Raw genomic sequence first — 72,089 nt, 5'->3', positions numbered from 1 at the left:
AAACATGAGGTAAGGGAGAAGGGAAATGGGTACCTTACAATTTATAAGATTATATATATAATCCCTTCACTTGTTTTTTTGGGTCTTTGCTGTAAGAGGGACCACAGGAAGCATCTGACTACTCTGCCGTCTTGGTCCCCCCAACTTTGCTTTGCATTTTCCTTTAGTATTTAAATCCATCTATATATTATCATATTTTAACATTGATATTGTTTATCCTGTATTCCCTCCCACAGGAATAAAACATTAGGAAAATAATTTTTATTCGTATTCTCTTCTTAGTGCTTAGGAGTGTGAGGATGATGTCACATGAACAGTGATGAAGCAAACTACACACAAAAGTTTCAGGGCAGAGCCACAAGTCCGAATATTTGGTAATATGTGTGTCCTTTGCATTATCCCAAACACTGTGAAGAAGACAGAGCTATTTCCGCCTGGGAGACACAACAGCCACAGGACATTCTCCTTCCTGTGTACTCACTCATCTTTGAGTAGCGCCGAGACCACCTGGAAATTTTCTGAAACCTACTGGGGATCTGATACTGACAAGGTGCACAGACTTCATCCTGGTATCCTCAGGCTCTAAGCACAGCCTATGCATAACTCTGGAAGGATGACTGTTGTCATTCCACATAAGTGTCTTGCAGGATCCATGGGCAGCTGAGAAATCTGACCCTCACCCTGGGACAATTTCCCCAAGTTCATGCCTGACTGTTCTGATCCCCCAGGCTATTCAATAAAAAAGACTCTTGGTTATCAGAGCAGCCCTGTGATGTGTGATCCAGGACTGTGTTTCTGATCTCACTGGTAATAGGAAGAGCATGAGGCTATTAGCTTATATCTTTCAAGATACTCCTAAGGATTAGGTCACTTCCCTAATGTCCACATAATAAAATTTGAATGGTATTATGTATATTCAGCTTATCTCAACCATTCCTCATCTCCATTAATTGATTTCTGATCACCTCAGATCCAAGTACCACCTACCACCTCTGACTCACCCCCTGCTTCTCACACACCCAGCCCAGTTACCATCACCTGAGTTTGATATCTGATTATCTTCTCCCTGAGTTCAAGGTGTCTCTCACCATTCTGAACCCACTGAATTAATGATACCATCATCTCCTCACTATTTACATGACTGTAAGTCCTAGAAATCCCACTTGTAAATGTGATGCTCATTGCCTTATTGAGTTAGGTAAATACTCTTGATAGATTTGAATACTTACAAATACATCAGCAGTCCTTGTCAAATTCTACTTTTTTCTTTTACAAAAGGTAAACCCAGCTATTGAGTAGAATCTCTTCCACAGACCTCCTCTGCCCCTATTCGTGGGGCTGATCCCTGAGCTGTTGGGTCTTGAACCTCCTCTGTAGGCTGGCTCCCTTCCTGTAGGGGGACTGTGCTTGAGTTTACTCTTCCTTCCACTGAAAGTGTTTCTGGATCAGTATTAAATATCTGTGCCCTTCGAGTTCAGACTGCTTCGTGGTGATGCCAAGCGTATTTGACAGTATCTCCTGAAATAGTGAATTTGGACTTTGTAACCCAGCGTACTCTGCAGGGAGACTGCAGTCAAGGTTTTATGAAACATCCGGTAGCCCATTCCCCGGAATTTCTAGAGGCACTGACAAAATGAGTCCTCTCACGAGGAATAGAGAAAGTCTCAGGGAAGTCAGGGAGTCTCTATTCTCCTTTAGGGATGTCTAGTTGAAATCACATTAGAGAATATCTGCATGTACAGACCTTAGTGGCTCAAAGTCCACTCACCTCAAGTATTCCAACAACACACACACACGCAGACACACCACAGCCAGACACACATTGTGGTTGATTTTTACAGCAAGACTCAGTGTTTCCTTCCTCGTTGTGTTGAGAATGTGGGCAATGTCCCCATGCTGGCTTTGAACTTGGGATTGTTGTATGCTTTGTAAAACAGGAACAAAGCAAACATGATAGTGATGGAGACATGGGCAGTGCATGTTCACTGGGTTTGTTCATTCCCTTAGTGCCTGGGGGCTGTGCAGATACCACCATGGGAAGGAGTCAGGCTTGGTAGCAGAGGGTCAGAAACATGTGGCCAATACATACCTACTAATTACAGTCAATGCAGAGCCAACACAGGCATGTGGGAAGACAACAGTTCACAAGAGTTTTCATTCTCAGTGGGCCCAGAGCCTGAGAGCAGAGCCATGGAGAGGTGAGACAGTGACCACTCCCAGGAGCAGGAACTGATGAAAGAACAGGAGCTGGAGAACCAACTTGGAGAAAGATGCCTCCAGTCTCTGGCCTGATCACAATAACACAGGGCTCCAAGCTTGGTGCTGCATGTGGACAAGGCCTGGCTGTCCACCAGTGAGGGATTCGTGTGCTGCCTGGGGCCTGGGGATGACTGGTGATGGCAAACACGTTTTGTTTAGAAGCTGAACTCATGCAAGCCCACATTCAGGGAAGCTTCAACTGAACCCGCTAAAAAGAACTAAGATTTGTCCTGAGTCCACAGGATTCTCATTTCAACACAACAGACTTATGTGGAGAGTAGATTGGGGCTTAGGCTGAAGTGAGCCCCACACAGCCAAGACTGCTGAACTCTGAAGCAGGAAATTGATTTTAATTCTGTGTAGTATGCAGTATATGGATATGCTTCAATTTGCTAATTTATTCACCTGTTGAATTACATTGAATTTTTTTCACTTTCTAGATACTAATAAAAGTGACAATTAGCTAGTTAAAAAATAATCAATTTTATTCTCAAAACAAGAAAGTGACAACAACAACAACAAAGCAGAAGGTAATAAATGGAGTCACCACCAAAAAAAGAAAAAGAAACATCTGTCCAGAACAACCTTTCCTCCCTTCTCTAAGGAATAAAACCTAAGTCTGCAGGTGAGGGCTCCAAATGGTAGATTTTTCCTGCCTTATCCTAATTCTCTCTACCCTACTAACAAATGTGAAATAACAATAACAATGCAATGCACCTGGGTGAACTGAAAGGAAAATATTCTCTCAGGAGGGAGCACAAAGTGAAGATCCACTGCTAGGCAGAGATTCAATAACAGGGAATCACTAGAAGAATCTGAAGCCTCAGATGTCCATCACAGAGACAAAGTTTAACTCTGGTAACCATGGCAACGATGAACTCTACATGCAGCCCTGAATAGATCTGCCTGAACTGCCACAATAGAGACCTAAAAAGAGGTAGACTGTGATCACATCCAAGGAAATAAAAATATTAATAATGATAAAAGTAAAATACCAACATCTACTACCTTAATCAATACATTTGGCTTTCAGGGACAAAAGTCCAGGGTAAATCAAGGAGCAAGAGAATACAATCACTGAAAATATGCACACTTTCAAAACGGGATTCAATTATAACACAGATATTGATATTCAACCTATCAAATGAAACAGGGAGTTCAAAATAATTATGATTAACATATGATACTCTGGAGGAAAACAGAGACTGATGGCAGGATCAGATAGGCAACTGCAGGAGAATGATGGAAACCATGAGAAAGAATCAAATGTAAATGCAAGAAATGAAAACAAATAACAACTCAGCCACTGGAATTGAAAATGACTTCAATAAACTGATCAATAGACTTGAAACATCTGTCAAAAGAAAATGTGAACTTTAAAATAGATTGAAAGAAATTACATAGATTAAAATGCAAAAAGAAAAAAAGAATGAGAAAAAGAGACCAGAACATTCAAGGGTTGTGGGAAAATATGATATGGTGCAGAATAGGTATAAGCAGTATCCCAAGGAAGGAAAAAGAGAGGAGAGTGAGGAAGGGATATCGAAGAAAATAAGCAAGAATTTTCCAAAATTAGTGGCAGACACTCAATTTCAGCTCCAAGATCTTAGAGAACACCAAGAAGGATAAATGCTAACACACACACACATATATACACACAGAGGCATGCCATATTAAAACACCTGAAAGATGAAGACAAAAAATCTTGATGTCAATCAAAGAAGGTGAAAAATGAATTTCTTGGAAAGGGGAAGAAACGAAAATCATAGCAGTCTTCTCACTCAAAACAGGAAAGCACAAAGACAGTGCAGTGATACCCTTAAAGTGTTGAAAGCAAAAACAAACAAAAGGAGTTAACCCCAAACTCTATGTATAGCAAAAAAATAATTTAAGAGTGAAGTCTTTCATTTACCCAGAAATTGAGGAAAAACTATGATCAGTGCATTCATCTTTCAAGAAATGATAAAGAAATCTTTCAGAAATAGTGAATAGAATGAAATAGAAATTTAATATTTTCCTCATTTTAATTGCTTTCAAAGATAACTGACTAAGGGAATAATAATAAATGTTTTATGTTTACAGAATACATAGAAGTGAATGGAAGAAAGCAGAGACAAAAAATGTGCAGGGAGCCTTACACTCCATATAAAAAAAGTATAATAGCATTTAAAAGTAGAATCTGATTATTTTAAAATGCGTATTGGAAATGCTAGGATGAACACTAAGAAGTTTATAAAAGACGACAAAATAATAAGTTAATAAATAGGGGAGGTATAAATGCTATCTTAAAAAAAAAAGACAATTGATAACAGAGAAAAGAGAAACAAAGCAGTAGCAAATGGACTTCTCTGGAAATAGAAAACAACTAGCAAAATGGCAGGTTTAAATCCAACAGAATAAGCATATTATCAAACAATATCATCAATATCACAGGCAGGTAAAATTATGTTAAAATTCTTCAAAAACAGTTGCAACAGTATATCCATAGGGTACTGCCTGAAATTCAAGCTGGAATCAGAAGAGGACATGGAACAAGAAATTAGCATTGCTGCTGTCAGATGGATCTTGGCTGAAAGCAGAAAATATCAGAAAAATGTTGACCTATGTTTTACTATGCTACTGATGCATAACTGTAGACCCCAGGGATCCTGCCAGAGTGAGTAGATACCTGTGATGGTTAAGGTTGTGTGTCAATTTGGCTGGGCCATGATCCTCATGATCCTCAGTGGTTTGGAAGTTACGACATAGTTTGGCAGTTATGCAAGAATGTAATCACTTCCATGACGAGATTTGCCATGAGCCCCCAATCAGTTGAAAAAGGGAGTTTCCTTGGGGTGTGGCTTGCATTCAATATGTATGGACTTTTTGGCAAACTCACTGGCTATTGCTCTGTTCTGCATACTGCATTGGGCTCGTCATCATCTGACTTCACATTCTTGGGAATTAAGCCAGCAGCCTGTCACTTTCTTACCTGCAGATCTTGAATTTATCAGTACCTGCAGCTCCTGAGCCATCAGCCTGCCATCTGACCTGCTGATCTTGGGTTCCTCAGCCCATTCAGCTACATAAGTCAGGAGAATTCTCCAACCTGATGCTGACTCAAGGACTTGGTACTTTCTAGCCTCTACATCCACGTGAGCTGTATCTTTGATAAAAATCTACTTCTATATATATATATATATATATATATATATATGCATTTATATATATTATACATCTGTGTGTGTGTGTGTGTAGACCACTCCTATGTGGTCAAGCCAGCTACTTCTCCTCAGAGACTCTGAGTCATTGTGAATCCAAGACATTGAGTCCCCTCATAGCAAGGTGGGAGTCAGAGTCCAGCCTCAGCCCAGCCTTCAGTGGACTCGAGGCTGGGTACACACAGAGGCAACCTCCAGCTCGCACAGTACTTGCAGACTACGGAACACTTTTCCCAGTGCCCTGTCTTTGTCATGGACACTTCATTTACTAGTAAGTACATGCTCAGGTCACCCACCATCCACACGCCCAATAACACACGAATGGGAAGTGTGTATCTTTTCTCCTCTGAGTGCACAGAAGACCAGGGTTTCTTCCAGATTTACTAAAGGGTAATTTATATACAGCAAAACCCCTTTCTTTGGGTGTACGTTTCTATAAATGTTGACCAATTTTAAGTTTTATATCAGAGTTCCTCAAACTCAACACCATTGACATTTTAGATTACATTAATTCTTTGTTATGTGGGCAGTCCTGTGAATTATAAGATGTTTAACGGCAATGCTGGCCTCTATGCTGCAGATTCCAGAACACCCATCCCCCCACTGTGGAAATAAAAACAAATGTTCCCAGGATCTTACATTTGTCCACTGAATCAAAATATTTCTGGTAATACATAGACACTCATATTAACATATGCAACATTACCCAGAACATTGCAATTGAAAAAATTACAAGAAAAAGAATCAGAGGTCCTTGTCAGGATAAGAAAGCTTGGGATCCATCTAAGGATGTGAGGCATACATGCAGTTCAACAAGAGAATAATTTAAGGCATTAAATGTTTCCGAACACGGCAAATAATGGCACTGTCTTAGTTTTCTAGTGCTGCTGTAAGAGAAACACCACAAGTAGGAGGCTTTAAAGAACAAAAATCTATATTATCAGAGAAATTTACGTTCTCAGCAAAGAGAAGTAGGGCTCCCTATGTTTGTTTTGTGGGGAAATTCTTGTCTTAACTTCCCAGCATTCTTTTTGGGTTCCTTAGATATCTCATTGTGGCATCTATCATCTGCCATTTGTGCTTGCTTGCTCTAGGCCTAATCTGTTCTTTTTCATCTCAAAAGTTGTTAGGTGTAAAACACATCCTACTCTAATATGGTTTCATTAACATGATGAAGAAAACCCTATTCCGACGTGGGATTACATCCACATATGTTAGAATTCCATTACAAAATTTTAGGGAGTACAATTCAATCTATAACATTCCACCATTTACCTCCACCTCCCCCATTCATGTCCTTCTTATGTAAAAACATATTCACCCTATCACAACATCCCAAAATTATAATCCATTCCTGTGTCAACTGTAAGTTCAAAATCTTATCTTCTGAATGATCTAATTCAAATATGGATATCTGGTTGTATTCCATCCTGATGCAAAATTTCTCTTCATCAGTGGACCTGTAAAAACTAGAATACAATATATCTGCTTCCAAAGTACAATGGTAGAACAGGCAAAAGGTAGACTTTCCCAATGCAAGTAGGAGAAATTGGAAGGAAAAAAAGATATAATGAGTACCAAGCAAGGCCAAAACCTGGAAGAAAAAATATCACTGGGTCTCAAGGTTTGAAAATAATCCTGTTGTTCTCTCAGACCATCTGGGAAATGGACCCACCCTTCAAATTTTTGAAGTTGGCCATGCTGTTCAGATTCTGGGTAGAGACCTTACAGCACTGGGCATCAGCTTGGCATTCTAGCCCCAGTGGGATGGCAACCAAGCACTCTTGGTTGGGCAGTCCCATTCTCCTGGTCCACGTGTGAAGTGACTAAAGCTCCTCAGCCCTAGCTGGCTCTGTTCTCCAGGCCAGATGATGTAGTAGACCTATTCCCTCAACTTTAGGCAGTGGCCCCATTCTCCTGGCCTTTGGGAATGACAAATCACCTCCCTCAGTTTGGAGCAGTAAATCCATCATTTTTGCACACTGGAATGGCAGCCACTACCTGTGGAGCTGAAGTAGAGGAAGATGTGTTTTTAGCCTTTGAAATGTATGTCGTTGAGGAAACTAAAACAAGATGGAGTCAATTATGCCTAGCCTGGGAGAACATGGACAAAAGCTGGTCTCACAGAGCAATTGTTTAAGATATTACATATCTTAAACTTTAGAAATTATTAACTAGTTTTTCTAAGTTTATGTGTAACCTAAAACTCTTAAAATAGTCTACATTCCAGACAAGCTAGCAACAGCATGCACTAATCCCTTGAGACCTGTGTCATTTGTTTTCTTAGCCAAACACAATTCTGAAGGAGAAAGGGTTTTCAGAGACATTTTGATGAATACCTGAAAGACTTATCAAAACCACTGGGATTTCCCTGATTTTATTTGTTCACTGGACTATTAAAACCCCATACTGCCTAATCTCAGGTTAACACCATTCTCATACTGTGTGTTGCTCAATTCATGAATTGCATGATTGACTAATAAATCTCTGGCATTGTTTTAATCGTGTTTTGACTCCTAGTAATTATTCACCTAGGAGATAGTTTGTCCACCCTCTGAAATGGAGGCATCCCTTGTTTCCTCAGAAAGTTCTGCCGATCTCTGTACAACTAACAGGGTGATGCCTTCCTTTTCTTGAAGGACAAGAGATGTTCCCAAAGAAGTCATCTCATTGACCTGTAGAATTTCAAGAGGCATACAGCTTTACTTCATTTTGTCCTGTTTCTGTCCTTTTTAGTCTAAAGGGGGGGATTTCTGGTGTAGCTGTTGATTAAATCCATCAGTCATAGGCCTAATACCTCTGGCAAAACTTGTGTATCTATGCCCTTGGCAAAGTTTCCAAGATACGTTTTCTGAGTTTATATAACAGAAATTTCCAAAACTTTAAGTTCTGGTCTCATTTTGCACAGTTCATTTTATAGTCAATATTTTTCCTCCCCCTCACTGTTGAGTCAGCCTCTGCTCTCTCTTCTTCCATCATTTCCAGGTTTCGATTATTTCCTGATGCTCTTTATCCCATTTCTCTGTTGTTTTCCCTCTCTTTCCTTCCCTATTCTATTGGAGGCTGCCTGTTTCTACCTAAATCCAGCCCATCCTCTCATTTACAAGAATCTTCCCAAATTTACCCATCGCAGGAAAGTGCTGAGGTAACACACCCTACCATATTGCTTCACCTCCCTTCCTGTGTATAGTTGTCATTTCTTCAGCTGACAGACATGCTGCAAAGCCTTTTGGCCAATAATGTGTTGCTGATCTTAGTCCCTAAAACAGTTTCAAGCCTATTCTTTTTTCTCCCCTTTATGCCACGGCACTGTGGAGCTGATTCCTTGACTCACCAAGGCCATACCCACCCCATCCTCATCCCCATCTGGTGCCCCCCTTAAAGTGGCTATTATGTGTCACTGTGCATCTTGCAGGTCTGGTTTGTATTGCTGGGAAACAGTTGGGAACTAAACTAATAGTGATGCCTCTAATGACTGCCCTGGAGCTCACTGATATCTGGTGTGGTACAATAAAAACAAAAAAAAAAAGGTAGATAATGCAAATGTGTGAGGAATTATGTTACATAACAATAACTCTGAAAAGATTCCAAAACAAACAAAAACATACAGCCAGAAAATGGAAGAAAATGTCCAGAATGGGGGTAGCAAAGTCAGGCAGGGCAGCCTCACCAAAAGAGTGATTTCTAGGCAAAACCTGAAAAAGTTATTAGCCCCAGCCATATACTCTGCCACCAAGTTGATTCTAACTCATAAGAGCCCTATAGGACAGAGAAGAACCGTCCCATAGGGTCAACAAGGGATTCAAACTGCTGACCTTTTGGCTGGAAGCCGAACTCTTAACCACTGTACTATGAGGGCTCCAATATACTAATTGGAAACTCACTTTTCACTAAGAGGCAAATGCAAGTATCATCTGGATTTTTTTTTTCTGGCATATTATACAGTAAGAATAAAGTCAATTTTTCTGCAGTAATGAGAACGTGAGACTCACTCATACCAGATGAGATCATGAAGCTACAAAAACAAACAAAACCAAAGTATAGAATGCTGGTCTTTTGGGTCATAAAAAATACTTTATTTTGTTTTGGTTTTTTTGCTATAAGTAGGAATACTTTTGAGCAGATGAGTATCTTCGGATAATTTATTTAGCAGAACTCCTCTGGCTACAAATGTATTTTTATTATATTTTTCATTGCAGGTTAACAATATGAAATATTTTGAGGCGACTGTGTCTTCAATCTAGTTTTTTTTTTTTTTTCCCCCCTCGTCTTGGCTTATTGATTCTCCATCATACCTTCCTAGTAGCTGAATTGATACCCACACTGTTAAAGGGATACAAGTTAGCCTCTAGAAGGGCTGCAAGTTTAGCAAAGGGGCAAGAAAAAAGGCAAATTGATTTTTTATACCATAGCTATTTACAATTGGAATTTAAATCATATCATTTACAATGTACCAAAAATAACTACTTATTTATAAAGACAAGAACATATATATTGGAACTACATGGAGAAAAATAAAATAAGATCTAATTAAGTAGAAATAAGTATTTTTAAATAAGTGGAAATACATACCATGTTCAATGACTGAAAGAATATTGATATGATGTCCTTTCTCCCTGATTTGAATCAGGCATCCATACATTACTAACCAAAATACCTGCAAGATTTACCTGCAAGCTTCTTGGTAGGTATCAACAAATTGATTGATAATTTGCATGACATTGCAAAGCTACTAAAATAATTTTCAAAATTCTGAAAACTAACTGCAATTCAAGGACATGCATCAATCAGTTTCAAGACTTACTATAAAATGGAGAATTCAACACAGCGTGGTATTAGTAAAAGAAAGAAACATAGGTCATTTAAACAGAATAGAATACCAAAAAAAAAAAAACCTGTGCAGTCAAGTCAATTCTGACTTATAAAGAGGACCCAGGAATATCTCCACATGAATATGACCAATTCATTTTTGCAAACATGCAAAAACAATTCAATAGAGAAAGAATAGCCTTTTCAGTAGATTGTGCTGGAGCAATGGGACATCCATAGGCAAAAGTAAATTGCACCTTGACCTGAAACTCACATCTCATACAGAAATTAACTTAAAATGTGTCAAAGATTTAAATGTAAAATATATTGTTATAAAACTTGGAGAAGATAACATGACAGAAAATATTTGGCATGTGGGTGTTGTGAGTTGTTACATGTTAACAAAAGCATGATTCATTAAAGAAAAAAAATCGTAAGTTTGAATCCATTAAAATGAAAAAAAATCTCTCTGCAAAAGAAAGTGTCCACTGCCTATTCTCATTCAAAGTTTTTCCTGGTTTTTGGTATGATCAGTGATTTTCCAATGAAAACCAAATGTACCGAAAATTACGTCATGAGCCTCTGTGCCATGTAATATTTTTCAGGAGAATCTTGGTTTTCCTGTTTGTTAAGCAGCCAGTCAATTCATTTTGATCAAGACTAACAGTCCTACCCGTCTTCTGGCAGCTGTGGTTCAAATGTGAGTATAGCTTTCAAAGTATTTCCAGGGCAAATACTGTATGTTCCATGTGCACAAACCCAGGAGCCAGACTGAAACCTAGAGAGTGGTTTATACCTTAATTCAGTTATCAGAATTTTTCATTTGGGAAATCCAGTCAGTCAAAACTAGGGCAGCTCAGGAATTGAGACAGGTGTTCACACACAGACTTGTTGTTAGGTGCCATTGAGTCATTTCTGACTCATAGTGACCGATGTACAACAGAATGAAACACTGCCTGGTTCTGCACTATCTCTTCACATTTGTTATTTTGCTTTAGCCCGTTGCTGGAGCCACTATGGAAATCCATATTGTTGAGGGCCTTCCTCTTTTTTTGTTGACCATCTATTCTACTAAGCATGGTGCCCTTCTCCAGGGAACAGTCCTTTCTGATAACATGTCAAAAGTGTGTGAAATGAAGTCTTGTCGTCCTCACTTCTAAAGTAAATTCTGGCTGTACTTCTTCCAAGACAGATTGTGGTTAAGAGCTACAGCTGCTAACCAAAAGCTTGGGAGTTCAAACCCACCAGGCACTACTTGGAAAACCTATGGGGCAGTTCTATTCTGTCCTATAGGGTAGCTATGAGTCAGAATCGACTTGACAACAACATTATTTATTTATTTATTAATAGGTGGTGCTATTTTAATTTACATTCACCAATGAAAGTTCATACTGAACAATTTTTTTCTAATATACCTTTCATGATGAGTTGTCTACAGTTCTCTGAACCTTTTTTAATTTTCTTTATTTTTTGTTCAGATTTAAGTGTTCCTGCATATTCATGCTACAAGTCCTTTACAAATTTTTATGATTTGTAAATATATCCTTCTTTGGCTTATTTTTTCTTTCTTTAACTTTTTTCATTTCTTTAACAGAACCAACTCTCTTTCCTTCTTTAATCCCTAAAATCTTTAGGAGGGGGACATCAATAATAGAAACTTAGGATACTAGTGAAAATTCTTTCCAGTTGGGGAGAGAGCAACTTTGAATAAAAGACACTCAATCCTATGGTAAGGGGCACAAATATAATGGGCAAAAAGACATCTGGGCAGGTGTCCTGGGGAAGGAGCAGGTAGCTTTTCATAGATTTTCCCCAATCCTAATGGAAAGGTCTGTAGTAAAGCAAGAATCCCCCTTAGTCAGCAGCCCTTTAAAACACTCAGCCTTCAACTCTTAACTAAATATTTGTAGTTTAATCTTCTTCACCATCTGCCCCAGGCAAGATAAAGTCTTGGCTTTTTTTCTCCCTAGAGCCACTTCTCAAAACACAATGTTTGCTATTTTCCTGTGATTTCAGTTCACTGATTTTGTCGAACCAAAATTGTCAAAATTGTAGTTTTCCTGGGTTTGTTATGATTGTTGTTGTAAGAAAATGAATGCCTTTTTTTGCTTTCAGATCTCTACATCTCCAATCTGAGTAGCAGGTTTTCATGGTAATACCCAGAAACAAGCAAAAATCAAAATATCCACCAGCAGGGGAATAGTTAAATTATAGTATGTGCTTACTATAAAAATACAGAAATACTGAGACCTAAAGTCAACCCATGCTTGATAGATACACCATATGGATTCATTCCCAAATAATTATACTGAGTGAAGGAAGTTACACAAATAAAAGTGCATACGGCCCTAAAACATTTAAGTATATAAACAAATTAACCTAAAAAAATTATTAAATAATATGATGGGAGCTATGTGTTTAGCCCAGCAAAATCACCTACTAACAAATATTTTTTCCCCAAATGTTATAATAGTCACCAAACTCCCTGAGGACATCATGTCTGCTCTGAGGTACTGCCCTCTTTGATGTCATCCAACCTCAGAGTTTGCTATGTAAGAGGCAGACTTGCAAATAGGGCCCCTCCCTTTGCTTATGAAAACCAGCTCAGCCTTGAACCTGCAGCTCAGGAGGAGAAGCCTCAGCTCTGGGGTTCCCAAAAGTCCCCATTCAGGGGTCCGGACTGAACACAGAGGAGTCACCATGGAGTCTGTACAGAGCTGGTTTTTCCTTGTTGCTATTTCAAAAGATCATTATATAGAGAACAAGAGACATTAGGTATGAGTGAGAGAAACAATAAATATATGATGGCTTTCTTGACTAGGGTGTCTTTGTGTTTGCAGGTGTCCAGTGAGAGGTGCAGCTGGTGGAGTCTAGGGGAGACATGAGGCAGCCTGGAGGGTCCCTGAGAATATTCTGTGCAGCCTCTGGATTTACCTTCAGCGACAGCACTATTTTTTTTTTTTTTTTAACCTTTGACGGCCTGGGTCCACCAGGCTCCAGGAAAGGAGATGGATTGGGTTGGAGAAATTAACCCTAATTCAGATACTAAGAAATACGCACCTTCTGTGACGGGGCGATTCACCATCTCTAGAGACAATGCCAAGAACACTCTTTATCTGCAATTGGACAAGCTGAGAACCGAAGATACAGCCTGGTATTACTGTGCACGATACACAGTGAGGGGAAGTCAATGTGAGCCCAGATACAAACCTCCCTGGAGAGAGGAGGTGGGGATGCAGGGGGTGCTCAGGACCTGCCTAGCCTAGGATTCAGACCCAGGAGCTGGTGCAGATGCAGTTTTAAGGGCTGGTTTCCTGTTGTGGTCTAGAAATTCTTCTCCATCTGACAGTTTCCCCAGGGAATCCATTATATTTATGAATCTGTGTCTATCCCTGATAGTTCCAGAGTCGATGTTGTATTATAACAGGAGGAAACATTCTCACATGCAGGAAAAAGCATCCTGTCTCTTATGGGGGGAAAATAACTCTGCCTGGGATCCCAGGATCAGAGTTCTGATGAAGTTCTGGGAAACCTGGGGAGTTTTTTTCCAGTCATACTCAGGGCAGATACAGACCCTAGATGGTACAAATAGTTAAGCACTCAACTACTAGCTGAAAGTTTGTTGGTTTGTACCCACTCAGTGATGCCTTCGGGGTTAGGCCTGGCTTTCCACTTCTAAAAGGATGGGGGCTGCAGGTGACACCTAGGACCCATCAGCTTCTGGATCAGGTGAAAATGAGGCTAGGGAGGGATGTTTCTTTTGTCATCATCAGTTTCCTCTCAGGGTCTGACTTTACTTTTCTCTGCAATGAATATTTGTTCTGACCCAGTTATCCATGGCCATGAGTCACCTTGAATGTTGAGCTGCTGGAGAACACAGTGAGTAGCTCTGATGTCTGCTAAGATGCATCAGGAAGAGCCTGGCACAGGGCTGCAGTGGATGGTCAGCTATAACAACTATGTTGACCAAAACTCTAGGTCAATCACCCTGGCCAGGATACCTGCAAAGATAGCTCTAGGTACTACCTATGAACAACAACCTGAATGGTTAGGACCAGAAAAGGTACTGCTGTGGAAGACCCACAATGGGGTGAAGACAGTGTGAAAGTGGTGAGAGGCTGTCAGTGGGGGTCTCTCAGTAAGCAATGAGCCCACGACCCACCCCAGGGGCAGGTTTGTGGGGGGATAAGGGAGCTTCCCATCAATGCCTGGGGTTTCTTCTAATCCACAAGTAACAGCATCCAGAAGAACCCTCTTTTTATTCTGCCTCTAAGAAGAGAACTTTGAAGTCGGCCCTCTGTATCCACTGGTTCTGCATCTGTGAATTCAACCAAATTCAGAGCAAAAATATTCAGGAAAAAGATAAAAAATTCCAAAAAGCAAAGCATGAACTTGCCCTGTGTTGAGCACTATGATGAATCTTTGCAAATGAAGTGATGTGTAGGCTTACCGTACTGTAACATCCCATCATTTCACAGATGCTAAGTCTCTCTCCACACTCTTGTTTGAGCACCCTTGGCCTCATGCCTGTCTTGTTCGTTTGCTACTTATGTTGTGTGCACCCTTTGTGAAAAAATAGCTTCTAAAAAGAACTTAAGTGGTCAAAGCAACTCCTCAAAGGCTTTAAGGGAGCATAAAGTGTTATATCTCATTGAGAAAATAAAAATCTGAAATATTTTGAAAAATGGCATGTCGTTGGGCTATGAGATCAATGAGAAGGAATGGACCACCTGCAAAATAAAGCAGAAAGAAGCTGAAATTTATGGAAGTGTTAGTTTTGCCCCTGGAATAGCAAAAATGCTCTCTCTGGCCTATGATAAAGTGCTTGCAAAGACTCCGAAAACATTGTTAAGTGTAAGCATTAACACCTATTTAACTAGTGCCATAAAACACCTATTTACATGGCATTTATATTGTATTAGGTGTTAGAGGTGCTTTAAATTACACCAGAGGAAGTGTGACGGTTATATGCAAATACTCCACTATTTTATATAAGGAAACTGAGTATCTGCAGATTTCAGTGTCCACGGGGGTTCCTGGAACCAGTTCCCCTGGATACAGAGGGAAAACTGTATGGGTGTATTCTTTCCTCATCTCTCTGCATAGGATGGTTGTCACAGGGAAAAGAAGCATCAGGGAAGATGTCACCACTGCTCCTGTGTTCAGCTTTAAGGGAAAGCTCATGTAGGCCTGGTCTTCTTTCTTTTACAGGGTGAAGATACAGAATTAGGTGGACTTTGAGTAGATCATCTCCATATTGGTGATTCTTATGATAATAAAAAGTTGTAAAATTGCTTTGAACACTTAATATGAACAGATATTCATCCAACTGAATTAACAGGAACAAACATCAGTCCCACATTAAATGCACAAGAACGCAGAGATGTTAGATGTACTTTATACATGAAATAAGAATTTATGCTTTTGAGTTATGGTATTGACGGAGTATATCGAATATGCCATGGACTGCCAGAAGAACAAACAAATCTATCTTGGGAGAAATACAACCAGGATGCTTCTTAGAAATGAAGATGGAGAGACCTTGTTTCCTGTACATTGGACATGTTATCAGGATGGGCCAGTCGCTGGAGAAGGGCATCTTGCTTGTTATAGGATAGTGTCAGTGAAAAAAAGGAAGACCCTCAACGAGATGGGTTGACACAGTGTCTAGAACAATGGGCTCGAACACAGCAATGATTATGAGAATGGTGCAGGACCAGGCAGTGTTTTGTTCTGTTATACATAGGTTCTTTATGAACTGGAACAATTCATTGTCGCCTAACAACAACAACCTATGAAAAGCGCTCTTTGTTCTTTAGCAAAATGTCCTCAGAGTGATGACTTTTACTCAGCATTTGGATTTTTCTTTCTTGACTGCGCTTCCCCTCAGAGCACCTTCATCACGGCATTTCTGATAGCCTCATGCACCACTACCTAACCTCAAACAACCTTCCCTCTGGCAAGAACATATTTAGGAGCAAGCATGTGATGGAACAATCCCAGCCCTTGGGATCATCTACTCCTCTGTACCACAACCCCAGAACAGCTGGTTATAGGTTTGAGCTTAGCTAAGTGACTTCTCAGTTCTGTATTCCAAGCCACAGATGAGATGCATAGTACATTTAGAAGCCTTCTGGAGATACTGGCCACCTGGGTCATGATGTAGAAAAGCAAGGCTATTAAAGAACTCAGGGACTTCAGAGTCTGATTTTGTCTCACTTCTGCCATTTTCAGTTTCTCACGTCACTCTCACTACACACGCTTCTTGCATTTCCGCAAACATGAAAACACTTTCCAGACCTAAGCATTTATGATGTTTGTTCAAGTTGCTTGGAAACCTCTCATCAACCCTCAGCCCATGCATACATACACATACACACTCACACACATGCATGACACACAAAAACCAGCATCCACTCACAGCCCCCACTGTAGGACACCCAGGCCTCCTCGATTACCACCATCAAGCTCAGAGTCATATGTTACTCTAATTAGGCCAGGAAGTGGAGGTTTCTTCCACCAAGCTCATCTTCCAACCCCTATTCTGCTATCAGCTCCTCCTCCTGGAAGTGATCACCATATGAGCTCTTTCTGTCTCTTCCCTACTGCTCCAGGTCCACTGAGAATGGCAATCCCAGTGATCTGTGTCATCCACAGGAACCTCACACACACCAGGGGTTGGCTCATCATTGGTGGCATTGATTGGGAAAGGCTGGGACCTGTGTTCCTGACCCTCCATGGCTAAGCCTGGATATTTCTTATGGTGGCATCTGCAGGGCCCCTAGGCTCTGAGGGAACAGAAAACCACAGTGTGCAATGCACTGTCCATGTCTCCACTTGTATTGTGTTTGTTTTGTTCCTGTTTTCCAAAACATGTCACACGTCTAAGTCCAGAGCCAGTGTGAACACAAGGGGGAAGGACATATTGGGTACTGCTGTAAAAATCAGCCGGTGGTTATGCAGATGTATGTATTTGTGTGTGTGTGTGTGTGTGTGTGTGTTCTACTGCAATATTAGTGTTGAGTGGAATTTTACCCTTGTGTGTCTACATGCAAGCATTATCTGATGTACCTTCAACTCCAGTTCTCTTAAGGAGAATGGAGACCCCCTGATCTCCCCAAGATTTTCTGGGTTACTCATGAAGGAAATCACTGTGTCAAGGCATCTGGAATTTCCAGAGAGGGGACTCCTAGAGGTTTCAGAAAACCTGGCGTTTGGTTATCCTGTGGAGTTCACTGGGATACAAAGTCCAGTTCACTGTATCAGGATGTTATATCAAATACATCTGGTATCACTGAAGGATTATCCAGAAGGTGAAAGCAAAGCCATTTAATACTGGGCCAGACACACTGCCAGGGCAAGGCAGGGTGAGCTCAGACACAGCCTTCCTGCAGGGAGGGTGCTGGCCTGCACGGGGTGCTCAGGGCCCTTCAGCTCAGGGTACAAAATCCAGGATTAGGGACGGAAGAGTACTGGGGAAGGGCTTCCTCCCAGCAACTGGGTTTCTCTTTTTCAAGAGAAATCTAAGAATTTGAGAAGGTCTGCTGATGTTTTTATAAATATTCTATTTCATCAAGATTGTTCACCTAACTCAATAGGTAAATAAGCACCACATTTGAAAAGGTGATTTTCTAGTACTTATTGATTGATATCTTTTTTTTATTTTTTTTTATTAGGAGTCCTGGTAGCACAGTGGTTAAGCTCTTGGCTGCTAATCACAAAGTGGGCAGTTCAAACCCACCAGGCACTCCTTGGGAGAAAGATGTGGCAGTCTGCTTCTGTAAATATTACAGCATTGGAAACCCAGTGGGACAGTTCTACTCTCTTCCATAGAGTCACTGTGGGTCAGAATGAACTTGACAGCAGTGAGTTATAGATATAATGAGGAGCAGAAAACAGAATGGGGTCGTTAATTCAGTGAATCCAGAATATTCACTATCGGGAATGAATACACAGGATTCAGTATAAAGTTTGCTATTATAAAAGATTATTTCATAAAGGACAAGAGACATTGAGTATGTGAGTGGGTCTGAGTGAGAGAAACCGTGGCTATGTATGGTGGTTTTCCTGACCAGGATGTCTCTGTGTTTGCAGGTGTATGGTGTGAGGCGCACCTGGTGGGGTTGGGGAGTCAGGGCAGGGGGAGACCTACGACTGCCTGGAAGGTGTCTGAGCCTCTCCTGTGCAGCCTCTGGGCTCACTTTCGATAGCAACTGGATGCTTTGTGTTCACCAGACTCCAAGGAAGGAACTGTACTAGATTGTGCTGATTAACCTTGGTAGTGACGCTAAGAATCATACAGATTTGGTGAAGGCCAATTCATTATCCCCGGAGGCAATACCAAGAACACTCTGTATGTGCAAATAGATACTCTAAAAGCCAAGGGCACAGCTATGGATTACTGAACAACAAAAACATGGGGGAATGTAAGTGTGATCCCTGACACAAACTTCCCCTGCAGGAAGGGACTGGGCTGCAGGTGCCGCTCAAAAGCCACTGAGCTGAGGATTCAGACCCAGGAGCAGGCGCAGTTGCAGTTTGAGGGCTGGTTTCCTGTTATGGTCCATGATTTTTCTCTAACAGTTCCCCAGGATATTTTTCTATTTTTTATGATTCTGTGCCTACTCCTGATATCTCTGAAATCAAAAATTGTATTGTAACTGGAGGAAACATTTTCACACGCAGAAAAAAAGCAGTCACTATCTTACGAAGCGGAAGTGACTCTGCCAGGGGTCCCAAGGATCAGAGTTCTGATGAAGCTCAAAGAAACCTAGGGACTCTTTTGCAGTCATACTTCTGTGTCCTTGATGCAATGTTGCCTGTGTCTCTCAGGAACAGGCCCGACTTAACACGGTTGCTGCTCCTAAACCCCAAATGGGAGTAGCCCTCAGGACTTGAGGCTTCTGCACAAACCAAAGAATGAATTTTCTAACACAGCGCTGGTCCCTAGATCCATTACACTTTCTGTGGTTGAGGAATGGAAGGCATGTTCTCAGGGACTGACACAGTCTAGCTTTTTATATGAGAAAATATGGTCTTATTTGATTCTCTTAGGAAAAAAAAAAAGCGAATGGGATGTGTTTGTTTTCTGGATTGTACTGAAAGTGGTGCGCTCAACCTAGTGACATGCAAATCTTGTTTCTGATGTACGTCCGCCTTCTCTTCTCCTGGAACTTTCACTACATGTCCTGAAGACAGTCTCACTCTAGCCTCCTTAATTCTCAGCCCCTTCTCTACATTTTTCTATTGCTTTTTCTCTTCGTGGTAAATGAAGGATTCTGTCTTCCAAATCATAATACAAATATTTGTCCTTTTTAAACATTAAATTAGCATTAACATGTACATTTCTGTTTTCAGGAGGAAGTGGACACAGTTCGGGTTAATCAACACTTTCATCTTTAATAGAGGAATGGACACAGAACGCTTCAACCTGTGGACTCTACTGGGTGGTTCATTTTGCTTAAACACTAAAAGAAAGGTAGGAGGAATGCAACAAATTGAAAATAAAAATTATGGAATTATTTTTTCATGAGTCATGGAGGTCATCCCTTTGGTGTCTTGCTCACTGGTCTTGTAAAGAAGAGGGTAATGCACCCTAGCCTGGGATGAAAGCAGGGCAGGCATTGTTGGTACTCACATCTCAGCCCCATAAAGTCAATATGGGAAAATTGCATGTTTATAAATGTGTAAGTTATAATATATTTTAAAATCTATGATTTTGTTTTGTTTTCCTTTTTTTTGGTCATGAAATTCAGTGTGGCTAGGTAATCTGAAGGGATTTGAATTAATATTGAAAATGACTCAATTTACTTTACATAAAATTAAGTACTATCTCATATAACTGACTCATTGTGATTCTTATTATGCCTAGGTGAACTGACCCAGGTGTGTCTGGAGGTGGTGGGCAGAAGAGCGGGAAAATATCACAGCTTCTCTCATGTGCCATGCCGTCTCTATATTCTCTCCAGCAGGTGTTATGCTAATATCTTTTTCGTTGCATCCAGTTTTTTCAATTCTAGTCTCTTATGCATTGCTATGCAGAATGAGGGATCAGTGTATTTTCGTGTTACTTGTGAATTATGAATAGTATTTATTCTGTTTTTAAATTTTAACTTCTATTTTCTTTAACTTCTGTCTTCAGGCTTTGTATTTGCTGAATTTTTGTTGTCTTTAAAATTAATTTATCAAGTAATTACATTATATAGTTGCACTGACTATATTTGCCCTTGATTTATTGCCTAGTAGGGTATGGCTATGTCTTCCATTTTTCCTACAGCTTGTATTGACATTCCAATGTGCCATGTAGAGCATTCTCTTCCGTGGTATGATAATCCATATAAAATGCCAGAACTTCATACTGAGCTTCTGAGAGGAAGTATCATTTTACATCCAAAATTACATTTCCACAACCATGTAAATTCTAGTCTGCTGTCAAACTACAGTTATTTTTTTCAGATGATTGGTTGATAGGATGAGTAAATATTTAGTTCATTTTTCTGTGTAAAGTAAAAATATTTCTTAAGGACTTGAAGAAAATTCATGAGTTAAAGTTGCTCACCTTAGACATTTCTTCCAGCCCAGGCGACTTTTAGGAAATCTGTAATTGGTGACCTCAATACCATGGTGGTTAAAGTGCCATTGACCAACTAACCACATGTTAGGGTGCAGAGAAACATGACACTTGGGTGGGAGGCCATGAAGATGGCTCAGGGACATTGCAGCTAGGGCTCTTCTATCATTGACTCATTCCTGCATCTGAAAGATTTGGGTAGGAAGTGAGATAACCTTTATATACTGAGTGTTCTTCTCTATTCTGGTCCATAATGGAGGTACCCAAACTCTGTGGAGCTAAAATTGTGTGGATTTACTGAATGACAATATGATTTTTGTCCCCAAGGACAGACTCATATTTTCTTGATATCTGGATAACATAACTATTCCTACTTCCTTACACCAAATATCTCTCTGCAACTATCAATAATTTCCCAGGTTATAACAAATGAATGAATGCTGTCGCCATGGTCATACCTGGTATGTCCCCATAAATGATCTTGACTTTACTGAGCACACCAAAAACACACCAACCCACTGCCAAGAAACTATTATCAGGGCGATCTGCTAAAGTAGGACATCCTCCCATGGACATCTTTCTTGTCTTGTGTCTTCACACATTGCTTCCTCTTTCCTAAGCCAATACTCCATTTTTTTTTCTATCACCAATTCCTTATATTTGTGATTTCTGGAAGCTATTCTCATGATTATCAACCTTCCATACCCTTCCTCACTTTACTCAGATTCCTTTCTTAGCTCTACAAAATAACGGTAGCCCATCTGCCTTCTAAGTAGTTATGCACACACACCTGCTATATGCTTCAGATTAAGTGGTAGAGTTCATTCCCTTGCTCCTCAATTACCAGCAAAATACTTATCCTACAGCCTCACAGAGTTGAATGTGCATTCTTGGCTTATTTTAAGTCTTTGTGTCCCCTCAGCCTCTCCACTTTTCTCTCATCATGCTTCTCCCAAACTTCTGATGATGGATGACTTAGGATGTAATTCCTGGTTTTCTGCTTAATCTCAAAGAGCTGCCAACATCATTGGTGATTCCAGTGTCTATGCTGACTCTTGTTCACCTCACCTGCTGCCTCAACCATTTTTCCCCATGCTGGTCATGTACCTCCTGTATCTCCCCTGCCACTCCCAGGGGTATCTGGCCCTTCTTCTTCTTGTGCATGTGACTTCATTCTAGAACAAAATGTTACATCAATGTCTACAGCCTTGATGTTCCCAAGCAGGGTGCCTTCTCTCTGAGCACAACCTTGGTATTCACCCAAGTCTCCTGTCTGTCTCCTGTTCTCCAAGAATTAATTTTGAACTCACCAGGATCTCTAATATATATATATATATTTTAAATTCAGGTATTAGTATTGATCCATTACCACGTTTGGCTCTCCCAGACAAAAGTGAAGAAATGGCAAGTTACAATGCCTAAATGAGTGCATTTAGTACCTTACAAAATAAGAAGCTAAAATGTGTGTGGCCCCTGTCTTTGTTAATTCAGTAGTGTTGGGACAATGGTCTGCCTTTATGATTCCATCCAGGCCACCTAAGCTGAGGCCTTTTGCTCAGAGCACTCTCTCATAGGAGGTTGGGAATTGGGTCTCTCTCTCTCTCCCAGTTCTTTCTCCTTGTCAGAGAATCTTTTCTCCCTATTCTGTGATAACAGCAACTTTCTTTGTCTCTTGCTCATGTGCAGGCACCATATGGCTCCTGTCCAACCCCACAGTCTACTTAGTATGCACCACAAGGAAGGCAGTTTCTCCTGGTGACTTTTAACACACTAGATCATTAATCAAAATGTGTAGGCTTTACAAAATTAATATTGTAACTAGAAGTGAAAAAACATTCTTTGTGGTTAATCTGATTTTCACCTGAACAAAAAAGACAATGGCTTGGCCAGGTGCACCTAAACAAGAGTCCCTTCTTCTTACCTCCTTTCACCTTTCCATGCAATCTCCTCTATTGTATACTATGTAAAGCAAAGACCCAAGTTTTTGTTTGTCCTCTCTCACATAACACATTGAGAGGAGGGCATGGTAATGACAAAAAGTGTCTCACCCTTGGATGGGATTCTTCTGGGAGAATCTGACTTTGGGTGATCCCCACTGTTTATTTTCCTCCTGATTAATGCAAGTAATAAAAGTCTGTGACTACATCAGTAAGTGGTATAATTATTCATTCTAATACAAAGAGCCCTGAACTGTCTGACTTATTTCACTCAGAGCTTTGCAAATGTTGCATGTACTCAGGTAGTTTTGTTTCCCAATTTTTGCCTATGATACATTCAGTATAACATCTTCAACCTCCAGTTGACTCCCATCATGTAAGGACATGGTAACAGCAGTCCTAAGGGGTATATGAAATATAACAGTGGGTTCAGAGAGGGGAGGGAACAATAATTTCTGAAATGTTCTTCTGAAGAATAAGGAATGCCCCAAAAGGCCATGTGTCCTGCCACCCTGTCTAGAACTATTCAGTAATAACACATTCAACTGAGCTGAACATTACCCAGAAACGCTGCTATGTTTCTCAGTATAGTTCAGTCTTCCATGTTTTGGAATGACTCCAACAGTGATCCTACATTCTCCTCAAACATCTGACCTCCACAGTTCCAAGGTTCACACTCCATTCTTAGTGTACCCTCTCAACTCCTAACAGGGAAAACAAAAACAAAAAAACATCAATCAGACCTACAATAACCTCAGCACGAAACCAGCACCACCTTTTTCTTCTTTCTCTGGTGATGATGCTTGTTTTCTCTCAGTGGGCTCATCGCTGGTAACATTCGAAGGCATCTCACTTAAAACTTTATCCCTTTTATTTTACTATCACAAGGTTCTGTTTTCTAGTAGGTCTTCTGACAACAACTTTAACACAATCTAGACACCAGTTATAGCTATCTTTAATAATTTCTACAAGCAACTCAAGTTGTTTTCTGCTCTGGTGACTTAATACTTTCTTATTTCTTTGGGAAGGACAGATATTAAGAACCCATCCACAACCACTTACACAAATACCCACCTATTGTATTCAACACTATATAATAGTGAAGCTGTGTCAGGTAGAGAAATGTTTTCCTATGTTAGTGGCTCACTCAAAGCCATTCTGATTTACAGCAAGGATTGAATTGGGCCCAGTTTTGTCAGAATGCAATGGGATCGCAACATGTAGCTTAGTATAAAATTTTAGAATATGCAATCACTTAAACATGTGGCAAAGGAGAATGAAAATGTGTATCTTACAATTTACAAGTTTCCGAGTTTGTGGTGAGTATTTGATAAACACATACAACCCTGGAAGCAGAGGTTCACTGACCCTGTTCCTAAAAGTGTTCTTGATGATTGGCCATTTCCAGCTCCTTGACCAGCTTCTTCAGCACATTCCATGGACTGGAAGAAAAGGAAGGAAGAACTTTTCTAGGGCTTGGTGAAGGAAGAACCAGGAAGAAGGCTTTGCTCTCCAGAAGATAGAGACATTATTCTCCTTCCAGGGGAGCCACATAGAGGGGTGCCTCCTCTTGTCTCCTTTATTACAAAGGTGGCTCCCACATGCAATCTCCACTTAATCCCCCAGATCTAACTGGAAAACATATTTATTCAAATTCAGACTCTTCCTCAATGTGGGGAATATTTTTAGCGAGTCATAGGCCTCATCCAAAAGAACATGAAACACATTTGGGTCTACCTTTTCCTGGTTGCAACTTCCAGAGATGAGTGTCTCAGGAATTCAGACATGAAGATCTGGGAATGCTACAACTGTGTACCTCATTCAATGTGGCTCTTCTTGTCCCCAGGAGTCCTGTCCCAGGTGCATCTGCAGGAGCTAGGCCCAGCACTAGGGAAGCTCTCACAGACCCTGTTTTTCACCTGTGCTGTCTCTGGATTATCATTAATCAGCTATGCTGTGACCAAGGTTCACCAGCTCCAGGAAAGGAGCTGGAATGGGTCATTCTAATATGGAATGGTGGAAGCACAGACTTTAACCCTAATTTGAAGCCTAATTAAACATGACCAAGGACACCTCCAAGAACCAATTGCTCAATTCCATTACTGCTGATGACATGGTGCAAGGAGGCAGTGAGAAAAGTAGGTGTGAGCCCAGACACAAAACTGCTTTGAAGGAAGAATCTGAGCTGCAGGGTTCTCTCAATTCCACTAAGCACTGGGGCTCAGTGAAAAGTTCAAGGGGGAAGCACAGCAGGTTGAGATTTCCTATTAGAATCCATGGTTTCCTCTTCCTGTCCAGGGACTCCTGTAGAGACACCTGCTACATACTACTTTACTTATGCTGTGCTTTATCTTATTTCAGAATAAAATATTATTTTATTTATTAACTGTTTTTTTTCCTTGTAGTTTTGTTTAATTCTCAAATTATTAAATATAGACTAAGGTTCAGCATATTTTTCAATGTGGCATGACTCAAAATGAGAAGAAACAGTTGCAAACATTCATTAGTAATTAAAACATGAAATGTACGAAGTATGGACCAAGAAAATTTGGAAGTCATCCAAAATCAAATGGAAAATATGAAGATAAATATCCTAGGAATTAATGAACTGAAATGGACTGGTTTTGGTCATTTTGGATCAGACAATTATATGGCCTATTATGCCAGGTCTGACAAATTGAAGAGGAGTGATGACATGGAAGGAAGAAATCTAAACTGCACTGAAGACATTGCAAAAAATAAGGCTGCAAGTTTTGATTCGATATCAGTTGTGATGCTTCTATAAATGGATGCTAAATTGGAAGCACTACCTCCTCTATGCCAAGAAATTTGGAAGCCAGCTATCTGGAAAACCATCTAGAAAATATTCATATGTGTGCCCATTCAAAAGAAAAGTAACCCAATGGAATGTGGAAATTATGAAACAATGTCATTAATATCCCATGAAGGTAAATTTTTGCTGAGGATAATTAAAAAGTTGTTGCAGCTATACATTGTTGGGGAACTGCCAAAAATTCAAATCATATTCAGAAGAGGACATGGAATGAGGCTATCATTGCTAATGTGAAATGGATCTTGGCTGAAAGCAGAGAATACCAGAAAGATATCCACCTGTATTTTACTGACCACACAAAAAGCATTTAACTGTGTAGATCATAACGAATTATGGATAATATTGTGAAGTATGATAATTCCAGAACACTCAGTTGTGCTCATGAGGAACCTGTACACAGACCAAGAGGCAGTCATCCAGAAAGAAAAAAGGGGATATCGTATGGTTTAAAATTGGAAGAAGTTGTGCTTCAGGATAGTATCTCTTAGTCATACTTATCTAGTTTATGTACTGAGCAAATAATCTGAGAAGCTAGGCTGTATGAAGAAGAATGTGGTATCAGGATTGAAGGAAGATTAATTAACAAACTGCTCTATGTTTATGGAACAACCTTGCTTGCTGAAAGTGAGGAAGACTTGAAGCACTTACTGATGAAGATCAAAGACTACAGCCTTTAGTATGGACTACCCCTCAACATACAGAAAACAAAAATACTCACAACAGGAACAAAAAACAAAATCATGATTAACAGAGAATATATTAAATTATCAATGATTGCATTTTACTTGGATGCACAATCAATGCCCATGGGGGTAGCAGTCGGGAAATCACATAATGTATCACACTGGGCCAATCTGCTGCAAAAGGTCTTTTTTAAAATCTCGAGAAAACAAAGATGTCACTTAGACAAGTAAAGGGTACCTGACCCAAGTCATGATCTTTTCAACTGGCTCATATGCTGGAAATGAAAATAGAAAATTTACACATTTCAGTTATGGTGTTGGTGATCTCTTGGATCATGTGTTAAATTTAGGGTACCTAAAATCATTTTTTAAGTTACTCTAAAAAGGGTGCCTCTTTTGTACAACACCTAGGGGAAGACATAAGTAATGATGCGAATGCCTTCTTTGAAAGTGAGACCTAGTGTAGTGTAACTGTCAGGAATACAGACTTTGGGCCAGAGGCCTGGATTAACATCCCATCTATACCACTCTGTCCAAAGTGGTCTTGCCAGTGGTCTTTAAATTGACTTTTTACAGTGTACTGTGGGATCCCTGGTGGTGCTGTGGTTAAGAACTCAGCTGTTAACCCAAAGGTTGGCAGTTTGAATCCACCAGCCCCTCCTTGGAAACCCTGTGAGGAAGTTTTATCCTGTCTTATATGGCTGCTATGAGTTACAATGGTTTTGAGTGATTGTTTATATAACAGGTTGTGCCTATGTCACAGAATTGTTATGAAGAATATAGAGTAAAAATAAGTGAAGTTGTCAGGACAGATGTGGCCCTCAATTAGCTCTGGAAAAGTTGTCTTAAATAGTAAATGCTTGGTCTTGCTCCTTAAAAGTCATGGCTACAGGGCATGCCCAACAGAGGGAAGAAGTTTGGGATACCAGGTAGGACCCCATCTGGGGCTCTTTCCCACAGCCCCTGCTCCTCAGGCTGCCCCAGGGGATTCTAAGTAATGAAGTCAGTACCATAGGTACCCTGAACATTGGTCCACTGCCACATGCCTGGGCACTGCAGTGGTGAGTCTCGTGGGAACATGCATGGCTTTTGGTCCTGCTCCTTACTTTTTCTCAGTTCTCCCATTTCTCCATTCCTCAATGTAGGGAGTGAGAACTCAATGATGTTCATGCTGTTTGACTGGCTCTGCTTCCCTTTTCCACTCTCTTTGGCATGCTCATCTTGGTTTCTCCCTTTTTGTTCTGCCATGTCCTATAATCCATCTCCATGGATCTTGCTTGGAAACCCACCACCTGACCACATGGTTTTGTCCCACAAAACAGTCTCACTTCTGCTTGATCACTGGGCAGCAGCTATAGACTACCTGCATTTCCTCTAGGAAAAAGAAGAAAAGGAAAAAGAATGCTGAGCTCCATAATGTGATCACTGGCCCCCACCTCACCTCTCATAGACCCTGAGGACAGTGAGTACCCTGTGCCATCCTCCAGCCACAAATCACTGCAGGTGTCTCTTCATTTTCAACAGTCCCTCCACATCAGTGTTCTCATTACTTGCTGATTCCACTGTTCACCCCTCACCATCACTCACTCAGCAAGTGTGTGATGCACTGTGACATGGTCCTCACACTCTCCTAAGCACTAAGGAGAGAGCATGTATAAAAATTATTTTCCTAAAGAGATTATATTTCTTTGGGAGGGAATAGAGGATAAACAATATCACTGAGTAAAATACGATAATATATCCACGGACTTAAATACTAAAGGAAAATAGAAAGCAAGTAAGGAGATAGAGTTTTCCAGAATGGTGTCGGATTTGAGAATTTTAACTAAATATAATCACGTGTTAATTTTTCATTCACTCAGAACATTATTCAAATTCATAGATAATTTCGAACAATTAACAGAACCCAAATGTTTGAAGTATGTTCATTGCCTGATACATGAGGACACATCTCCTGCTTTTCCCCATACCTCTGTTGTCTTTGTCCCAGCAGCCTTTGCTGATTCATCCTCTTCAGCATGTTCTTTACCAGCTGTGCTTTCTGAGCTTAGCCCACCTCCCTTCCACACTAATGCTGTGATCTCATACAAAGGTAGGTTAGAAATCACCTAGATCCATCCTGCAACACCACTTTGGGGTGGCTGGTAGTACTATGATGTTAAGGAATTGGAAAAATGTCAGTATTTTAAATAAATTGCAAATTTTCAAATATATTTAAAGATAGGTATTTTAAAAATTAAATTTAAAACCTTTCAATAAATATGAATCCAGTGATTCTGACATATATTAATGTGTTTCCTCAGAACTAACAGGATGTTACAGGTGCTCTTTCTTGATGGAAGGATCTGGTTTCATGCTTTAATAATTTATACCTGAAGGGTAGGAAATATGCATTTGTATCAAAAATATTATCCAAGTGTAAGTAGGGGTGAAGGTCTAGTTCTAATTTAAAAAAAAAGTTTTATAAGTGTTTTCTATGTATGTATTTCATTCACATCAAAAATGATAAAATAAATTACATTTTAAATATTAAAAATAAACTTAAATCAAAACATATCAAATTGCAACATTATCAAATGGCTATCAAGATTCACCACCAGCCATCTCTATTCCAGTCACAACAGTGATTTGGCCCTGATACTTTCTAAGATGGATGATTTGAAGCTTTCTAAACACTGCTAGAAATATTCCCCTTGTAAAATTTTACTGTATTATTTTTAATCCACAAAATAACTCTAATTCTTACAGCAATATATTACTCGAAAGATCATTTGAAGAGAATTCTGAAGTACATTTTCAAATGCTCTGAAACTGCTGTAATCAAACTCTGCACTCTCATATTCCACAAACACAAAACACCAGTTTATGTCTCAGACCCGAGATTTTTTTGAACATGGTTGGAGCCCAGGACACACCATCATGTGGACTCTGTGCACTGAACATGTTGAAGCAGCATGAGCCCTGGAGGAAGACCAGAAGGGGGATGGCCAGCAGGGGGCACTGGGGATCTTCTGCCTACAGGACTCAGCCTTGGGGACAGGTGCAGAGGGAGACTGGCAAAGGCTTCCTGTCAGGGCCTGGGTTTTCCTTTTTCAGAAACAAAACAAAACACACACACACTCACACGTGTGCATATATATATATCTATATATATGAACATATATCTTGTCTATAAATATGACCGTAAGTATCGACACCACTGGGTTTTTGGGTATTCAAATGCATATGTATATATTTAATCGGAATTTGACAATATGTACATGAATCTCCTATTCTTTTGGGATGATCTGCTTAACCCAGTGTTATAGATTAAATTGTGTCCTAAAAAATGTATGTCAACTTGACTAGGCCATGATTCCCAATATTGCGTGTCTGTCCTTCATTTTGTGATCTGATATAATTACCTATATGTTTTAAATACTAAAATCTAGGATGCAAATGAGACAGGATCAGAAGGAGTTATGTTAATAATAGCGTTGAGAAGAGTGCGTATTCTAGAACATTTAATCGTGATCATGTGGAATCTGTTCATAGACCAAGAGGCAGTCATTTGAACAGAACAAAGAGATAATGTGTGACTTAAAAGCAGAAAAAGCGTGTGTCAGGGTTGTATCTTTTCACCATACTTATTCAATCAGTATGCTGAGCAAAAAATCCCAGAAGCTGGACTATACGAAGAAGAAGGGGGTGTGAGGATTGGTGGAAGGCTAATTAACAACCTGAGATATGCAGAAGACAAAACTTTGCTTGCTGAAAGCAAAGAGGAATTGAAGTATTTACTGATGAAGATCAAAGATCACAGCCTTCAGTATAAATTACGCCTCAACATAAAGAAAATAAAAATCCTCAGAACTGGACCAACAGGCAACATCATGACAAACAGAAAATGTGTTGAAGTTGTCAAGGATTTCATTTTACTTGGATCCATAATCAAATCTATGGAAGCAGCAGTCAAGAAATCAAATGATGTGTTACATTGGACAAATCTGCTGCAAAGAACTCTTCAAAGTGTTGAAAAGCTAAGATGTCATTTTTGAGGACAAAGGTGTGCCCGACCCAAGTCATGATATTTTCAATCACCATATATATATGCACATGAAAGCTGTACAATGAATAAGGAAGATGGAAGAATTGATTCTTGTAAATTACGGTATTGGTGAAGGATATTCAAAGTACCATGGACTGTCAGAATAATAAAGAAGAATGGCGAGACTTCGTCTCACATACTTTGGACATACAGTCCTTGGAGGAGGACGTCATGCTTGGTCAGTCAAAAAGAGGAAGCCCTTCAATGAGACAGGTTGACACAGTGGCTGCAACAATGGGTTCAAATATAGCAACAGTTGTAAGGATGGCATGGGACTGGGTGGTGTTTCCTTCTGTTGTACATAGGGTTACTATGAGTTGGAACCTATACCTAAAACAGCAATATTCCACTCTCAGGGTATGCCATGGATTTTTTATCCATTGGTGTACTGAAGATCGTCTTACCACCAGGCCTAATCTGTTTGCTTCTTTCCCTTTGTTCCCTTCATTTCTCTGAGTAGAGTGCCCCAGTATGGGGGCATCAAAGGCTGGAGGGTGGCATCACTCATCGAACTGGGCCTCCCTAACACTGGTACAATTCATACACGCACACATGCACATACACAGCCAGGGACCTGTCTCCGGCCAGTGTTCAGGGTGCCTTCAGGGACCAATCTCAGGCCCAAAGGCACACTGACCTGACCCCTGCGTTGTACCCATGAGCTGCATAGGCTGTGCTCACTCAAGCTTAACATGTTCCTTCTGTACATCTTGGAGAACAAGATGTCCACAAAGAGGTTTTCAGCCTTTTCCGTAAATACAAGCAGCCCAGGTGTTGCCTCCTTCCACCCTCACCCAACCAAGCCCATGCCCCCTAACTGCCTGACCCCTACTCAGACAGAGGAACAGCTAGGCCTCTGCGCCTGAGGGGCTGCCTGGACAACTGGACACTTTTCCTGAAAGGACCAGCCCCCTTGCATGTTCCAAGGAACTGCAGGAGACCAGAGGTCCTCTTCACCATAAAGTCTTCCCCTGGTGCTTAGACTTGGCCTGTGAGCAAAGGAATAAGGTATCCATCTGGGACTTCCTTCGTTTTGAAGTGTAGTTTCTCTGAATATACAATTCTAGCTTGTTATGTGTTTCTTTATTTGTTTTCCAATACTTCGTTTCAATCCAGTCTCTCCCTGCTTGCATGGTTTCTGATGAGAAACCCTTCTATAATCCCTATCTATATTATATATTGGTAAGCTTTCTTGTCTTTGTTTGTTTTCTAAATATAACTTTTTCTGGAATTTCAGCAGTTAGAAAACTATATACCTAAATGTGCTTTCTTTGGTTTGTCATATTTTCTTTGTTGTGCTGTTGTGATATATTCTGTTTGCTGCTCTGTCAGCTTCTGTGATCTGTGGTTTCCTGTTTGTTATAAATTTGGGAAAATTTTCAGCTATTATTACTTCAAATAAATCTTCTGGTATTTCTTCTCCTTCTGGTAGTCTAAATAAACATATGTTACCTCTTTTGAAATTGTTCCTTAGTTCTTGGATGTTATGTTGTCTTTTTTTATTTTCAGGAAGTTATGGACCTCATCCACAAGGATATGAAACACTTGGTTCTTCCCCTTCCTGGTGACAGGTCCAAGAGTCAAGTGTCTTAGGGATTCAGACATGAAGTTCTGGGGATTTGAATCTGAACACATGACTCACTCTGGTCATCCTTGTCTCTAGGAGTCCTGTCCTGGGTGCAGCTGCAGGAGTCAATTTAGGACTGGTGAAACTATTGCAGACCCTGTCCCTCACCTGTGCTGGATCTGCCAGCTCCCATGGAGTGTGCTGCAATGCACGGGGTGCATTGATGTAATGGGAGTTTGTACTACAAACCATTTCTCAAGAGTAGAGTCATCTTCTCCACAGAAATGTCCAAGAACTAGTCTTTACAGCTGAGCTCCACGATTGCTGAGAACACGGCCAGGTATTACCCTGTGAGAGACACACTGAGGGAAGGCAGAGGAAGCCCAAACCCAAAACCCTCTGCATGGAGGCAAAAGGGGATACACATCAGGGTTCCACGGAGCCCACAGAGCAAAGGGGTCCAGCACAGGAGCAGGTACAGCAGGGTGGGGGGTTTCTTGTCATGGCATAGGGGATCATCTATTCCATTAACACCATCTAACCCCTGGAACTCTCCACTACATTTATTTAATTTTTGTAAAAAATATGTATAACATATTTGCCAATTAAACATTTTTTGAATATACAATTTAATGACACAAGTTACATTAACTATATTGTACAACCATTACAGCTTTTTTAAAACCAATGTCATTATGTGCCCAAATTTCAAATAGAGTACAGATTTATTTTAAATGCTATTCTTATTTATTTTTTACTTTGTCTTCTTTGTATAAATTAGTCTTGAAGTGTGAATACAGTTTGCATAAAATTGGCATTGTGCAGTTAATTCTCTGAACTTCGGTCAGTGTCCTAGGGATGCCCAGACATAGTACTATTATTAATACTACCAGTACTACTAGTTATAATAATGATAATAAAAATGATGTAGAAAGTAAAAAATAACATACATAGTCACCATCAAGACAGATTGTCTGTGGTAGAACCTGTATTTCTGGATTGAAAATTGAACTGCACACATTCTGTCTTTTTTGCCTTGTCCTGCTGCACCACAAATAGTACAGTGTCTGGGTTTAAAAAACAGACATTAATTTTCTCATAGTTCTTGTGGTCAAAATCCAAATCAGGATGTCGAACATGTGGATTCCTACCTTGTCAATAGCCCTGAGCATTCCGTGGTTCCTTGGAATACCTTGACTTATAGGTCATCCTCACATGGTATCTCTCTTCCTCTGTGTGTGTCTATTCTGGTCTTTTTATAACTTAGAACTGATTAGGTTTAGGACCCCTGCTCCCCCCCCACCACACACTGTTGTGATCACATTAACAAAACCAAAGAAAAACCCTATTTCTAAAAGGGCCACATGCACAGGTAGAAGGGTCAGAAATTCAACACATATTTTGGAGGAACATAGTCCATTTCATAACACATTATTTTCATATTGGGCTTGAGAACATGGCAATGTCTCCTTGCATGACTATTTCAGGGACCTTGGTTCCCAGGCTTTTTCCCTCCTATGCATGATGGAGAGGCACTGGGTCCACCAGGTTCCCAGGAAAGAACTAGAGTGCCTGGGAGTTATATGGTATAATGGAAGTAACACATACTATGAAGAATCCATAAAGGACAAGTTCACTATCTCCAGGGACAATACCAAGAACAGTCTGTATCTGTAAATGGACAGTCTGAGAACCAAGTACACAGCTGTGTATTACTGTAAGAGTAACACACAATGAGGGGAAGGCAGTGTAAGCCTAGACACAAACCTCTCCCAAAGGGCATCCAGGAGGAGGATCGGACACAGGGGCACTCAGGAACCACCAACTCCAGGATCAGGTGCAGAGAGAGGCTGAGGATGGAGGTTCCTTGTGTCCTCCGGGGATTTCATCTACTCTCTTGTGCCAGAACCCCAGAGCAGCTGGTCATGGTGTTCAGCTTAGCTAAGTGACCTCTCAATTCTGGATTTGAGGTAATAGATGGGATGCAGAACCCAGTTCTAGGCCCCTGGAGATGCTGGCCACCTTGACCTTGGTGTGGAAAAGGAAGGGCTCTAAGAACTTGAGGGACTTAGGAGTTTTATTTGGTCTCACTTCTGTCATTTTTACTTAGTCAATCTCACTATACAGCCTTTTCGTATTTCCCCAAACATGGGAATTCTTTTCTCACCTATACATTCAAAATTTTTGCTCAAATATGGAAACCACTCTTCAACCCTCAGTGCATGCACAGACACATGCACACACACACAAACACACTCACACACTGGACACACAAAAACCAACATCCACTCATACTAATTTACAGTCTAGAAAATCTATACTTACTCAAATGGCCATTCATGCGAAGTCCATGAACAGACCGGTGCATGCAGATTCCAGCTGAGAACAAGGTATCCTGAGAGTCAAAGAGATACTAGAAGAGTCAAGTCAGAACAACCCTATGTGAGAGAGTAGAATTGCCCCATAGTTTTTATAGGCTGTAATATTTGCAGGAGCAGATTGCAAGGTCTTTCTCCTGTAGAGCCACTTGGTGGATTTGAACCAAGAACCTTTCGTTTAGTAGCCGAGTGTTTAAGGGTTGCATCACCAAGGCTCCTTTGTTTAATGTATTATAAATAAACTATGATTACATTGCATAGCATGTTACCATTGTAACCTGCACACACACACACAGACACACACACACACACTAAGCTATTGCATTGAGGCACCTTGTCCATGTGATGTTAGCATGGTTTTGTGCAATAATGCACTTTAGTATCCTAACCTGGACAATCATTTACTGGACTGCAAGAGCCACCTCAGTTGTCCTCATACCTTAGCAAATAACGTCCTGCCTTGTACTGGATGTGTCATGGAAGACTTGTGAACTTACGGCATTCTTCATATCAACAGCATGAAAACCTCCTGGATTAAAACTGTTCCACTTTTATGATTCAAATATAAATGTGGGTTGCTATGAGTCAGTATCAACTTGAGGGCACACAGCAGTATAATCACACTAGGAATGACCATGTGGTACATTAAGTAAGTTGTAAAAAGTTGGGGCTATGCTGGTTCATTCAATGGATTGTAGGTGTGGACTGAGTGAACCCAGGCCATAGCGGTTCCAATTATTAATGCTGCAGAAAGCGGCAATTGTTTTAACTTCTCTGAGCATTGTTTAGCTTTCCCTTCTGTATACAGAGGAATAAATATATACTGCGATGTTACTGAATTGTTGAGAAAATTGTATTAGGTAATGATAGAATGTGTTAACCACAGTTCCATAGTAGATTAAATCCCAATAGATGTCTGCTGTACTGATTTTTTCTACACTACTCCTCCCTGCCCCCTTCCATCCTGAAGCATTTGTCTGTCCTGGAGAACGTCTCAGTACATGCCAATCACAAACAATTGCCCTCTACAGCAAAGGAGACACGTATATAGGGCCTGCCTCTTCTCATAAAAGGCAACCCAGAACCTATCTCTGCAGTCCTGGGAGAGAAACCCCAGGCCCAGGTACTGTGCTGTTCCCAAGCATCCATGAACAAAGTGGCCACAACGTGAAATTTAAACTGATCTGGGGATTCTTTCTCATCCTTCAGCAAGGTATTGTTAGAGATATAAGGGACTGCTGCATGTTGTGTGTGCAAGTACATAGAGTGTGCAGGTCTCCTGAGTCCAATGTGTGTGTTTGCAGGGTGTCCGTTGTCAGGTGCAGCTGGTGAAGTCTGGAGGAGACCTAAGAAAACCTGGGAGTTCTCTGGGACTTTCTTGTGCAGCCTTTGATTTTACCTTCAGCGGTCATGACATCCACTGGTTCTGCCAGGCTCCAGGGATGGGGATGGAGTGGGCAGCAGGTGTATGGTATGATGGAAGTAGCACACATTACACAGACCAAGTGAAGGTTCACTATCTCCAGAGATAATGTTGACAGCACGCTGCATCTGAATGCTGAGGACATGGGTGTGTATTACTTTTCAAGACCCACTGTGAGGGGAAGTCAGTGTGAGCTCAGAAACAAAACTGCTGCAGTGAGGCGGCTGGTCAGTAGGGGGTGCTCAAGACTCATCAGTTCCTGGATCAGGTGCAGAAAGAGGCAGGACAGGGTTGTTTCTTGTGTCATCTGGGGTTTCCTATCAGGGTCTGAGTTTACTTTTCTCTCTGGCAAAAAAAGAAAAAATGTTTTGACTCAGTGATTCATGGCCCTGAGGCATCCATGGAGTCCAACAGCTGTGATGTCAGCTGGCTAATTTGGATCAAAGAGGAGTCTGGCAGAGATACAGTGGCTACTCAGCTATAACAGCTGTGCTGACCACAACGGTAGCTCAACCACTCGTGCTCAGGACACTGAAAAAGATAGCTCCAGGTGTCATCTCTGACCAACAGCCTTAATGCTTAAGACCAGAGAAGATATTGCTATGTGAGACCCACAGAGGGAGGAAGACTGTGCGAGCCCAGCATACACCTCTCCTGAATGTGCTGGCAGCAGTCAGCTGGGAATTTCGGGACTCATTGAGCCCAGGACCACCTACCCTTGGAATAGATTCAGGGGTGGATAAAGGAGCTTCCTTTCACTGTCTGGGATTTATTCCAATCCCACAAATACCAGCATCCAGAGGAAACCTCCACTTTATTCTAATTCCTGAGCTAGAAGATGACTTTGAAGTGTGGGGATTTTTTTCTATCTTCTGTACCTGGGATGGATTGTCACAGAAAAAGAGCATTAGGGAAGATATCACTCTTGTTCCTGTGTCCAACTGTATGGGAAAGCTCATGTAGGCCTGGTTTTGATTCTGGTACATGGTGGATAGAGAATTTGCAGGAATTCCATTAGATCATTGCCATATTGGTAATTCTGATGATAAAGTTTCATTAAACGTACAGTAGGAACAGGTATTCATCCAACTAAATTAAACTGAACAAATACCAACCCCACAGTAATGTATAAGAACAGAGAGGAGTTAGATCTACTTTATCTATGCAAAGTGCACTTTGATCTCCAGTAAAGTGTTCTTAGAGAGATCACATTTATTCAGCACAAGAATTTTTCTTTCCTGCCTTTCCTTCCCCTCAGAGCACCTCCATCCATGGAATTCCTAAATGCCTCATGCACCAGACCTCACCTCACACACCGTTCTCTCTGAGAAGAAGATAATTAGGAGTGAGTGAGTGAAGGGACTGGCCCAGCCCTTGGGGTCATCAAATCCTCTCTGCCATAATCCTAAAGCAGCTGGTTGTGATGGCTGGCTTATCTAAGTGACTTCTCATTTGGGATTCAGAGTAGTAGATGGGAAGCATAACCTAGTTTGAGGCCTTCCAGAGATACTGACCACCTGGCTTATAGCGTGGAAAAAGAAGGGCTCTAAGGAAATAAGGGACTTAAGAGTTTGATTTGGTTCATGTAATACGTTCTGACCAATAATTTCTCAAGTGCCACCCTGTGGTATGTTAATACATGTAAAGAGGATGAACATTCAAAATAATATATTCCTGAAAGGAGGGAAAAAAGAAGTTATTTGTATCCCAGTCAAAGAAAAGGGCAACTTCTAATGGGATCAGAATTTATTTTCCCACCATCAAAGCTCTCTCTGGACTGGAAATATCTATACTTTTCATTTCTAGGCCCCTGGGCTCTCAGTAAAGACAGAGCCATGCCTGTGGAGTGGCACTAGCTTGCTCCTACCAGCTTCTGTATTCGAGACCTTACCTGGCCCTTCCCTACTACATATCTTGGTCCTTCTACATTAAATTCAAGTCTTCACAGACAAAGTTAAATCTCAGAATTTGACAAGAACCTTCACACTGTGGGCTGAATTCTCCAGAAATCATGAACCATGTCCAAAAAATTTGAAGATTCCTGTTGAGGTTCTTCCAACCAGTGATCACTTCACCCTGTGAAGGTCTAAAATAAGACAATCTGGATAACATATCAATATTTGTCAGTAATTTTTTTTTCTTTCTTCACATGCCATGCCACAGGTGAAGCTACAGGATTCAGGCACAGAAATGGTGAGGCCATTGAAGACTATCTCTGTCACCTGAACCTTATCTGCATTTTCCACGAAAACCAGTGGTCACTGCTGGGCCTGAATCCACCAGACCCCCTTTCCCAGGAAGGGGCTAAAGTGGATGGGTACATGTTACTAGTGGTCTAAAAGCATAAAACTGTTCCTCTAAAGTTGATTCCCAATCTCCAAAGACATATCCAAGAATCAAGTCTTCCTGCACTTGAGCTCCAGGATAGTGAAGGACATGGCCATGTGTGAGACACAGTGAGGGAAGGCAGTGGGAGCCTAGACACAAGCCTGACCTGAAGGGGACTAGAACGGGGCTGTGCTGCAAGAGGTGGTCAGGATCCACACAGCAGGAGGGACCCAGTACCAGGGGTAGATGCGGAGAGAGGCTGATGAGGTTCTTCCTACCAGGATTAGGGTTTTCCTCCCTTTCCTAGCTCTCAGCTGTCAACAAAAATTTTTCTTCTTCAATTTCTCACATTCTCAATGCAGCCAAGGAAGGAGGAAGCAACATCCTCTTTTGCATTAGTTGTTATTGGTCAGTAGGAGGTTCTCCAATGCCAGTTTCCTTCATGACACATTTTTTCCAGTTGGCAATCAGACATGCCGAGAATTCTCACCATGTATGTGATTGCAAAGCATTTCCCACAAAGCAAAACAGTCATAGGATCTCATACATAATTCCAGGGTTCAGTGACATAGGGTCTCAGGGGGGCATCTCTCTGGAGGGTATTCCAAGGGGACTTGGTTCCTTGGCAGGGAGTTTCCCGCTGCAAAGGGTGAGCTTATCATTTCTGCAACCCATTTTGAGGACAGCTTTATTTCCAAGATCCATGCATATTATCTCCCCCAAAATAATGGAAGTCATTTTCACTAAATTCAATAAATACTCTCAGTCATTCAGAGAACAAAAAATGGTCACCTCTAGGACACATGAGTTTTACACAAAGACCAGGTTGTGGGGACCTTGCACTAACTCCATCTGTTTGTGGTTCTGAAGGTTTACGTTTCTCAAAGATCTCTTTCTTGAGAGAATCTACAGACCCAAGAATTTATTGCAGACTCTTGGCTTGGGAAAAAAGGAAAATTGGGGAGTTGCTGGCCATTTTAACAACAGTGGGTGTGATTATTCACAAGGCAGAAATATCTAGTCTATGTGTGTGGGGGGGCTACAAATAAAAAGAAAACCCAAAGCTCTTTAGGTTGGCATGAAGATAATCCCCTCCACAGTAACCCTTGAGTATACATGGCAGTAAAGTTGTTTCAGGTGAAAAAAATATTCACCGAAGTTAGTAAGTCACTCAAAGTTGTTTCAGTTTAGAAAAAACATGGAGTTGGACACATTTTTGACTGAATTCAATGTTTTTGGTCATTTAATTACTGTCTAAATATAATGGAATATTCAATAGTTTAAACATGAGCTAATGAAGGTGTGGAATAGATAAGAATGAGTATGCCACCATTCAGACAGCTCTGGATTTGTGGTGAATATTTGATATTTATCTATTTATTCACCTGTCTACCTTTATTTGTCTATCTCTCTCTCTAGCTATATATCTGTCTATCCCTCTATCTATCCCTGGGAGTAGAGGTGCATTAACTCTACTCCCAAAGCTGTCCTTGATACTTGGTTGCATCTAGCTCCCTGATCAGAATATGTCCAGACGAGGATTAAGAAAACCATGGATTTGATGAAGAAAAGAGCCAGGGAGAGGACTGTGTTTTCCTAAAGGTATAGATAAAAAAAAAAAAAAAAAATAGATAGTATCTCTTTTTCCAGTGAGTGCCCCAGAGACAGGGACTGCACTTCACCTCTCTTCACCTTTACATACAAATGCACCTCCCACAGGCAAATTCCGCTGAGACAGCCGGGTGAAACCACAGCACATATTTGCTTTAATTCAGGTCCTTCCTCACCCTGGAGAATACTGTCTGGGAGACATGGACCTCATACACAAGAACATGAAACATTTCTGGGTCTTCCTCTTCTTGGTGGCAGTTCCCAGAGGTGAGTGTCTCAGGGATTCAGACAGGAAGATATGGGGATGCTGCATCTGAGCACATGACTCACTGTGGTTGTTTTTGTCCCCAGGTGTTCTGTCCCAGGTAAAGCTGCAGGAGTCAGACCCAGGACTGGTGAAGCCTTCGCAGACCCCGTCCCTCACCTGTGCTTACTCTGGACTCTCTTTAACTAGCTATGTTGTGAGCTGGGTTCGCCAGGCTCCAGGAAAGGGACTGGAATGGGTCGGTGTAATAACTAGCAGTGGAAGCACGTCTTACTACCCGGCTCTGGCATCCCGAGTCAGCATCACCAAGGATGATTCCAAAAGCCAAGTTTATTTGAAACTGAGGTCTGTGAATCCTGAGGACACGGCCATGTATAACTGTGCAGAACACACAGTGAGGGGAAATCAGTGTGAGCCCAGACACAAACGTCCCTGCAGTGGGCCAGCAGGAGGCTGGTCTGTAAGGGGTGCTCAGGAACCACTAAGCTTAGTGGCCCATCTTATAAGCAGATGCACAGGAAGGAAGACAGGCAAGGGTTTCCTCTCAGATGTTGTGTTTTCCCCATCCTGTCAGCGCTCTCTAGGAACCTCGATATACAGTGGTTCTAGGAAATCTTTATGACTTTGAACATGACTGCTTTCCACGGAAATGAGTTTTGTCTGTCTTTCTCCATCTGTCCGAAGACAGGCTCCACAGTAATATTTCTTTTCTTTTCTTTTTTTAATAATTTTTATTGTGCTTTAAGTGAAAGTTTACAAATCAAGTCAGTCTTTCACACAAAAACCCATATACCCCTTGCTACACACTCCCGATTACTCTCCCCCTAATGAGACAGCCCACTCTCTCCCTGCACTCTCTCTTTTCATGTCCATTTCACCAGCTTCTAACGCCCTCCACCCTCTCATCTCCCCCCAGTCAGGAGATGCCAACATAGTCTCAAGTATCCACCTGATCCAAGAAGCTCACTCCTCACCAGCATCCCTCTCCAACCCATTGTCCAGTTCAATCCATGTCTGAAGAGTTGGCTTTGGGAATGGTTCCTGTCCTGGGCCAACAGAAAGTCTGGGGGGCATGACCACCAGGGTCCTTCTAGTCTCAGTCAGACCATTAAGTCTGGTCTTATGAGAATTTGGGGTCTGCATCCCACTGTTCTTCTGCTCCCTCAGGGGTTCTCTGCTGTGTTCCCTGTCAGGGCAGTCATCGGTTGTAGCCGGGCACCATCTAGTTCTTCTGGTCTTAGGATGATGTCGACTCTGGTTCATGTGGCCCTTTCTGTCTCTTGGGCTCGTAATCACCTGTGTCCTTGGTGTTCTTCATTCTCCTTTGATCCAGGTGGGTTGAAACCAATTCATGTGTTTAAGACCCCAGATACCACTCTTCAAAGTGGGATGCAGAATGTTTTCTTAATAGATTTTATTATGCCAATTGACTTAGATGTCCCCTGAAACCATGGTCCCCAGACCCCTGTCCTTGCTACGCTGGCCCTCGAAGCATTCAGTTTATTCAGGAAACTTCTTTGCTTTTGGTTTAGTCCAGTTGTGCTGACTTTCCCTGTATTGTGTGCTGGTCCCTTCACCTAAAGTAGTCCTTATCTACTATCTAATTAGTAATATCCCTCTCCTACCCTCCTTCCCTCCCCACTCTCGTAACCACAAAAGAATATTTTCTTCTCAGTTTAAACTATTTCTCAAGTTCTTATAATAGTAGTCTTATACAATATTTGTCCTTTTGCAGCTGACTAATTTCATTCACCATAATGCCTTCTAGGTTTCTTCACGTTATAAAATGTTTCACAGATTCCTCACTGGTCTTTATTGATAAAAATATGGAATGCTTCATGAATTTGCGTGTCATCCTTGCACAGGGGCCATGCTAATCTTCTCTGTATTGTTCCAATTTTAGTATATGTGCTGCTGAAGCGAGCACTCCACAGTAATATTTCTCGATGAGACCTCTGTTTGCAGTTCAGGATACTAATTAGTGTCATTGGTTGCCAGGTTTAGAAACATTTAGTGCAGAACATAATCCTCATGTTGAACCTCAAATCTGTGCCTTCTCTACAGATGGATCTTCATTCTGCACATTTTGATGAGTGTGCCCCAATCTAGTTTTGTGCAATGCCTTTAATTTAGAATGGTACATGGTACTTTGTACATGTCAATATTAGCATCCATATATTACAAGGGCAATTTTGCCCCCAGGAATATTTGGCAATTATTGGAGTTAGTTTTAGTTTTCACCACTGGGGACAGGTACTGCTGAAACTAGTGGTTTAGAGTCAAGGGGTGCTTCTAAGCAATCAATGCACAGGACAGCTTCCCTCAACAATTTCGTGCCCCAAAACTGCAATAGAGCTGAGATGGAGGAACTATAGTACAAAGCTTTGAAACTGGCCAACATAAATAGAAACGTACATCTGCAGAAAGTATATGTTGTTGTATGTAAATGATACCTTTTGTGAATTGACAACTTAATTTTTTTAATGTCCCTCTTATCCCTAATAATCATCCTTTATTTGGAAGTCTACTCTGTCTGAAAATAATATTAATATTCACTCTTTCTTTTGGTCCATATTTTCATGGCATATATTTATTCATACTTTTTTTTTTCACCTTTCTGCCTATGTATATTTCAAGTGACTTTCTTGTAAACACATATTGCAGGTTGTCATTTTTTATTCCAGTGTGTCAATCACTGTTTTTTAACTGGTAATATTTTAGTATTTCCACTTAGAAATTTTTATAGCTATGCTTATATTTGAATCTATCACCTTGCTGGTTGTTTTATATATGTTGTAATTCCCTTTGCTTCTTTTTTAATCTTTTTCTTCTACCTCTTGTTTTAATTTAGCACTTGTTGGTACTATTTATAACTTCCCTATTAATGTTAACTATTTTAAATAACATTTTAAATACCTTTTTCCTTTTCAAATAATCTTACTATACCTCCCAATTATATTATACTCCTTCTTGTATATGAGAACATTATTACGGTACATTTCTGCTGAGCCAATATCTGAGATCACCACAAAAGCACAACTTACACACAGATGTTTTATGGAATAATGGTTTACTTACGTAGAGAAGAGACAGAACAAAGACAGCTTCAATTGTGAATGCCTGTGCCCCATAGCCAGCGAGTCTCTGCAGCCAACCCAGTACTGGTGGTTTGTACACACCCCTTTTTTGTGTTGTAGGTGAAGGATACCATTCCCTCTCATGAGTAAGAGGTATAGAAATGGAGTTGTCCAGGTGCCATGTGATGTGCATGTGTAAGCAATTTCTAGGAATATTGACATGTGCTCATGGCAAGAGAAGAGGGAGGTGCTGTAGGCCAGCAGCTACTATAGGATATGCTTTGGGATTAAGACAACATGAGAAATGGAATCAGCCCACACGCTCATCCCATCCAAGAAGCCAGGCTGGCACATCTGGTCCTAAGAACAAAATTCAATTGTGGGCCATAGGGAAAGGTGGCAGACTGCACCTGGATTGCCCCTTCTTCAATTTCCAATTCCTTTTTTCCATCCCTTGTCCCTTTGTTGGTCTATTCACTATTGCATGTGCTACAAACATACAACGAATGGTGTCTTAGGGTGGGTTCTCTGGAGAAGTAAAACCAGTAAAGCATATAAATATTTATATAGAGAGTTATACCAAGGAAATGGCTCACGCAGTTGTAGAGACTGGAACATCCGAAGACTGTGGTTCAGGATAGAGACTTCTCCCGATGCACGTAGCCACAGGGGTGGTCAACCCAACATCAGTAGGTTGGAAAGCAGTGCTCTTGTTTGCAGGCTTTGAAGATTGGCAAATCTCAAAGATCTGCAGGCAGGACTGCAGGTAAGCTGCTAGCTCAAGTTGTAAAAACAGGAATTCAGATGAACAGGAGCCAGCTATGGGATCCAGGAAAAGCCCACAAGCCTTGCCAGAATATCCACTTACATTCAATGCAGGCCATATACCCAAGGAAACTCGCTTTCAGCTGATTGGTTACTGAGAGCTGATCCCATAATGGAGGTGATCACATAATACTAAACCTCATCATGGAAGTGATCACACCATCATATGACTATCAAACCACTGAGAATCATGACCCAGCCAAGTTGCCACACAATCATAACCATCACACATGGCTATTATTATTGTTTTCAGAATTATCTTTTAGGATAAGGAAAATAATAAAAATACAAAATATAATCTTTGGACCAAAAGCAAAGAAGTTTCCTGAATAAACTGAATGCTTCAAAGGTCAGTGGGGCAAGGGTGGGGGTTTGGGGACTATGGCTTCAGGGGACATCTAAGTCAATTGGCAAAATAAATTCTATTAAGAAAACATTATGAAGTGTGGCATCTGGGGTCTTAAATGCTACCAAGCGGCCATCTAAGATGCATCAATCAGTCTCAACCCACCTGGATCAAAGGAGAATGAAGAATACCAAGGTCACAAGATAATTATGAGCCCAAGAGCCAGAAAGGGCCACATGAACTAGAGACTGCCATCATCCTGAGACCAGAAGAACTAGATGTTGCCCGGCCACAACTGATGACTGCCCTGACAGGGAACACAACAGAGAACCCCTGAAGGAGCAGGAGAACAGTTGGATGCAGACCCCAAATTCTCATAAAAAGACCAGACTTAATGGTCTGACTGAGACTAGAAGAATTCTGGCTGTCATGGTCCCCAAACCTTCTGTTGGCCCAGGATAGGAACCATTCCCGAAGACAACTCATCAGACATGGAATGGACTGGACAATGGGTTGGAGAGAGAAGCTGATGAGGAGTAAGCTACTCGTATCAGGTGGACACTTGAGACTGTGTTGGCATCTCCTGTCTGGAGAGGAGATGAGAGGGTAGAGGGGGTTAGAAACTGGCAAAACGGTCAAGAAAGGAGAGACTGGAAGGAGGGAGCAGGCTGACTCATTAGGGGGAGAGTAAATGGGAGTACGTAGTAAGGTGTATATAAGTTCGTATGTGAGAGACTGACTTGATTTGTAAACTTTCACTTAAAGCACAATAAAAATTATTTAAAAATATAATCTTTACTTCATTTTTGACTATATAAATTTTTGTTTCTAGTTTATATCATAATCTCTCTTCCTGTAGAAAGATTTTAGTCACTTCTTGAAGGGTTTTTGTGTTGAAAAAAATTTTCCTCAGTTTCTGGGTGTCTGAGAAAATATTTATCTCTCGTTTATTTTTTTTAATATTTTATTGCAGTATACAACAACAAAAAAATTGTCCTTTCAACATTTTCATATGTACAGTTCAGCAGCATTACTTAGGTTTATCATTTTGTCCAGCTATTACCATTATCCATTTTCAAATTTTCCTGTCGCCCTTACCATATACTCAGGATTTAGACTTATAGGTTGGCTTACTCCCAACATGAAATACAGGACTCCATCATTTCCTTGCTTCCTTTTTTTTTTTTTTTTTGAGTTCTCCATGAAAGTTTATACAGCAAGTTAGGTTTCCATTTGACAGTTTCCAAACAAATTGTTCAGTAACATTATTTACATTTATTATAATTTGTCAACATTCTTTTTAATTGTGTTCTGGCTGTTCCTTTTCCAGTACCCTTCTTTCCTGTCCCCTAATGGTTTCATCTTTACTTCTGAATAATTGTTGAACTTTTGGTCTCGTACCGATGGTTTTTAAGTACAGCACCAATTTTTTTGGTAATATCCTTTAATTTGTGTGCCACTCTGCTATTTCGTTAAAGGATGATCTCATGGTATAGGCTAGGTCCTATATTTAAAGAGTGTTGTAAGGTGATAGATGAGTCCTGACTATAGGTCCTCTACTGTTCCAGTTTGTCTGTTTTTTTTTTTTAATAATAAATTTAGTTCTGCTGTACATATTTTTCCTGTTCTACCTGCAGCCATCTACTGTGACCCTAGTCAGAATTATCAGTGATGGTAGATGGGCACCATCTAGTCTTCTGGTCTCAGGGTAGTCAAGGTTGTGGCTTGTATACAGGTACAGAACGAGACTGGTGAATGCTTCCTGTTAGGGTCTAGGTTTTCCTTTTTCGGAAAAAAAAGAAAACACACACACACATATGTATGAGTGAACACATACATTGTTCATAAATATGAACATAAATAGAATTCAAATATATATATGTATATATATATAGAAGAAGAAGAATTTGATAGTATGTCTATAATTATCCTAGTTTTTGGGGACCATTCACCTAACCTAGTGTTCTTATGCATTGAATTGCATCCCCCAAAGCTGTACGTCAACTTGTCTAGGCCATGATTCTCAGTACTGTGTGGTTGTCCCCCACTTAATGATCTGATATAATTAACTATGTTTTAAATCATAAAATGTATTATATAAAAAAGACAGAATTAGAGGAAATTATGTTAATGATAACACTGAAAAGAATGGGGATTCCAGAACACTTAGTTGTGCTCCTGTGAAACTTGATCATAGACTAAGAGGAAGTTGCATGAACAGAACAAGGGGATAATTTGTGGTTTAAAATCAGAAAAAGTGTGTGTCAGGGTTGTATCATTTCACCATACTCATTCTAACTGTATGCTGAGCAAACAATCACAGAAGCAGGACTATATGAAAAAGAAGGGAACAAGAGGATTGGTGGACGGCTCATTAACAACTTGAGATATGCAGATGACACAATCATGCTTGCTGAAAACAAAGCGTGTTTGAAGCACTTACTGATGAAGATCAAAGACTACAGCCCTCAGTATGAATTATACCTGGATGTAAAGAAAGTAAAAATCCTCAGAACTGGACAAATAAGTAACATCATGATAAATGGAAAACATTTTGAAATTGTCAAGAATTTCATTTTACTTGGGTCCACCATCAGATCTACGGAAGCAGCAGCCAAGAAATCAAATAATGCATTGCATTGGGCAAATCTGCTGCAAAAGACGTCCATAAAGTGTTGAAAAGCTAAGACGTCACTTTGAGCACAAAGGTGTAACCGACTCAAACCATGATATTCTCTGTCACCTCATGTGCATATAAAAGCTGGACAATGAATAAGGGAGATGAAAGAAAAATTTTAATCATTCTAATTATGATGTTGGTGAAGAATACTGAATATACCATGGATTGCCAGAATAACAAAGAAGACTGTCTTGGACAAAATACAGCCAGAGTGCTTCTCTGAATTGAAAATGATGAGACTTCATCTCACATACATTGGACAGGATATCAGGAGACTAGTCCCTGGAGAAGGACATGATGTTTGGTCAGTGAAAAAGAGGAAGACCATTGATGAAATGGATTGACACAGTGGTTGTAACAATAGGCTCAATGATTGTGAGGATGGCACAGGCCTGGGCAAAGTTTCCTTCTGTTGTACAAAGGGTTGCTATGAATAGGAGCCTATGCCTAACAACCTACACCAAATCTAAGACCCAGAATCCCCATGACTGGTCCCCTGAGTTGTCTTCATGAGCCACACAGGCTGTGCTTACTCAGTTGTCAGACATGAGCCTTCTGTCCATCTCAAAGAACAAGAGGTCCACAAACTAGCTCTCAGCCTTTTCTATAAATACAAGTGGGCCTGACACTGCCTCCTCCCGTACCCACCCAGCCAAGCCCATGCCCCCTAACTGTCTGACCCCTACTTAGACACAGGAACATCTAGGCCTCTGAGCCTGAGGGGCTAGCTGGACAGCTGGCCACTGTTCCTAAAGAGGACTTGCCCCCTTCCGCATTCCAAGGAGCTGAGGGAGCCCAGAGGTCCCCTTGGTCTGATGCTTAGAGTTGGCCTGGGAACTAAAGGACAAGGTATTCAATTTGGTACTCCCTTCACTTTTGAAGTGTAGTTTCTCTGAATACACAATTCTAACTTGTTGTTTGTTTATTTTCCAACACTTTATTTCAATCCAATCTCTTCCTGCCTAGATGATTTCTGATGAAAAGCCCTTCTCTAATTCCTTTTCATGTTAATTTATTGGCAAGCCTTCTTGTCTTTGCTTTCTAAATGTAAATTTTTCTAGAATTTCTGCAGTTTGAAAAAAATATACCTAAGTGTGCTTTCTTTGGTTTGTCTCATTTCCTTTGTTACGGTGTTGTAATGTGTTTTGTTTGTTGGTCTGTCACTTCTGTGATCTGTGGTTTCCAGTTTTCTATAAATTTGGGAAAATTCTCAGGTACTATTGCTTTAAATAATTCTTCTGTTCTCCTCCTTCTGGTAGTCTAAATACACAAATGTTACATCTTTTGAAATTGTTCCACAGTTCTTGGATGTTCTGGGTTTTTTTTTTTTTTTTTTTTGGTGGGGAGAAGTTATGGACCTCATCCACAAGCATATGAAACACTGGTGGATTTTCCTCTTCCTGGTGGCAGCTCCCAGAGTCAAGTGTCTCAGGAGTTCAGACATGAAGGTCTGGGGATTTGAATAGAGCGCATGACTCACTGTGGTCCTCTTTGTCCCCAGGAGTTCTGTCAGAGGTGCAACAGCAGGAGTCTGGCTGAGGACTTTTGAAACCATTGCAGACACATTTCCTCACCTGTGCTGTCTCTGGTTACTCCATCATCAGCGAATGATGTTGGGACTGAATCAGCCATCTCCCAGGTAAGGTGCTGCAGTGGATGGAATACATTGATGTGATGGGAACGTGCACTACAAACCGTTTCTCAAGAGTAGAGTCAGCTTCTCCAGAGAAATATCGAAGAACTAGTCTTGCTGCAGCTGAGCTCAATGACTGCTAAGGACATGGCCAGGTATTACTGTGTGAGAGACATGGTGAGGGAAGGCAGAGGGGGTCCAAACCCAAATACCTCTCTCTGCATGGAGGCAAAAGAGGATACACATCAGGGTTCCTCAGGGCCCGCGGAGCAAAAAGGCCCAGCTCAGGAGCAGGTGCGGCGCGGTAGGGGATTTCTTATCATGGCATAGGGAGTCATCTCTTTCATTAACAGCATCTAACCCCTGGAACCTTCCATTACATTTTTGAAAATTATGGTAGAAAGATACATAACGCATTTGCCAACTCAACAGTTTTTTCGTATACAATTTAGTTAATGCTGATTACATTAACCATACAATTATTTTCTTCTTGTTCCATCAGTTCAGAGAGTGGAGTATTTAGGTCTCCAAATATATTTGAGGGTTGGTCTATGTCTCTTTCAGGTACTATTTATTAGGACTTTCTGCGTTTGGAGCAGTGACTCCTTCATCACTATGTGTTCTTCACCTTTTTCCCTAAAAATCTTCTTGTTGTTTGAAGTATGCTTTCTCTGAAATTAGTATCACTTCTGAAGCTTTGTTTTCATGGTTTATGTCTCCTCATCTTTTACTTTTACCCAACCTGTTGTTGTTGTAGTTAGGTGCCATGGAATCAGTTCTGACACATAACAACCCTATGCATAACACAACGAAATGTTGTCTAGTCCTGTATAATCCTCACGATAGTGGGTATGTTCGAGCCCATTTCTGTAGCCACTGTGTCAATGCACTTTGCTGAGAGTCTTCCACTTTTTCACTGACTCTCCACCAAGCATGATATCCTTCTCCAGGGATTGGTTCTCCCTGAAAACATCCCCAAAATAAGAGACAAAGTTTTACTATCCTCATCTCTAAGAAGAACTCTGGATCTACTCCTAAGACAGGATTGTTAGTTCTTCTGGCAGTCCATTGTATCTTCAATATTCTTCCTCAACACCATAATTTAAATGTGTCAATTCTTCTCTGATCTTACTGTTTCATTGTCCAGGTTTTGCACGCACATGAAGAGATAGAAAAGACCATGACTTGGTCAGTAGCATCTTAGCCATCAAAATGACATCTTTACATTTTGAAGATTTTTTAAGGGGCCTTTCAGAGCAGATTTTCCCAATGCAACTCTTCGTTTGACTTCTTGACTGCTGCCTCCATGCATGTTAATTGTTGATTCTTGATGTCTTCAATATTTTGATTATCATAATGTTGCTGATTTGTCCAGTTGTGAGAAATTTTTTTTTTTCTTTATGCTGAGGTGTGATCAATACTGAAGGTTGTAGTCTTTGATCTTCATCAGTAAATGCTTTAAGTCTTCTTCACTTTTGTCAAGCCAAGTTTTGTCATGTGTGTAGTGAAGGTCGTTAATGAATCTTCTTCATATCCTGATTCTATGTTCTTCATCATGTATCCAGCATCTCAAATTATTTGCTCAGCATAAAGATCAGATAATTATGGCACACACTTTCAGCATAAAGATCAGATAATTATGGCACACACTTCTTCCAAATTTAAACCATGCAATATTCCCATTCAAATGACTACCTCTTTTTCTATATACAGTTTCTGCCTGAGAACAACCCAGCTATATGTTTATATTTAAAGCTCTTTCTTTTTTTCATGTTTACCTTTTTTTTCCAATTTGGCAGTTATTCTTTTGTAACTGATATTTTTAGACCATTAGCATTCAAATTTATTGACATAGTTCGATTTAAAAGTAACATCTAGCAAGTAGTTTTCTATTTGTTGAAATTTTTCCTCTTTCTTTTTAATTCATTTTTTTCTGCTGTCTCATGTTTTAAACTAACATTTTAAATATACCATTTATATCTCCTTTATGGATTTATTATTTATTTCGTCTTATGAATTTTCAAAGGTTGCCCTAGGGTTTGCTATATCTGTTTTAACATAAAATGACTCTACCCTCTCATAGGGAATGTGAGGATATTTAAAAAATTTATATTCCCAATTCCTTCTCCCTATCCTTTTTTCTTTTGCTTTGTTCCATTCACTTTTACATAACCTATATACATACAATTCATATATATTGTTATTGCTATGAGTCTTGTGACATTGTCTCACAGCTTTTGGAGGTACTGTTATGTTTTCCTCATTCTATTTTTCAGTTTGCAATGTAGTATAGGTAATTTCTATTGATCTTTTTTTCAAATTCTCTATTTTTTGACATCTGTGTCAAGTCAATTAGCAGCTTATTGGAGGCATTCTTCATTTCTGTTACTGTGGTGTTTTTCAACCTTTCTGACATTTCTATTTGTTTCTTATAGTTTCCATCATTCCCCTGAAGTTGCCTATGTGATTCTGCCATAAGTATATGTTTTTTTCAGAGCTTTTAACATATAAATCATAACTATTTTCAATCTCCTGTTTAATTTCATTAATCAAATATCTTTTCACACAGAGTCTCTCTTCCCTCTGTGTAGTCTTGTGTCTATCCTGGTCTTTGCATAACTGAGAAGTGGTTAGGATTAGGATCCAGCCAACACTCCTATGGCTTAGTTAACCTAAAGAAAAATCACAGGTATAAGGCTATGAATTCAACACATATTTTGGTTGAACATAATTTAGTCTATAACATATTATTTTCTCAAGGTGCCTGAGAACAGGATGATACTTCCTCACCCAGGCTACTTCAGAAGTCCTGGTTACCAAATTTACACAGTCCAAACCATGTAGACGCTGTAGGTGCCCAGGGGAAAGGAGCGTTGTTGTTGTCAGGTGCCGTCGAGTCGGTTCCAACTCATAGTGACCCAATGCGCAACAGAAAGAAACACTGCCCTGTCCTGCCCCACACTTACAATCGTTGTTATGCTTGAGCTCATTGTTGCAGCCACTGTGTCAGCCCACCTTGTTGAGGGTTTTTCTCTTTTCCGCTGACCCTGTACTCTGCCAAACATGCTGTCCTTCTCCAGGAACTGATCCCTCCTGACAACATGTCCAAAGTATGTAAGATGCAGTCTCGCCATCCTTGCCTCTAAGGAGCATTCTGGCCACACTTCTTCCAAGACAGATTTGTTCGTTCTTTTGGCAGTCCATGGTATATTCAATATTCTTCACCAACACCACAATTCAAAGGTGTCAACTCTTCTTCTGTCTTCCTTATCCATTGTCCAGCTTTCATATGCATATGAGGCGATTGAAAATACCATGGCTTGCGTCAGGCGCACCTGTAGTCTTCAGGGTGACATCTTTGCTCTTCAACACTTTGAAGAAGTCCTTTGCAGCAGATTTACTGCTGCTTCCATGGCTGTTGATTGTGGATCCAAGTAAAATGAAATCCTTCACAACTTCAATTTTTTTTCCATTTATCATGATGTTCCTCATTGGTCCAGTTGTGAGGATTTTTGTTTTCTTGATGTTGAGGTGCAATCCATACTGAAGGCTGTGGTCTTTGATCTTCATTAGTAAGTGCTTCAAGTCCTCTTCACTTTCAGCAAGCAAGGTTGTGTTATCTGCATAACGTAGGGTGTTAATGAGTCTTCCTCCAATCCTGATGCCCTGTTCTTCATATAGCCAAGCTTCTCGTATTATTTGTTCAGCATACAGATTAAATAGGTATGGTGAAAGAATACAACCCTGACGCACAACTTTCCTGACTTTAAACAAATCAGTATCCCTTTGTTCTGTCTGAACAACTGCCTCTTGATCTATATAAAGGTTCTTCATGAGCACAATTAAGTGGTCTGGAATTACCATTCTTTGCAATGTTATTCACAGTTTGTTATGATCTACACAGTCGAATGCCTTTGCATAGTCAATAAAACACCGGTAAACATCCTTCTGGTATTCTCTGCTTTCAGCCAGGATCCATCTGACATCAGCAATGATATCCCTGGTTCCACGTCCTCTTCTGAAACCAGCCTGAATTTCTGGCAGTTCCCTGTTGATATACTTCCGCAGCCATTTTTTAATATCTTCAGCAAAATTTTTCTTGAGTGTAATATTAATGATATTGTTCTACAATTTCCACATTCAGTTGAATCACCTTTCTTGGGAATAGGCATAAATATGGGTCTCTTCCAGTCAGTTGGCCAGGAAGCTGTCTTCCATATTTCTTGGCATAGACGAGTGAGCACCTCCAGCACTGCATCTGTTTGTTGAAACATCTCAACTGATATTCCATCAATTCCTGGAGCCTTGTTTTTCGCCAATGTCTTCAAAGCAGCTTGGACTTCTTCCTTTAGTACCATCAGTTCCTGATCATATGCCACTTCCTGAAATGGTTGAATATCGACTAATTCTTTTTGGTATAATGACTCTGGGTATTCCTTCCATCTTCTTTGGATGCTCCGGCGTCATTTAATATTTTCCCCATGGAATCCTTCACTATTGCAACTTGAGGCTTGAATTTTTTCTTCAGTTCTTTCAGCTTGAGAAATGCCGAGTGTGTTCTTCCCTTTTGTCTTTCCATCCTGGCATGGCCATAGGTGTAGTGTTAAGCTGTCTCGCTTTGTTCTCCATATTCTCTGCAGCCAGCAAGACCAGGGCTATGTACTTAATTTAAGACACTGTAAATAAATAAATTATGATTCTACTGCATAATGTGATATCCTAGCCACTACCTCACACACATACACACACACACACACACGCAGACATAGAAACACCTTTAGTGCATTGAGGTCCTTATCCATCTGAAGTTAACATAGTCTTTTTTTCTGTAAGGCACTTTAGTATCCCAACCTGGACTCTCATTTGTAGACAAGGACCACGTGGGTTTACTTTGTTCCTTAATACATGGTTTCCTGCTTTTTACCTGACGTGCACTTAAATATTGAATGTGTCATACAAAGACACATGAGCTTGTGACATTCTTCATATCGGCAGTATGAAAACCACCTGGATTAAATAAATTACACTTTTAAAATAAATCTTAAAGCAAAATTATCCCCTGAAATTTTTTTAAACCAAACAATAGCTTAATTAAGAAAGAATGCCTGCCTCGCGCGTCATGCTCTTTTGAGAGATTATCTGTACATGATCAATTTTCCAACAAGTATACACATTAGATGAGAACCTCATGTGGCATTGATTTTACGTTAATGGTAAAGGAATATTTTTAGAGAAGGATAGGGAGAATAGCTTCACAACTTGAAGAAAGTGAAAATGTCACTGAATTGTACATGTAGAGATTGTTCATATGGTGTATGTTTTGCTATGTATATTTTACACAAAATAATAAATTATTGTAATAAAATGTGTGAAGTGTAATTACAGAAGGAATAACATAGTGTAAGATTAGATAAGTGGTGAATATCTTGTGAGTAGACTAGTTCATGTGAACATTTGGAGTTTTGGACCAACTGAACTCCATTTATGCCTGTGCCAACTGTTAGTGCTACAGAGAGGAGCAAGTGTTTTAACTGCCCTGAGCATAGCTTTGGTTTTCCTGTGTGTATAAAGAAGACATCATATAATACTAACTTTACTAAACTGTCGAGAAAATTAAGTACAGTAACGATGTAACCTGCTTGCCATTTTCATGCAGACAGATAGGCTTAAAAGAAGTCTGCTGTTAAAATTTTTTCCACACCTACTTCTCCCACCATCTATCCTTGTGAATTTCTCTGTCCCAAGGGACCTCTCCATACATGCCATTTACAGCGAACAGTCCTCTACAGGAAAAGAAACATGCAAACAGGGTCCTGCTCTCTTCTGTTAAAACTCTCACAGAACATATCCCTCCAGCCCTGGGAAAGAGATCCCAGGCCCAGCTGCTCTGCTGATCCCAAGTATCCATGAAGTCAGTGGCCACAATATGAAGTTTAAAGTGATCTGGGGGTTCCTTTTCATCCTTCTACAAGGTTATTGTTAGAGATATAGGAAATGGACACATACTTGTGTGTCCATATGTGTGGAGAGAGAAAGTCTCCTGTCTTTTTGCAAGTATCTTGTGTGATGTGAGACTGGTTGAGTTTGCAGGAGACCTGAGAGAACCTGAAGGTTGAGAATCTCCTGTGAAAACTCTGGTTTTACATTTAGTAGCTGTCTTAGCCTGGGTTCTCTAGAGAAGCAAAACCAGTAAAGTGTATAAATATGTATATAGATAGATTTATATTGAGGAAATGGTTCAGATGGTTTTACAGGCTGGGATGTCCCAAGTCTGTGGGCCATCATAGAGGCTCCTAATGATTCACGTACCCGCAGGGCTGGAGAAAGCAATATTGGCAGGTCAGAGAGCAGGGCTCTTGTTCACTGGCTGTAAAGATCAATAAATCCCAAGATCGGAAGGCAAGACTGCAGATAGCTCAAGTCCCAAGAACCGGAGGTCAGAAGAATAGTAGTCAGCTGCAGGATTGAGCAGGAGGAAAAAGCCCATGATCTTTGCCAAAAAGTCCACTTATATTTGATGCAGGCCACATGCCCAAGGAAATTCCCTTTCAACTGATTGACAACTCACAATAGATCCCATCATGGAGGTGATCACAACATCATACAACTGCCAATTGTGCCCTAGTTGAGTTGACACACAACCTTAACCACCACAGCACTCATGGTATGTACTGTTCCAAGGAAAGAGGTGGAGTATCTGGCTGGTATATGGTATGATGGGAGTTACACACACTATGCAGACTCAGTGAGTGGCCGGTTCACCATCTCCAGGGACAACTCCAAGAACACTCTGCAAATGGACATCATAACAACTAAGGATATGGCCATTTGTTACTGTGAGGGACCTATAGTGAGGGGAAGTCAATGTGACCCCAGACACACACTCCCTGCAAGGATGGGGCTGATCAGTAGGGGGCATTCAGTACCCATCAGCTCCTCAGCCAGGTGAAGAAAGAGACTGGTGAGGGATGTTTCTTGTGTCATTTGAGTTTCCTTTCAGGGTCTGAGTTTAGTCTTCATTCCAACAAACACTTGTTCTGACACTGTGATCTGTGTCCCTGAGGCACCATGAAAGTCCAGTTGCCAGAGAGTACAGTGAACAGTTTTGACATCTGCTAACTAAAATGGATCAAAGAGGAGCCTGGCACGGGGGTGCAGTTGGTGCTCAGCTATAACAGCTGTGCTGACCACAAATGTAGCTCAACTATCTATGGCCAGGACACCTGGAAAGAGAGTTTCAGGTACCATTTCTGATCAGCAGCCTGTATGCTTAGGTCCAGAGATGATTTTGCCCTGTGAGACCCTCAGTGGTGGAAAGACAGTGGGAGTCCAGAAAACATTCACCTGAAAGTGGTGGGAGGCTGCAAGCAGGAGCCCTCAGGACACAATGAGCCCAGATCCCACCCGGGGCAGATTCAGGGGAGGATAGTGGGGCTTCCTGTCACTGTCAGGAATTTCTTCTATTTCCACAAATAACAACAACCAGAGAAAACATTTCACCTTCAATGTTAAATTCCAGAATTTGGCAAGAATCTTCACACTGTGTGCTGGAGTCTCCATGAATTTTAAGCCTTTTCCAGAAAATCATGAGATTCCTGTTGATGTGCTTCCACCTTGTAGTCACTTCACGCCATGAGTATCTCGGAGATTTCCACAATGAGATGACCTGGATGAGGTATCTGATATTTGACAATGATTTTTTTTTCTTTCCCCAGATGTCATGTCCAGGTGCAGCTATAGGAGTCAGGCTCAGAACTGTTGAGGCCCTCATACTAGTATTCCTTCACCTGAGCTGTCTCTGGATTTTCCATCACAACCAGTGTTCACTGCTGGCACTGAATCCACCAGTCGTCACGGAAGGGACTAAAGTGAATGAATATCGATATATACTAGTGGCATATAGGGTTTCTCTGCATTGGAATCAATGTGACAGCAATGGGATTTTTTGTTTTGAGTGGCAGAAAAGCATATAACTGTCCCTCCACATTTGACCCTTCATCTTCTAAGACATGTCTAAGAAACAGGTCTTCTTACATCTGAGTTCCGTAATGGCAAAGGACATGACCATGTGTGAGTCACAGTGAGAAGACAGGGGGAGCCTAGACGCAAACCTAGACTACAGGGAGGAAGGGATGGTGCTGTGCTTCAGGAGGTGTTAGGGATCCACCAAGCAAGATAATCTCAATAAAAGGAGTAGGTGCAGAGAGCGGCTGATGAGGGTCTTCCTTTTGGGATCAGGGGTTTCCTTCCCTCTCCTAGCTCTCAGTGATTTCCTTTCTTTTTCAATGCTCTGCTGCCACCAAGTCCCCCCCCCCTTTTCTCACATTCTCACTGTAGTCAACGAAGAGGAAGTACCATCCTCCATTGCATGAGATGGTCTTAGCCAGAAGGAACTTCTCCTCCAGTTTCCTCCATGACCCTGTCTTCCTGTTGAGAAGCAGACATAATGAGGATTCTCACCATCCCTGTGACTGGGAAGCATTTCTCACACTGAGAAACAGCCATAGGACATAATCCTGGATTCAGTGACATAGGATGTCAGGGGGCGGACTTCAGCAGGATTTCCCAAGGGGACCTGCTTCCTGGGCAGGGACTTTCCCTGTGGCAATAGTGAACTCATGCCTTCTCCAATTCATTTCGAGGGCAGCAGAATTTCCAAGAATCATGAATATTATTCTCCCCATATTAATGGAAAGTATGTTCACTTAATTCAATATCCTCCATTAGAGACTCAGAAAGAGAGGAATGACACATCTAGGACAAATTAACTGTGTACAAAGACCTGGTTACTAATCCAACATATTGGTGAACTAAGGACTTTTCACTAAATCTCTATGTTCATGGTCTTGATGGTTTATGTTGCTCAAAGTTCTCCTTCACATTGATAGTCTACAGGCTCAGAAATTTAATGGAGAAGCTCAGCTTCTGGCAAAACTGAGAACTAGGGGATTGGTCGTCTTTGCAACAACTCTAGTAATGATTACTATCTATGCAGAAATCTTTAATCTGTGTTAAAAAAAAAAACAACTAATTAACAGAAAACAAAAAGGACTTTAGGTTGATATGAAGATATTCCCCTCTACAGTAACCCTTGAATATACATGGTTGTAAAGGTGTTCCAGGTGAAGAGATATTCACCCAAGTTAACAAGTCTTTCAGTCATTTCGGTGTATGACAAACATTACTTTAGATTCAGTTTTGTCTGAATTCGATGTTTTTGATCCATTTAGTAACTATCTCAACACTGCGGACCATCTAATGTTTAAACATGAGCTAATAGAGGTGTGAAATGAATCAGAATATGTATGTGACCATTCAGGGAGTCCTGGACTTGTGGTAACTATTTGATAGTAATTGATCTGTTTATCCATTTATTCATCTATCTGTCTATCTATGTATCTATGTATTGTATGTACGTATGTATCTATCCATCTATCTGTCCTTGGAAGAAGAGGTGCATTGACTTTATTCCCAGAAGTGTCCTTGATCCTTTGTTGCATCTGGCTCCCTGATCTGAATATGTCTTGGTGTGGATTAAGAGGATTCTGGGCTTGGTGAAGTGAACACCCTAGAAAGAGGAGTGTATTCTCCAGAAGCAACATCCAGCATCTTTTATCCTGTGAGAACTTTAAAAAGCAGACCTCCCAACGCCCTTTTTCTTTGCATGCAAATGCGCATCCTGCATGCAAATCCTACTTAAGCAGCCAGAAGAAATCACAGCACACATTTACTTAAATTCAGTTTCTTCTTCATCTAGGAGAATATTTTCTGGGAGTCATGGACTTCATCCACAATAAGATGAAACACATGTGGGTTTTCCTCCTTCTGGTAACAGCTCTCAGAGGTGAGTGTCTAAGGGACTCAGACATGAATGTCTGGGAATGCTGTATCTGAACTCATGACTCACTGAGTTTCTCCTTGTTTCCAGGTACCTTGTCCCAAGTGAAGCTTCAGGAGTCAGGCCCAGGACTGGTGAAGCCCTCGCAGACCCTGTCCCTCACCTGTGCTGTCTCTGGATTCTCTTTAACAAGCTATGGTGTAGGCTGGGTCCGCCAGGCTCCAGGAAAGGGGCTAGAGTGGGTTGGTGTTATATGGTATAATAGGAACACAAATTATAACCCAACTCTCAAGTCCCGACTCAGCATCACCAGGGACACTTCTAAGAGCCAAGTTTACTTAAAACTGACCTCCGTGAATCTTGAGGACACGGCCATGTATTACTGTGCAAGAGACACAGTGAGGGGAAGTCAGGGTGAGCCCAGACACAAACTGCCCTGCAGGAGGCCAAGAGGGAAGTGATTTCTAGGGGGTGTTCAGAACTCACTAAGCTTAGTGGCCCATCTTATCAGTAGATTCAGGAGAAGGAAGTGGGAAGGACTTCCTCTCAGAAGCTGTGGTTTCTCCACCTGGTCAGCACCTCTCTAGGAATCCCCTTGCACAGTGATTCTAGGGAAACTTCATGTGTATGAACATGACTGCTTTTCACAGGGATGAGTTTTGTCTGTCTTTCTCCATCTGTCCCAGGACAGGCTCTACAGTAATATTTCTTGATGAGATATCTATTTTCAGTTCAGGATAATAATTAGTGCAACTGCTTGCCAGGTCAAGAAACATTTAATGCAGGGAACTATTCTCATGCTGAACCTCAAACCTACCTCTCACCCTCAGATTGATTTCCAATCCTTTCATTCGTATGAATACTCTTCAATCCAGGTTGACAACATGCCTTTCACTTAGAATGACTTGGGTAAGTAATTGTATAATATTGTATATGTCTATATCTCCACACCCCCCCAAAAAAAACTCGTTGATATCTAGTTGATTCTGACATATAGCAATCTTGTAGGACAGAATATAAGTACCGCATAGGGTTTCCAAGGACTGCCTGGTGGTTTCAAACTGCCGACCTTTTTGGTTAGCAGCTGTAGCTCTCAATCACTATGCCACCAGGGGTTTCCATGTCTATATTAGCATCCATATATTACAGGACAATTTTGCTCCCAGAGACATTTGGCAATTCTTGGAGTCACTTTTAGTTTTCACAACCGGCGGCAGGTATTTCTGGGACTAGAATTAGAGTCCAGAAGTGCTGCTACATGCAATACTCAGGACTTCTTCCCACCGGAAATAATTATATGGCCCAAAATGGTGATAGTGCTGATGTTGAAGTACTCTAGTATAACGCCTTAAACCTGACCAGCATCAATAGATATGTACATCTACAGAAAGTAAATGTAAATTATACTTAGGTAAACCTGAATCAAGGAGCCCTGGCTACTCAATGGTTAAGTGTTCAACTACTAACCAAAAGGCTGGTAGTTTGAAATCACCCAGCAGCTCCATGGGAGGAAAGACCTGGTGATCTGCTCCCATAAAGATGGAAACCGAGAAAACCCTATGGGGAGCTCTACCCTGTCATGCAGGATCACTATGAGTTGGAATTAACTAACCTAACAACAAGCCTGGACCAAAACAAACTAGTACACTTAAAGTTCTGCAAATATATAGACACTTAGTCAATATATTTATAGCTTTACCAGTACACACACCCCTATGTGCTGTAGCCTGAAATCTAGCCAGGGAAAGCCTTCGGTTTATTTTAATTTTTTTTTCTGTCTGTAAAATGACTTTTTTTTTTTTTTAACATGTAGAAGTGTCTTATCACTTTTATGAAACAAGGAAAGAGTTAGTAAAACCAGGAAAGTAAGGAATAATTTAAAATAGAAGATAATTTGTCTGATTACTTATTAAATGTATGAATAATCCACTGATGGTATGGTTGTTGGTAGTTGCCATCAATTTCATTTTTGACTAGTGAGAAGCCCATGTGATCAAGTAGAACTGTTCCATAGATTTTTCTAGGAGGTAATCTTTATGGGAACATATGGCCAGGTATTTCTCTTGCACGGCAGCTGGGTGGGCTTGAATGGCAAACTTTTGTTTGGCAGCCAAGCACTTAACTGTTGTGCCACCAGGGCTCCTTTGAATTTATTAATAAGAGAGTATGCTACTGTAAGAATAGGGAATATTATGACACAGAGCCTAGAAGTATGCATAATTTTAAATACAAATTTTATATTTGGAAACAAAATTTCATGGCATTTATGTTCAGTTGCACCATTGTTGTCATCAGGTGCTACTGGGGCAGCACCAACTCATAGCGACCCTATTTACAAAAGAACAAAACATTGTTTAGTCCTGCACCATCCTCAAAATTGTTGCTATGTATGAGATCATTGTTGGAGGCACAGTGTCAATCTGTCTCATTGAGGGTCTTCCTCTTTTTCCTTGACCCTCTACTTTACCAAGCATAATGTCCTTCTCCAGGAACTGGTACCTCCTGATAACATGTCCAAAGTATGCGAGATGAAGTCTTGCCATCCTTGCATCTAAAGAGCGTTCTGGCTATAGTTCTTCCAAGACAGATTTGTCATTCTTCTGAAAGTCTGTGGTATAATCAATATTCTTCACCAACACCATAATTCAAATGCATCAATTCCTCTTTGGTCTTCCTTATTCATCTTCCAACTTGTCATGTATAGGAGTCGATTGAAAATGCCTTGGCTTGGGTCAGGAGCACCTTACCTTAAGGTGATAGCTTTGCTTTTTAAACCTTTAAAGAGGTCTTTTGTAGCAGATTTGTCAAATGCAATAGGTTTTTGATTTCTTGACTACTGTTTCCATAGACATTAGTTGTGGACCCCAGTTAGAAGAAAATCTTCACAAATTCAGTATTTTTTATGTTTATTATGACGCTGATTATTGGTCCAGTGTGAGGATTTTTTTTTTTTCTTTATGTGGATGTGCAATCCATACTGAAGGCTTCAGTCTTTGAACTTCAACGTTAAGTGCTTCAAGTCCTCTTCACTTTCAGAGAGCAAACTGGTGTCATTTGTACATTGAAGATTGTTAATAAGTCTTTCTCTAATTCTGGTAGCACATTTTCTTCATATAATACACCTTCTCAGATTATTTGTTCAACATACAGATTGAATAAATACAGTGAAAGGATAACACCCTGACACACACATTTCCTGATTTTAAAACTCTCAGGATCCCTTCGTTCTGTTTGAATGACTCCCTTTTAGTCTATGTGCAGGTTCTGTATGAGCACAATTAAGTGTTTTGGAATTCCCATTCTTCACAGTTATCAATAACTCATTATGAGCCACGCTGTCAAATGCCTTTGCATAGTTAATAAAACACAGGTAAATATCTTTCTTGTATTCTTTGCTTTCAGCCAGAAACCAACAGGGAAGAAAACAATCAGCATTGTGTAGTACACATTAGTTGTATTAAACATATTTGCTAGTTATTATTGGAATAGACAGACATGTACAAAGGAAAATAATCCACTAAATATTTGACAGGGTAAAAGAAAATGGAAGCAAAGAAAAAAACACTGATATTTTGATTGCTTTTATTGCAATGCAGTGGAATGCTCTATAAAATGCAGTTACATCAAATACATTGATTAAAAAAAATACGTTGTCATCAAATCAAATCTGACTCATAGAGACCCTATATGCAAAAGCCAGAACCTGTGTAAGGTGCTAACCTGTCACAGGAGGAAAAGTCGCTGGGTGTTTATGAGGAAGGATTCTCAATAGAGAGTGATAGAAAAGTGGTAAGAACCCTGTCCAAGGCAAAACAAAACTTGCAAGACCCAGAAAATAAATAAATGAATGAATGAATAAATAAACAAATAAATAAAAGCTGTCTCATCGAATTCTGGCACTCACAGATTACACAATGTATATGTGTTTTGTGTATTTATGTATATTTATTCATATATTTATAAATATAAGTTGAATATGCTTATTTTCTTCTACTTCTATTATTCAGAGAGGGAAGAGTATTGGCATATCCAAATGCAATGAAAATTTTTCTTTTTCTTTTTTCAGTTCATCTAGGTAGGCCTGTTTACCTTTTTTCCTTTTTTTTTTTTTAACTTTTATTAAGCTTCAAGTGAACGTTTACAAATCCAATCAGTCTGTCACATATAAGTTTACATACATCTTACTCCGTACTCCCACTTGCTCTCCCCCTTTTGAGTCAGCCTTTTCAGTCTCTCCTTTCGTGAGAATTTTACCGGTTTCCCTCTCTCTCTATCCTCCCATTCCCCCTCCAGACAAGAGTTGCCAACACAATCTCGAGTGTCCACCTGATATAATTAGCTCACTCTTCATCAGCATCTCTCTACCACCCGCTGACCAGTCCCTTTCATGTCTGAGGGTTTGTCTTCGGGGATGGTTCCTGTCCAGTGCCAACAGAAGGTCTGGGGAGCATGGCCGCCGGGATTCCTCTAGTCTCAGTCAGACCATGAAGTTTGGTCTTTTTATGAAAATTTGGGGTCTGCATCCCATTGATCTCCTGCTCCCTCAGGGGTCCTCTGCTGTGCTCCCTGTCAGGGCAGTCATCGATTGTGGCCGGGCACCAACTAGTTTTTCTGGTCTCAGGGTGATGTAGGTCTCTGGTTCATGTGGCCCTTTCTGTCTCTTGGGCTCTTAGTTGTCGTGTGGCCTTGGTGTTCTTCATTTTCCTTTGCTCCAGGTGGGTTGAGACCAATTGATGCATCTTAGATGGCCGCTTGTTAGCATTTAAGACCCCAGACGCCACATTTCAAAGTGGGATGCAGAATGATTTCATAATAGAATTATTTTGCCAATTGACTTAGAAGTCCCCGCAAACCATGTTCCCCAGACCCCTGCCCCTGCTCCGCTGACCTTTGCAGCATTCATTTTATCCAGGAAACTTCTTTGTTTTTGGTCCAGTCCAATTGAGCTGACCTTCCATGTATTGAGTGTTGTCTTTCCCTTCACCTAAAGCAGTTCTTATCTACTGATTAAAAAATTATTCATTAAAAAACCCTCTCCCACCCTCCCTCCCTCCCCCCCTCGTAACCACAAAAGTATCTGTTCTTCTCAGGTTTACTATTTCTCAAGATCTTATAATAGTGGTCTTATACAATATTTGTCCTTTTGCTTCTGACTAATTTCACTCAGCATAATGCCTTCCAGGTTCCTCCATGTTATGAAATGTTTCAGAGATTCGTCACTGTTCTTTATTGATGCGTAGTATTCCATTGCGTGAATATACCACAATTTATTTACCCATTCATCCGTTGATGGACACCTTGGTTGCTTCCAACTTTTTGCTATTGTAAACAGAGCTGCAATAAACATGGGTGTGCATATATCTGTTTGTGTGAAGGCTCTTGTATCTCTAGGGTATATTCCGAGGAGTAGGATTTCTGGGTTGTATGGTAGTTCTATTTCTAACTGTTTAAGACAACGCCAGATAGATTTCCAAAGTGGTTGTACCATTTTACATTCCCACCAGCAGTGTATAAGAGTTCCAATTTCTCCGCAGCCTCTCTAACATTTATTATTTTGTGTTTTTTGGATTAATGCCAGCCTTGTTGGTGTGAGATGGAATCTCATCGTAGTTTTAATTTGCATTTCTCTAATGGCTAATGATCGAGAGCATTTTCTCCTGTATCTGTTGGCTGCCTGAATATCTTCTTTAGTGAAATGTGTGTTCCTATCCTTTGCCCACTTCTTGATTGGGTTGTTTGTCTTTTTGTGGTTGAGTTTTGACAGAATCATGTAGATTTTAGAGATCAGGCGCTGGTCAGAGATGTCATAGCTGAAAATTCTTTCCCAATCTGTAGGTGGTCTTTTTACTCTTTTGGTGAAGTCTTTAGATGAGCATAGATGTTTGATTTTTAGGAGCTCCCAGTTATCTGGTTTCTCTTCATCATTTTTGGTAATGTTTTGTATTCTGTTTATGCCTTGTATTAGGGCTTCTAAGGTTGTCCCTATTTTTTCTTCCATGATCTTTATCGTTTTAGTCTTTATGTTTAGGTCTTTGATCGACTTGGAGTTAGTTTTTGTGCATGGTGTAAGGTATGGGTCCTGTTTCATTTTTTTGCAAATGGATATCCAGTTATGCCAGCACTATTTGTTAAAAAGGCTATCTTTTCCCCAATTAACTGACTCTGGTCCTTTGTCAAATATCAGCTGCTCATACGTGGATGGATCTATATCTGGGTTCTCAATTCTGTTCCATTGGTCTATGTGCCTGTTGTTGTACCAGTACCAGGCTGTTTTGACTACTGTGGCTGTATAATAGGTTCTGAAATCAGGTAGAGTGAGACCTCCCACTTTCTTCTTCTTTTTCAGTAATGCTTTGCTTATCCGAGGCTTCTTTCCCTTCCATATGAAGTTGCTGATTTGTTTCTCCAACACATTAAAAAATGACATTGGAATTTGGATCAGAAGTGCATTGTATGTATAGATGGCTTTTGGTAGAATAAACATTTTTACTATGTTAAGTCTTCCTATCCATCAGCAAGGTATGTTTTTCCACTTAAGTATGTCCTTTTGAATTTCTTGTAGTAGAGCTTTGTAGTTTTCTTTGTATAGGTCTTTTACATCCTTGGTAAGATTTATTCCGAAGTATCTTATCTTCTTGGGGGCTACTGTGAATGGTATTGATTTGGTTATTTTCTCTTTGGTGTTCTTTTTGTTGATGTAGAGGAATCCAAGTGATTTTTGCATGTTTATTTTATAACCTGAGACTCTGCCAAACTCTTCTATTAGTTTCAGTAGTTTTCTGGAGGATTCCTTAGGGTTTTCTGTGTATATAATCATGTCATCTGCAAATAGTGATAACTTTACTTCCTCCTTGCCAATCCGGATACCTTTTATTTCTTTGTCTAGCCTAATTGCCCTGGCTAGGACTTCAAGTACGATGTTGAATAAGAGCGGTGATAAAGGGCATCCTTGTCCGGTTCCCGTTCTCAAGGGAAATGCTTTCAGATTCTCTCCATTTAGGGTGATATTGGCTGTTGGCTTTGCATAGATGCCCTTTATGCCTGTTTACCTTTTGAAAGCTTACAACTTTATTTTAATGTAATGCCTTCTTATACGTAATAATCATCTTTTATTTGAAAGGGTGTTCTGTCTGAAAACAATATTGGTACTCAATATTTTTTTGACTCTATTTCATGGTAAGTTGTTATTAGGTGCTGTCGAGTCAGTTCTAACTAATAACCACTCTATGTACAACAGAACGAAACACTGCCAGGTCCTGCACCATCCTCACTACTGTTGTTATGCTTGAGCCCATCATTGCAGTCATGGTGTTAGTCCATCTTGTTCAGAGTCTTCCTCTTTTTCTCTGACCCTCTAAATTATCAAGCATGATGTTCTTCTCCAGGGACTGATCCCTACTGATATAAAATGTCCAAAGTATGTGAGGCATAGTCTTAGCATCTTTGCTTCTAAGCAGCATTCTGGTTGTACTTCCTCCAAGACAGATTTGTTTGTCCTTTTGGCAGTCGATGGTGTATTCATTATTCTTCACCAACACCACAAGTCAGAGGCATCAATTCTTCTGTCTTCCTCATTCATTGTCCAGCTTTCGCATGCATATGAGGTGATTGAAAACACCATGACTTGGGTCAGGTATACCTTAGTTTTCAAGGTGCTTTTTAACACTTGAAAGAAGTCTTTTGTACCAGATTTGCCCAATGCAATGTGTTGTTTGATTTCTTGACTGCTGCTTCCACGCATGTTGATTGTGGATTTAAGTAAAATAAAATCCTTGAAAACTTCAATCTTTTCTTCATTTATCATGATGTTGCTTATTGGTCCACTTGTTAGAATTTTTGTTTTCTATGTATCCCCATGTATCTGTCATTTTTTTGTACTGTGGTGACTTTTATGTTTTATGCTATTCATAAGGTTTTTATTGGCCAATTTTTTCAGGAGTAGACTGCTAAGTACTTCTTGCTGTTCTCTTATCATGGAGGCTCTACTGAAATGTGTCTAGCATCCTGCTGGAAGATGAGTCCCTCAGGTTGGAAGAGCTGCAACCTCAAAGTAGAGAAAACCTAAATAACATGGATGGAGTGAAGACTCCAGGAATTGATAAAATGTCAACTGAGATATTGTAACAAACAGATGCAGCCCTGGAAGTTCTCATTCACTTATGCCAAGGAATTGGGTGACAGCTACCTGGCCAAATGACTGGAAAAGATCCATATTTATTCCTATTCCAAGTAAAAATGATCCAACCAAAGGAGGAAATTATCGTACAGTATACTTAACATCACACACAAGTAAAATTTTGCTGAAGGTAATTCAAAACTATACCGACTGGTAAATGCCAGAAATTCAAGTCAGGTTCAGAAGATGACATGAAACCAGGGATATCATTGCTGATGTCAGATGGATCCTGGCTGAAAGCAGAGAACACCAGAAAGATATTTACCTATGTTATATTGACTATACAAAGGCATTGAACTGTGTGGAACATAATAAATTATGGATAACATTGCAAAGAATGAGTAAATGGAAGATTTTTACCAACTTTTATAGTCTGAAATTGATCAAACATGAAATTAAGATGCATTGATAATTACTGGTGATTAGAATGTGAAAGTTGGCAACAAAGAAGAAGGATCAGTAGTAGGAAAATAGATCCTTGGTGATAGGAATGACACAAGAGAATGCATGATAGAATTTTGCAAGAGCAACGACATCATTACAAATGCGTTTTTTCAACAGCATAAATGCTGACTGTACACATGGACCAGACCAGATGGAACAAATACACAGGAATCACATCGACACCATCTGTGGAAAGAGTTAATGGAGACGCTCAATATTGTCAGTCAGACCAAGTCCAGGGGCCAACGGTGGAAGAAATCATCATTTGCTCATATGCAAGTACAAGTTGAAGCTGAAGACAATAAGAGAAAGTCCATGAGAACCAAAATATGACCTTAAGTATATCCTACATGAATTTAGAGACCCTCTCAAGAACAGATTTGATGGACTGAGCACTAATGATGGAATATCAGACAAGTTGTGAAATCACCAAAGGCATCATACGTGAAGAAAGCAAAAGGTTACTAAAAAGACAAGAAAGAAAGAAAAGACTGAAATGGATGGCAGGAGAGACTCTGAAACTGGTCCTGGATTGTAGAGTAGCTAAAATGAAACGAAGAAATGATGAAGTAAAATAATTGAACAGAAGACTTCAAACAGCTGCCCCAGAAGGCAAAACAGAGTGTTATAATGAAATGTACAAAGACCTGGAGTTAGAAATCAAAAGAGAAGAACATGTTCCACATTTCTCAAGCTGAAAGAACTGAAGGAAAAATTCAAGCCTTGAGTTACATTATTGAATGATTCTATGGGGAAAACTATTGAACCACGTGAGACACATTAAAAGAAAATAGAAGGAATACACAGATTCATTGTATACCAAAAAGAATTGGGTGGCATTCAACCATTTCAGGAGGTAGCATATGATCAAGAACAGATGGTACTGAAGGAAGGAGTTCAAGCTGCAATGAAGGGAATGATGAAAAACAGTTCTCCAGGAATTGATGGACTACCAATTGAGACTTTGCAAAAAATGGATGCAGTGTTTCAGGTGCTCACTCTATGCCAGGAAACTTGGAAGAGGGTTATCTGGCCAACCAACTGGAAGAGAGCCATATTTGTGCCCATTCCAAATAAATGTGATCCAACCAAATGCAGAAATTATTGAGCAATATCATTAATATCACACACAAGTAAAATTTTGCTGAAGATCATACAAAAGCAGTTGTAGCAGTACATCAAGAGCAAACTGCTAGAAATTCAAGCCAGATGCAGAAGAGATATGGGACATGGAATATCATTGCTGAAGTCAAATGGATCTTGACTGAAAGCAGAGAATACCAGAATGATGTTACCTGTTATTTATTGACTATGTAAGAGCATTTGACTGTGTGGATCATAACAAATTATGAATAATACCAGGAAAAATGGGAATTCCAGAACACTTATTCATGACGAACCTCTATATGAATTAAGAGGCAATCCTTCGAACAGAACTAGAGGATACCGTGTGATTTAAAGTCAGGAAAGATGTGCATCAGGGTTGTATCCTTTCACCATAACTATTGAATTTGTGTGTTGTGTAAGTAATCAAAGAAATTGGACTATGTGAAGAACATGCATCAGGATTGGAGGAAGACTCATTAACCTGCAATATGCAGATGACACAACCTTCCTTGCTGAAAGTGAAGAGGACTTGAAGAACTTACTGGTAAGTATTATTGGCTACAGCCTTCGTTATGTTTTGCAGCTCAACATAAAGAGAAAAAAAAATCCTCACAAATGGACCAACAAGCAGCATATGATAAAAGGAGAAAAGATTGAAGTTATCAAGGATTTCATTTTACTTGGATCCACAATCAACGAATTGTGGAAGCCAAAGACAGAACAAAACAGAACAAAAACCCATTGCCATTGAGTCAATTCTGACTTATAGCAACCCTATACGACAGAATAGATCTGTCCCATATGGTTTTCAGTGAGCAGCTGGTGCATTTGTACTGCCAACATTTTGATTAGCAGCCAAACGCTTAGCACCACCAGGGCCCATGAAAGCAGCAGTCAAGAAATTAAACATCATATTGCATTGGGGAAATCTGTTGCAAATGCCTCTTTAAAAAGTTAAAAAAGCATAAATATCACTTTGAAGTCTAAAGTGTGCCAGACTCAAACCATTTTCAATCAACTCATATGCATGTAAAAGCTGAATAATGAATAAGGAAGACCAATGAAAAACTGATGCCTTTGAAACTTGGTGTTTGTGAAGAATATTGTCTATATCATCGACTGCCAGAAGAAGGAACAAAGTTGCCACGGAAGAAAGTACAGCTCGAATGCTCCTTAGAAGCAAGGGTGGTGAGACTGTCGCACTTACTTTGAACATGTTATCAGGAAGGACTAGCCCCTGGAGAAGGACATCAGGCTTGGTAAAGTAGAAGGTCAGTGAAAAAGAGGAAGACCCACAATGAGGTGTATTGTCACAGTAGCTGCAAGAATGATCTTAAGCATAACAAAGATTGTGAGGATGGTGCAGGAGCAGGTAGTGTTTCATTCTGTTGTATATAGGGTCACTATAAGTCAGAACCATTTTGACAGCACCTAACAATAACATATATATTGAAAGTCACTTTCTTATAAACAACATATTGCTGGTTTTGATTTTTTTATCCAATATGGCAATCATTTTTTTAATGGTAATTTTATAGTATTTCCACTCAAAATTATTTCTCTTAAGCTGTATTCTCTAGAGTAAAACCAGTGAAGTGAGTGTATGTATACATATATATGTATATACATAAATATTTATATACAGAGAGAGATTTATCTCAAAGAAACAGCACACACACTTGTAGAAGCTGGCAAGTCCAAAGCCCAAGTGTGTTAGGTATCAGCCTGATGTTTCGTCCTGACTCACATAGCTGCAGGGGCTAACAACCCCTTGAAAAGTAGGTCAGCTAATACGGCAATTGTTCTCTCAAAGACTGTGGAGGATGATGCATCCCTAGATCCATAGGCAATATGACAGACCACTGACTCAGGTTTCAAGAACCTGAAGTCAGGTGGTGAAGAACTGGATGCAGAATCAAAAGCAAGGGAGCTTTGCCAGAACATTTGTATATATACTGGATGCAGGCCACACCCCCAAGTAAACTCCCTTTTCAAAGGTTCGGCCAATCACATTGTATTGGAAAAGTCTTACTTGTGCCTAACATGAAAAAACTAACATGCATAAAACCAAAATGCACTAGCCCCATCTGCATCATAGATTTTATAAGTGAAGAAAACAAAACTATTTGATACACACTTACAAGGAAGGAATACTCATAATAATTGTACTCCTCATTTCCGCAGTTGGTATCGTGGTCATAGCTGGTATTTAGAACTACCTTCTTCCAGTACCCATTCTGTATTCCATTTACTCTCAGCAAGTATCTCAGCTGTTCATGGTTCTGTGCCTGGTAGGGTGAACCAAACCTTCATTCCTGAAGGTTCTGTGCCATTAATAGTCCTGTGAGATTTGGGTTGCTGTAGTATTCCATTGACTTTAATCACTGGGCATGCTGTACTAGGAAATGACCTAAGGGATTAACCTGTGTTCCACACACTCTCTTCTTTAACTCCAATATGTAATATCAATCTAATTTCCCCTTGGTAATCAGGATCAATCACGCCACTAGTATGGTAACTCCCTTCTTTGCCTCTTAATCCAGAGCCATGAAGAGCCCAAAGTGGCCAGGTGGTACACTTAACTTCTGGTTTGGTGGAAACAGTATTGTGTCCCAAGGTGAGAATATTACTCCCTTTGGAAGGAAGACCTCTCAACTCGCAGAGCTTAGGATCACGGAGACAGGACAGAAAAATTTTGAGAGTGGGTCACTAGGTGTAATAGCGAGTGGTGCTACTCGCATTTCTACCCACTGGTTCCTGGACCCATGAAGCCTGGCTATTGGAGAAACAGCGCCATGTATCGGGCACTGGTTTAGAGGACATACAGCATCCTGAGGAACACTGCCTCAACTGTGCAAAGTACCACCACCTAGTGCACCATAACTGTGTCTTTAGAAGGCCATTCCATCATGCTATCAAGCCAGCTACTTCAGGATAGTGAGGAACATAGTAAGACCAGATAATTCTATGAGCCTGGGCCCATTACCACACTTCATTTGCTGTGAAGTGAGTTCCATGATCCAAGACAATGAGATGTGGTATGCCATGACTCCAAGTAAGGCATTCTGTGAGATCACAGATGTTAGTTTTGGCAGAAGCATGGTGTGCAGGGAAGGCAAATTCATATCCAGACTAAGTGTCTATCCCAGTAAGAATGAAACACTATTCCTTCCATGATGGAAATGTAATCAAACTGCCACCAGGTTACTGGCTGTTCATCTTGAGAAATGGTGCTATTTGGGGGACTCAGTGTTGGTCTCTACTGCTGGGAGACAGGGAACTCAGCAGTGGCTGTTGTCAAGTTGACCTTGGTAAGTGAAAATGCGTGTTGCTCATCTCATGCATAACTTCTATAACTGCCACCATGGCTGCTTTGTTCATGAGCTTATTGGGCAATGACAGGAGTGGATGGGAAAAGAGGATGACTGGTTTCCCCAGAATACATCACCCTATTCTTTACTAATTAAGCTAAAGTATTATTTGTTTGGAAACCCTGGTGGTATAGTGGTTAAGTGGTACGGTTGCTAACCAAAGGGTCGGCAATTCGAATCTGCCAGGCGGTCCTTGGAAATTCCACAGGGGCAGTTCTACTCTGTCCTATAGGGTCGCTATGAGTTGGAATCAGCTCGACGACACTGGGGTATTTTTACCCACTTGATTGTTGAAGTCCTCCTCGGCCAAGGTCATACTTTGATAGGCATTCACATCGCACATAAATATTTTTCACTTCTTTGGCTGATTTAGAGATGTCTATCCACATATCCCCTGCCCATAACTCCTAGTCACCAATTTTCTAATCATATTCCTTCACAGTCCCTGACCATCCAGCCAAACCAATGGCCACAGCCCATGAATAAGTATATAATTACACATCTGCACATTTCCTTTTTCAAGCAAAGTGAACAACCAGGTGTACTTCTCAAAGTTCTTCCCATTGGGAAGGTTTCCCTTCTTTACTGTCCTTCAGGAAGATCCCATAAAGGAGCTACAGTGCTGCTGCTGTCAACTTTTGA

At 40.4% G+C, this 72,089-nt stretch overlaps 1 non-coding gene and 1 gene segment (V, D, J or C); one reads left to right on the top strand and one right to left on the bottom strand.

Annotated features, from left to right (window-relative positions):
* The first annotated feature begins 39,885 nt into the window (after positions 1-39,885).
* LOC126064604 (immunoglobulin heavy variable 4-59-like) lies at positions 39,886-43,177 on the top strand. The segment is given in 3 exon segments: positions 39,886-39,952; positions 40,037-40,344; positions 43,148-43,177. Coding segments are annotated over 3 exon segments (405 nt in total).
* LOC126065211 (U6 spliceosomal RNA) lies at positions 41,771-41,877 on the bottom strand. Its single transcript, XR_007514762.1, has one exon. It is a non-coding gene; the product is annotated as a U6 spliceosomal RNA (small nuclear RNA).
* Positions 43,178-72,089: the final 28,912 nt, after the last annotated feature.

This window comes from Elephas maximus, chromosome 21, assembly GCF_024166365.1.
Source record: "Elephas maximus indicus isolate mEleMax1 chromosome 21, mEleMax1 primary haplotype, whole genome shotgun sequence".
NCBI classification, from domain to species: domain Eukaryota; kingdom Metazoa; phylum Chordata; class Mammalia; order Proboscidea; family Elephantidae; genus Elephas; species Elephas maximus.
Note: the sequence above shows the minus strand (reverse complement) of the source record. Positions and strands in the feature narration are given on the sequence as shown.